The sequence below is a fragment of the Phaenicophaeus curvirostris genome, chromosome 4, assembly GCF_032191515.1.
Source record: "Phaenicophaeus curvirostris isolate KB17595 chromosome 4, BPBGC_Pcur_1.0, whole genome shotgun sequence".
Taxonomy (NCBI): Eukaryota; Metazoa; Chordata; class Aves; order Cuculiformes; family Cuculidae; genus Phaenicophaeus; species Phaenicophaeus curvirostris.
The window spans coordinates 55699542-55771630 of record NC_091395.1 but is presented as its reverse complement, the minus strand read 5'-3'; positions in this window follow the sequence as shown (position 1 = coordinate 55771630).

The window sequence follows — 72089 nt, the reverse complement described above, 5'->3', positions numbered from 1 at the left end:
GCTCCATCCTTCCCTCATGTATCTGGTCAAGGATTTTTTTAATGTGAAAGATTATAAGAAGAAAAGAATGAAGCTATAAACAAACATACTGAGACACAAAAATGATCAACAAATGAGGCAATAAGGATAACCAAAGCTGGTCAGTCAGTGATTGATGGGGTTAGGTAAAATGTGGGAACGTTTATTTCTGCAAGATTTTGTGATCAAGAACCTCATCAAAAAGAAAAAAGTGGGAAATAATAAAACGTGCAGAGACGTAGAGCTAACAGATAAATGTAAGGGAGACAATAACTGGAAACAAACCTGATCAGTCACACTACTTAATGAAACAGCAGGCAAACCAGAAGCTTGCAGATTATTAATAAAGGCGTAAAACTGAGGGTTCAGGTTGTTACGGAGGGTCAATGGAGCTATGCAAATTGATGGCAGAATGTGCAGGGGAAGGAGATTAAGGAGGAAAAAAGGAAGGACAGAAATGTATATAAAAGTGGTCAGTCACATATAAAATGGAGTCGGTACATTTGGCTGACTGAGCTCTGCACCTAATCATCACAATTTGTACCATCTTCTTACTAAACACTTTCTTAATTTTCTCGCTGTGAATCTCTACGCTCAATCTCACCTGTCTTTGAAAACCTATCATTTAAATTTCAGAAAATGTTCCAGCAAAACACACAGGTAATTGCAAGGCATTAAAGGACTTCTCAAAACCTAGAATTTGGACCACAGAGGGTTATCCTTTCAAAGAGAATTTATATTAGGTCAGATATATATATCAATCAAATCCTGTCATTTATAATTAGCAGTTATATATAGCTTTGAAGAAATTAAATGCATCCCTGTAGTTTATATGAATACTGTAGTAGGGGAAAAAAGCTTACTTGGCTTCAGTGAGGAAAATTCATCCCACAACTCATGAAGTATCCAGGGAGAGCTTTGCTGTTGCCTTATTATGTTCCATTTGAACTCTGTAAAACTCACACAATGCAAAACATAAAATCCTGTATTATTTATGACTTCTACTGTTTCACCACTTGCAGTCAAGAAATTTATAGGTGAAACTCCATTTCCTAGACTACTCTGTATCTAATACTGTTTATGAATTTTGTATTCTTTTTCTGACTGAGTTTATTATTTCAGTGTATAGGATAGCTGAACTCCCTGGAAACTACTGCCCACTTGACTAGGAACAGGTATGTGAAACTGCAAATATATTGGCACTGTATATTACCAAGTGAAATATGAAATCATTCATCCACATCCCTAATAAACATCGTCTGTTTTCCCTTCTTGCAGCTTAAAAAATGGCACAGGAGTTTCTTTAAAACTTTGTGGTTTCATAGTGACAAAGCATCAAGAATAAAATATTTTGGGTGAACCTAAACTAATGCAGTTTCACTGAAACTGCGAAGAATGTTCATTTATAAATAAAGCAAAACAATACATATGACAAATTTCTCTACAATCACAGAGCTCCATCAGTAACAGAACAGAATGGGGTTTTGTATTTCTCATCAGCAGTGGCATTTTTTTATGCATATTTGTCCTTTTCAATTGGCAATTTCATAGGCTCCATTTCCCTTTTCTTTTGCAATTGACATCTCATGACACGTGCAAAGAGTGTATAATCAGTCAAAATAAAATAAAAATTATTGTGGTGTCTTTTACAAAATATATTTCTCTTAATTCCTACTTTTTATTATTATTATTATTTTTTCTTCTCTCACGCAGCTAGAAAGAAAAGACAGACAGCTATGTGCAAACATGCACTTTGTAGGCTGCATCTCAGCTGGTGAAATTTGGAGCATTTCCAAGCTCTGGGACTCTGGTGCAGGTCCTCCTACATGGCCTTGCACCAATGTGGGACCAAAGCCTGCATGCACAGATTTCCACTTTACAAATACAGGAGTTGGGAGAAACCTATCATGTATTTCCCTGGTGAACCAAACTCCTGATGACTATATAGGAAGTAAACAATCCTCCTAGATCAAATCAGTTTCAATGAATCTTCAGCAAAGGCTCTATAGATTAAGCACACAGTTACAGAAATTCTAATTTAACATGTTGTAGTGCCTAGCTAAGACCAAAGCTTTGCAGTGTTGAAAAGAACAAAAGATAATTTAGCCATAAAGGTCTTAAATTAGAGGCAGAATCAGACTCTACCCTCTTACCCTCTGAGTGTTTTCTAGGTCTGTTTCCTTTTTTTTTTATTTTTTGCTAAAGAATGAACATGCAATGGCAGAGAAATAAGCCTCCACAAGTAACTGCCAGCTGACTCATAAATAAGTAAGACAAGTGGAGCTGCCTCTGCTTCAGAATGTAAAGGACTGGAAAGTGGTTGACCAGTTCATGGAGTTTGTGCTAAAACTCAGAATGGTAAAGGTGTAGCCAGATGTATGTGTGTGTCGTAAAAAAAATTTCTGAAGGGAATGACTGATAGATACACATATGCAAGAGGTATAAGTGCAGAGATGAAGTTCAACAAAATAGTCCCTTCTAGAAGAAAATAATAGTAAAAATATTTCAGTTTCAGAAAAATACTTTCTGTTAAATGAGGAGGACCAGAAATGCAAAAGGAAAGAAACCTAGGGCTAACTAAAAAACTTAAGATTTACCACTTCTATGGATGAAGCATTAAACAAGCCAAATCAAGAAAATGGGGAATTTTGAGGACTCCCTAATTTGATATTTGCTATTTTATTAAAAAAAAAAAAAAAGAAAAAAGGAAAGAAAAGAATCATCACTGGGATTCTCTAACAGAAACTAAAATTATAACACTGTCACAAAACTCAGAGCTACAAATGAGTTAACCTAGCCCTAAGGTATTTGTAAAAATGTTTTGTTATTGGTTTTGAATTTTGACAAATTTAAGAGACAATCAGAATCAATTTTTTTATTGTATAATTGATCTTCTCGTATTTCCAGACACTCACCCATTTATTGATTTTGTCTGAAATTCACTGTATCTCAAGTGTACATCTGGCAAATTCTCTGTATCCCAGATGGAACTAAGAAAGATAATTTAAGAAATACCCAGAGTAACTTTTTCCACAAAATGTAGTTAAAAAATTTGTCTAAACTCTTTTCAAATGAAATTTTAATAAACAACTTCCAAAATGTTTGTCTTCTGTGAACAAAATACTTTTGTCACAAAAACACATAGATGCACTAAGTTTAGACAGCATTTCAAAGGTCCACAGATTAAAGGATGATTCAGTCCTTGAAAGATCTCAACCATGATCTGGAAGAGTGCATCTGTTTGCATTGACAAAGGCAGGAGTCTGGTCTATTTTGTAGCTTGTGTGTTGCACCTGAATGCCTTAGTTTGATTGTCTGACCAAGCCAAATACATATTTTCTGAAAGGACAAAATGACATATGACGGTTATTTAATCTAATGTAGTCTATTAAAAGAAATGTGGTCTATTAAAAATGTGATCTATTAAAAAATGAAATATTAAATAACAAAATTCCACTTCTTGGAAGTCATAAAATAGACTAATTTTAATGTCTGTATTTTGACGTTCTATTGAAAAGGTAGATTTTTTCCATTTTTCCACCTTTCGAATTATTTTTATGGTCCTGCATTAGTGCTGTTCAGAACATATTTTAGCATTCTAGAATTAACCTTAGAGTTTTTATTTTTGTAAAAGGAGTCTGACCGTTCAACAATTCCCATATAAAGTAAGATTCTATAACACACAGTTTTAACAAAAAAAAAAAGCTTCTGTTATAAAACTTCTGCTTATTCATAGCATTATTACATTTTTGTTATCTCACAAATATTTTAAGATTTCATGCACATATTTATGTATATGCAAGTATTTAAGTAATGGAATTTCACTTGTCAGAATTGGAAAATTAAATAAGCAGTGGTATCGTTATTTAAAAAGTAATAAAGCATCCTAATTTACAGAAAAATATTTTTCAAAGTAATACATTTCTATGTCCATATAAAGTCTTCTACACAACTGTCATAGTGGACAGACTAGTGAAGTGAAAGCAAAACTTTTCTATGTATTGCACAGAATTAATAGTAGATTGAACTGTTGAGAAACAGTGTACCTGTCACTTCAGACAATGAAAAGAAGGAAAATTCTAAGCACAACACAAAGTGTGTGAAATCAATGTAAACCACAAACTGCAACCTTGAGGAATAATGACTAAGCCGCTCCACATCACTGAGTGAAGGAAAGAAAATCCTTCTTGAAGTTGAATAACTGCAAGGATATTAAAGAGAACAGATCCATGAAAGGATGTTGGTAAAGTGATGAAAAGTTTTTTGACCTGGAAAATTGTTGCAGTGCTTTATAGTCTATATTGAAGAAAAAAAAAAAAGTCTACTTTAAGTTATGCATAGAATTATGGCAGTTACAACAGTACATAAGAGCTCACTAATTTTTGTAACACATTACAGCAATATTAATAATAAACATTTGTTCATTTTGCCTTTTATTCCACATATGCTAAGAACTCATATCTCCTTAGTCAACCTTCCTAGGCAGAGGAGACAAACACATACACATGCCTGAAAGGAAAGAGCTGACAACCTCTGATATTAACCTTGCTTAAAACCTAATCTTCTTGCTAACATGTTTTCTTTTCTGTCCTGTTTTCCTTGCCTTTAGGTCTTTTCCACACCAGCCTGTGGAAAAAAGATTTGACACATTTAGAGGTCAGCAAATTCTCACATTTCTTTGTTTGGTTGTAATTTCCATCTCCAAATGAAACTTAATGCTAATTTGTTAAATTTAGCTTTTCCTTGCAGGTTGGAAGAAATAAAAACAAAATATTTAGCTTCCTCTGTAGTTATTAAGATGGAGTCAGGAGAAAGACTATTAAAAGAACTATGACATTTTATCGCTAGACCTCAAATAACCTAAATAAACTGCACTTGACCCATAAATTTCATCAGTCTTTCCAGATACAAGTGCCTTAAAGGGAGTATAAAATACTGATTTCAAAATGTGTTTTCATCTTCTGTCACATAGAGAATGACAATGTTACCAAATTTCAACATTTTAGAAGTCTTTTTTTCAGAAATTATTTCTGCTTTTCTTTCAAAATATCTTAAATTTGGAATTCAACTGCTCAAAAAATAGGAACAGAAAGGCAGTATGGACTAAATTAGTGTAATTACGACACAAGTGTAAGAAGAAAGAGCTCTCACTTTTTTGGTTTATCTCAGGTAGAGTCTTGCAAGAATCAAAAAAGGAGTCAGAACTGCACGACCAATGAATATTTAAAATGTGTCTATTCTTAACAATAGTGAAATAAAATGTACTATTGTTTTATAATAAATTAAAGGCCAAGTTATAATATTTAAAAGCACTATGTGGCTCTGTTTTGAATACAGAGAATTTCTAAATAAAATGTTGTTATTATCTGAAAAGTGATTTTCATATCAGAAAAAAAATCTTGATGACTGTATTGATTTTACTGTAAAGGTATACATAGCTTACTGTAAATATTATGAATCCTTGGCACTCAAAGTATTAATATGGGAGAAGTATTAAGAAAAGTAATATAATCTTGCATTTACTTTCTCACAATTGTATACATCTGAGTTTAAACTGCATTGCTAGAAATCGAAGTTATTTTCGTAATTTCTCAAGCAAAAAGAATCATGTATAAGCATAATTTAATGTTTATCCAATTCAACATGGGTCTAAAAGAAACTAAAACTTGAATATCCCATATGCACAATATAAGTCAGCTCTAGAGATTGCTTATAAAAGAAACAATGGCATGGAAAATAATGATGATAGCTCTGTGCACTAGAAATCCTTTGCCAATCTTCACAACAGTGGGTCTAATAAAAGGATGCTTACCTTTGGATTTGTCAAAACCGTGGGATAAAGCAGCATCTGCAGGTCACCAAGTCCAGATCCATTCTTTGGCCTTTCCTTGTGTCACATGCTCTGTATGTCTTGCTTTCTTCCAAGAACATAACTTCTCTTCACAAGAAAACAAGTATTTTATGTTAAATGAGAACTGTATTGGACTCCAACTAGGACTAGGACCTTGGGATTCACTAAAGTGTGCATCAGAACATGAGTTTAGAGGCACAGCTTGCCCGTAGAGGTTGTGGAGTCTTCATTCTTGAAGATAGAGAAAAGCAATCTGGTGATGGTCCTGGGCAACTGGCCCTAGGTGCTCATGCTTGAGCAGGGGCGGTGGACCTAATGACCTCCAGAGGACACTTCCAACTTCACCCATTCTGTGATATTTTAAAACAGTTAAATCAATTGCTGTGAAATTCTCAAGTCTAAATTTAGGAGTATGTATCTATGATACAGTAGGGCATAGTGGTTTTAGGCTATGGGAACAGACTGTGTTACACTTGTGAAGATCTCCCAAAGGTAGTAATGCATTCAAAATCTTGTTACAGGCAACCCCCCCACACCTAATACGTATGTGAAGCCAAGTCTTATTTTGCTAGCTAATTCAAATATTAGCAAAGAAAAACAAAATAACCCCCAAACCCAAAACCAGCCCCCCAAAATCCCAGCAGTCATTATTAGCCCAGCTACAGCGATAACAGAATTCCAAACTAGTATAGAACAGCCTCAATACTAAAGCCTTTGCAATTGTTATGCAAGAAAACTTACTCATAGCTGTCCCTTCCCTTTGGTGTTATGTTAACATCTCTTGGTCCAAAGCTCATTGGCACCAGCCTTCCTTAAGCAGACACATTCAGAACAGCTTGTCAATTTGTTCCTCTTTGCTGAAGTTCAATGCATCAGTGTCTCCTCAGCCTTGGGATTGCCATGGGCCTATTCTTATCACAATCTACTTCCTTCTCTTTGATGCCCAGTTGAAGTGTAAAAGTTACACAGGAGTCTGCCTCAGGTTCAGCCGACAGAAAGGGCAATTTCTTCTTTTGCCATAACTACCTCAGTCAGACTTCTGTTACGGATTGCATTCACAGAGCTCTGGTGAAATAAAGTAGGTGCAGCAGGAATCACTCCTCCAGTCATAAATGCAACCTAAACTCAGGTCAGACAAGCTTAGGCAAGTGCTGAGATCCTGCGATTTCATGTCAAACTAATGATTGTGAAATTTACACATGGCAAAAAAAAATATAATAAAAAATATTACTGGGATACATTAGGGAAGACAACAGCTTATATAAATTCTGTTTTTCAGAGATCTGCATCTCTTTTGAAAAAGAATTATGGACCAGAAAAGGACTTGCAATGTATATATACTAACTATAAATTATCAGATCCAGGGAAATATAAATGTGAGTCTCGGGTATAAGAGCTTCTAATATTAGCACAGCATATTAGAATAGATAAGGTTATATTCTAAAGATAACTAGAAGACAATGCCCTGAGCCAAAACTTCCTTATATAGTTTGTTTAGTAATGGATATATTTTATGACTGTTTCTGTAAGTATGTTCCACAAACTAATTGATGGAAAATTAACAGTGTATTTGCCAACTGTTCCAGCTGCTACAGATTGTAGATATCTGAGATTAATTCTGTTCCTTAACAGAAGGAGATGCATAATAAAAAGAGTAAACAGTGAGAAAAAACACTCAACATTCATTTTTGTGTAGTGGTTTTCCTCATTTGAAAAAAATTACTAAAAATATCAGAAAATGTAATACATTTCAGCTGTGAGTTCAAACTTTTGTATTTTTGTCTGCTTGTCATCACATCAATTAAGCTGAATATTATAGAGTTTAATGGAGATACCACTGTATCACAGACGTTGTTTCACAGTGTTGGTCAATATGTTTGGTTGATAGATTCTCAGTATTACTTCTACAACAGGTTAAGTACGAAATTGTAAATGATCCCAAAGAATAATTAAGTTTTTAATTTTTGTTAATCATTGTGAATGATTAATGGGAAGAATCTGATATGCATAATCTTATTTGCATATGCAAATCCCCAGAAGTAAAAATTTGGCACAAATTTGGATATCTTTACATATGTATATATATATTTGGGGGTCATTACTAGAAGCATATTTAAGACTTGGGAAATTCCAGAGTCCAGTGTACCAAGTCTACTTCCTCTTTGCTCAAAAACATTCTCAGCCAGATAAAAAGATTTAGATTCTTTTAATCGCCTATATAAATAGTAGATGACACATACTAATGCACTAGTTACAATTCATACCTACATTCGTACATACAGTTCCATTGAGATTTTCCACTTAAGGCATGTTAAAGCAAAAATACAATGAATAAGATTCTTTAATATAGCTGATGAAACCCTTGCTTTTCATTATCTGGGGGTTTGCAAGTTGAAATACAATTGTATTTATGGTAGATATTTAATTTATCAGTTATCTTGCTCCAGGCACCGTTGCAAGAGAAAATTAATATCTTTTTGTTTTCAAGTCAGTGTAGTCTTTTTAATTTTTTTAAAGTTATTAGTTTGTATTTGAAATACAGTAATATGAATATTATTTCCTTTTAGCAATATCATTACTACTAATTACAGCAGTAACATATACTCACATTTTTCCTGAAAAGTACATATTTTTTAAATCAGAAGTGAACTGAACATATTGTACTCAGTCCTATGAGTGCTTTGGAGAATGCCAATCAAACCTGTTCTTCCTACCTATACCAGTCTCTGATTCCTGCATAAATATTCCCAGTCTGTTTCTCCATATCCTTCCACTTAACAGCGTTTTTAACTGCCAAAAGTTCTGGTGAGTGCGGGAAAAAGCAACTTAGTACTCTAGCTCTTCCTCTGTGTTCATTATAGCAAATCTACTCTCTCTTTCAAAAGAAGCAGATGCATGTAAACCATCTCTGGCATAACTGTGAATAAAAAATCTGAGCTTCAGGCCATGGAGACAGGAGTTTATCCCCAATGCCTAATTATTACCTTAATGAGATAGCTCCTGGTACACCCTAAAGCATATAAATGTTTAATGCTGTTATGAATAACAATATGAATAAGAGACTATTGTATAAGCATACACATGTAGCTTTGTATATAGCATAAATAATAAGCTATATAGGAGTCATAAATTTGCTTATTTAAATTATACGATTTGGGATGCATACAATATGAAGATTAAAATTCCAAAAGTTATTTTTCACATTTTAGCCAGCCAAAATCACATGATAAAATCTGAGTAAATTTAATATAGCACAAAAATATTGACATTGGATACAGATGAAGATTAAAAAAATCCATTCTACATCACAGCAGGTTCCTTGTAGTTTTGCTACTTTGCTGTGGAGCAACAAGGGGGACGGAAATGCTTAAAAAAGTCAGGGCAATCGTTCACTAGTTAGAATTTTGTTACAGAAACAAAAAGCTACAGACTAAATGTTAAATGTATCAAGCAGCAAGAGTTCATAACATTTCAATAAAAATCAGTAGGATAACATTTTAAAGATCACCTTCAGGGTGTGAAATTTTAATTAGTAAGCTATTTGCTCCTTTCCTAAAGTCTACAATTGCTGGAAATTTTTTTCAGAGATTTCTGCTACTTTTAGTATTTAATAATGAAGTGGCCCTTTATTGCCTTTACGTCCTAAGCTTATTTACCAGAACAGCAGAACTACATGCTTGAGTCCAAATAAAGATTTTCCAAGAAGCTGTATGCAATTCTAAAATTCTCCCTGTATGGCGAGGAATCACCAGTCCAAATTCAATAATAAGATTCCATTGTCTTTTTTTATGGCTCCATGATATGGTGCCTTTTATTAATATTCCACCAGACAGCACTTCAAGCTTCTACTACTACTTTTTTTTCCTCCATGGAAAATCAGTGACAAACTTCCTGGGAGCCATTGGGCTGAAAGCATGTTCCCTAACACCTTTATCCAGACAGACAGCCTGACTGTTGATGGAAAAAATCGCTTCTTCCTGCTTTAACTAACATACCAATTCTCCACCTGGTCTGCACATCCTCTTTGGTGAAACGCTCAGCCTTGGTGATATTCCCAGAAAATAAATATTTGCTATATTAGCCCCAGAAACTGAGGAGAATGAATAAAAGTATGTATTTACAGCTTTCAAACTAAGAAATGCAGTTAAAATCGTCATTTAAAAAATAGGTGAAGAAATGAAAAGCCACCATTTAAGATTAAGAAGATCTCTATCTTGTTCCAAGACATTTCCAATTAAAACCATCTCTAGATATCCATGTGTGTCTCACATTGCAGCCATTAAATACTCACATCGTTGGTGGAACAGCCAGTCTGCACTCTGAAGTCCTCAGATTCTCGATAAATTTAATATTTTCCCCTCAGAATTAGTCTATTTTAGCATGCAATTTTCATTACACTAAGTGTTGCATCACCTCCTGGAGACACAAATATCTTTTAGTGATCAGATTAATCTCCAGCATTTTACTGATAATTTGCCTCACTGAAAAATAAATGTTCTTCTACTTGCTTTTACAGACTCAGTGTTTTCTCCAAAGAAAATGTCTCCTTTCTTGAACCTGCTGTTACAAGAATTTTAATATTATTCTGTGTCTTCTTAAGTGGACTTAGCTCAAGCATCTAGTGCAGGCAGCTCATTGCTGGCTCTTGACTGAGGTTTGTAGTTACAACAACATTTAACCACTTCACCATGCAAAAAGATTGAGAGTGTTAACTGCAACATTCTTTTCCTACATGTATGGAGATACAGCAAATACATTTTTAAAAAACTTATTTCCAGCTGCGTGATCAAGTCTTATTTTCTCAAACCTGTCCAACACTTACTGTGCAACTTCTCAATTGTTAGTACATTATTAACATAATTGTATTATCCAGTCTTCATATTTAGAAACCAAAGAGCTGAAATAGACTGACTTTGAGAAAAGTCATGAGTAAATTCAGTCCAGCTCCAAAATTTTCCTTTAAGATTCCTTGATCTCCCTATGAATCATGTTGAAACTGTCAGAGCATTAAAAAAAGAAAAAAAAGTAATTCTCTTTATGATGCAGAAATACAGTATATAAGGCACAAAAAAAAAATTTTGTCTGTAATGCAAAGGTCTCAACTGGAATAACATATATAGCTTCAAGCATTGTGAAGCAGAAAAGGTGGGCACTAATTAGAGAAAGTTCAGAAGAAGGTAGTAATAGTGATAAGCAATCTAGAAAAAAAATCCCCATAAGAAAAGACTGAATTAATTGAGTTCCTTGGTTTAGCATGGAGGAAACATGAAGAGATCAAAAATTACAATGTTCACATAAGCTAAAGGTTGTCAGAAAATGGAAGGTTCTCCATGTTTTGAGGAACAGAACAAAATGGAATGAGCTACAATTTAAGAAAAATTAAATGAGCTGTAAGGGCGGGAAAGACAAGGATACACCGGTGTCAGTTTTTATTTTTAGGAACACTAAGCCGGGGTAGATAAATTTGTGAGATGTCCCTATGAATTATTTTCTGTTTGTTTATAATTCTAGAGGCAATCATGCCTTCTGCTTTACTAATTCAATGCACAAGGCTTATAAATACATTAATGTATATGTATTTAAAATACTTAGCAGAAGACTCAAAAGTCTCTAAGAAAAATTAGATCAGTTAATAAATAACATATTAAACATATAAGTGGCTTGAATATTAATATAAAATCCCCAATAAATCTTGGAAAATGTGTCTGTTTAAGAAAAAAAGCAAATAGTTTATAACCTGGGACTTGTTTCTTTATTGCCCTTGAAGTACAGCTTCCTAGAGAACAAGAACGGTGCATTCCAATGATCAAGACTTTAAATGAGCATAGCAGAAGTCAAGCGTGTATGAACAGGGAGCTCCTGACTGAGCTCAGACATGAAAAGGAAATATACAGATTGTAGAAGCAGGGGCATAAAACATGGAAGGGATACAAAGACATTGACCACTCATGTAGACATGGAGTGTGGAAGGCTAAAGAGCGGCTGGAGCTGATGCTGGAGAAGGAGGTGAAAGGCAACATGAAAGATTTCTTCAAGTAATCTATTAGGAGAAGGAGGGTTAGGGGCTCTGCAGGGCAACGGACATGGTGACAACGTTAGTTGAAAAGGCTTTTTCCAACAGGCCTTATTCTTTGATTCTATGATTCAAAGGTTCTGAACATCTCCAGTAAAGAAAGAGAATATTTGAGTAATAAATAAAGTTAAAAAAGAATGCTATTTACAAGATATTGGGCTGATACCGTCAAAATAAACAGTGAGGAAAATAATATCTGAATTTAAAAAAAAAACAAAAAAAACCAAAAAAAAACCAATCCCCAAACATTGTAGTAGATGTCCACATTAGAAAAGTATGGTAAAATTATCCATTGTACAAAAATTCTTACATACACTCATATAAAAATACAGATTTAATGCTAGAAGTCTTTTAATGCAAAATCTTCCTTGGACCAAGGCTAACTTCCAGGTTCCAGAAGTTTCTCAGGGCTTTTTTTTGTGCTGCTAATGCAGTAAGTGAATTTATTAATAGCAGTTCCAAACTTGTTTTATCTATGGATTTAAATAAGTTATTTATTGCTTCAGTATTGTGTAATTATCTGTGAGAGTCCTTCAGAGGGCTCTGACAGGCGTTGTAAAATGGTTTAACTGCTCTGATGACAGCACATTTGGTGCTCTGGCAGCAGATGAAACAGGTCATCTTGTGTGCTATCACACAGCACACACAGGACAGCCAGGTGATCAGGACCAGACAGAAGGAGTTTATGAAAGGCAGGTCTTGCCAAACTAACCTGATTGCCTTCTATGATGAGGTGACCCATTTAATGGATGAGGAAGAGGTTGTGGATATAATGTATCTGGATTTCAGTAAAGTCTTTCACACAGTTTCTCACAGTATTCTGCTTGAGAAACTGGCTTCTACTGGTGTGGACAGGCACACCCTCTGCTGGGTAAAAAGCTGGATGGACAGCCGAGCCCAAAGAGTTGTGGTAAACGAAGTGAAACCAAGCTGCAGGCCAGTCACAAGTGGCGTCCCCAGGGCTCAGTGCTGGGTCCAGTTCCGTTCAATATCTTTATCAATGATCTGGATGAAGGGATTGAATGTATCCTTAGTAAATTTGTGAATGGTGCTAAGCTGGGTGGAAGCGTTGCTCTGCTTGAGCAGAGGGTAGGGAGACTCTACAAAGGGATCTGAACAGGCTGGATAGATGGGCTGAGGCCAAAAGGATGAGGTTCAATAAGGCCAAGTACAGAGTCCTGCTCTTGGGACACAACAACCCTGTGTATCGCTACAGTCTTGGGGAAAAGTGGCCGGAAATCTGCCTGACAGAGAAGGACCTGGGGATGTTGCTTGACAGCCAACTGAATATGAGTCAGCAGTGTGCCCAGGTGGCCAAGAAGGCCAACAACATCTTGGCTTTTATCAGAAACAGTGTGGCCTTCAGAAACAGGGAAGTGATTCTGCCCCTGTTCTCAGCACTGGTGTGGCTGCACCTAGAATACTGTTCAGTTTTGGGCCCCTCACTACAAGAAAGACATTGAGGCCCTGAAGCGAGTCCAGAGAAGAGCAACAAAGCTGGTGAAGAGGCTGGAGAACAAGTCTTATGAGGAGTGGCTGAAGGAACTGGAGTTGTTTAGCCTTGAGAAGAGGAGGCTGAGGGGAGACCTTATCACTGTCTACAACTACCTGAAAGGAGGTTGCAGAGAGGTGGGTGCTCATGTCTTCTCTCAGGTGATAGGTCATAGGTTGAGAGAGAATGGACTCACAATGTGTCAGTGATGGTTCAAGCTGGGCATCAGCAAAAAATTTTTCATCAAAAGAGTTATCGGGCATTGGAACAGGCTGCCCAGGGAGGTGGTTGAGTCATCATCACTGGAAGTATTTAAAAGATGGGTACATTAAGTGCTTAGGGATGTGATTCAGTAGTGGACAGGTACAGTTGCGCTTGATGATTTCAAAGCTCTTTTCTAACCTAGCAATTTTATGATTCTAAGTATTAATCTGTTGGTGAAAAGCTCATAAAGAGGGTCTGAATGGCACACCTGTGTGTGACAGTCTGTGAGGGGACTCACAGATAACACTAACTCTGACTGGTGACTAACTCATATATCATCACCTACTACCCTTAGTACCCTACAGAGGGAGTAGGGAGAATCAAATAATCTTTTAGGCATAATTCATATACCATGTCCAGGACTAAGATTGCATCCAGCCATAAGATCCATCCATCCTCCAGGCTCTGCATTAAGGAAGAACTTAGAAAGCAATGGGGCCTTTTCTGAACCTCGTGATTAAATGGGGGGGCCTCCCTCAGCAACATATCAGAACCATACCTATTAAGGTGACAATTTCAAAATGCCCAGACCTCACCCAGTATCTTGGAAGCCAAGAAGACAGGAAACAACCTTGGGCAAAAATAGTATTACACGTAGTTAAATAAGTAACACATCCTGAATGTTCATCATTAAATGTCTAAAATTTGTATGAAAAATTAGAATTTGATGTCAGTTTTTAGCATTAGTATGGTTCAAATAGATATTCCTTTTTCTACAGCATTAAGAATAAATAATATCTGCCAGCTGTGTAAATTGGACCAGCATTTTTCTCAATTAGCAGATTAAATCATATTAAAAATACTGGCAAATTGCCTGCATAATATTTTAACTATGTTGGCTTTTTCCCTTTCTCTCTGTAAATGTTTTTGGTTTAAAACTATGCTGTTATGTGCCAGCACAGTAGTTCCCTTAGTCCTCAGAAAGCAGACATATGTTGGCACTTATCCATCTTTAATTTTGTCAGAGTACTTCGCTTTCCCTCCCAGTGTTCTTCCTGGCACACAACTTTGCCAATAACTGACAAAGAAAACAACTGGAAATGAAAAGGAAAAAATCAAAATAAACCCCAAAAAACAAACCCCAACTTCAGGGCAGCCCTTGTCAGCAGCGCTACTTGACTATGATCCTTGCCAGAGATTTTCTCTTCTGCCTGCAGACATCTGCACGGGAAGCCTGTTGATTTTGTTGCTGCTGCCATTAATTTCAGGGCCTTAGTTGTCCTTTAAAGAATATCCATTCAAGTCAATTTTTTTGTATTTAGTTAGAAAAAGCAGCATTGGTGTAATCAAAATGATGATGCTTTAATCTTTTCAAAATTTTGTGCTAGTATATGAACTGATACTTGAGATGTAGTACAGAGGTTTAAAAAAGATCACAATTGTATTAAAGCATCTACTTTAAAAAGATAAAGGATCCAGGTATACTGCCCAAAAGAAATAGTATTCACAAATTTCTATGAAAAACAGTATGACTAGAAGGTTCTAGAGCCTGTTTCTGTCTTCTCTGCAATCTGTGTTCAGGAATTTACATTTGTTGATAAGACTCCTCTATGGTCCTTACCTTCTCAAGCCTAAACAGTTCTAGCTCTCTCAGCTTCTCTTTGCATGACAAATGCTTCAGCTTCTTCATTACCTTCCTCTACTGGGCTCATTGCACATCTCTCTCGTACTGAGGAAACCATGTTCGGACAGAGTACTTGGCATGTGTTTCACAAATGCTGCTGGCAACCCTCTGCCTGATGCATTTCAGGGCCCTGTTGGCCACCTTTGCCACAAAGGTACACTGCTAACTCATGTATAACTTGTCGTATACCAGGGCCTGCATAGTCTGGATCAAAAAATAAAAGCCAAAAACAGCTAAGCTAATTCTGAATGTAATTTAATGTTAGTTTCTTTTTGTGAGTTTCCTGCAAAAAGACTTTTTCCTGACTTGTGATTAGCAAAATTAAATTGCCGTATTTGCACCACTAAGAAAATTTCACGGGAATGGAAGAAAACGACACTGTGTAGTATGTTCTTGAATGACTATTAATTACATTATATACACTATAGGGCATTTTTTAATGCCAACTGCAATACCTAAATGATTTACTTCAGACAATATCACAGTCATACTTCCAGTCAGCTGCTTGTATGTCACTTATAATGCAGTTGCCTACATGTTTGTATTAATCTTGCAGTGTATTTCAGGCACAGTTTTCACCTTCTTCTACAAAGAGTCAGCAATCACTCTCTATAAAAAAAAAAATCTTACTCTGTCACAACTCTGAAATTCTTCTGCAAAACTAGTACTATAACAGTACTTTCCCACTTCACTGAGAAAGAGAAGGAGGGAAACTTCTGAGAAAAAAATTTAGGTAGCTGAATCAAAGTATTTGGCAACAAGGAAGTCAGAAGTGTAAACAGCCTGTGTTTCAGCAAATATTTCAAATCACTACTTATCACGTGAGGAAGATTTTCAAACACTCAGCTTTCCATTAGAGCTGAAGGAAAATATCAATATGGTTAAAACCATTGCACAAATTAGTTAAATGACCTATTAAATTACCTAAGAGATACCTTCCTCCTTTATACCCATTTTTCAATAAGAACTTTGAGGAAATTTTTGCATGTTTATATTCAAATTTCCATAACTCAACATATGTATCAATGTTGCATGCAGCTATCCTTGACATTATGTTTGGACATAAAGTCTTGATCTGTTCATTACCCTTTTAGGTTTGGTTCTCTTGAAAACTTTGAAAAGACTTCAGGTTTCTTTTTTCCTTTCAGAGTTAGTGGGAATATAGAATAGATTGCACAGTTAAATTGTACCTAGACTTTCATTTTCATTTTTTGATGATAGTGGGTTTGAGCTGTGAGTTTGAACACTAACTTCTCAGCAGATATAAATAACTTCAATTAATTCAGAAATGCTGAAGCTATCATATGTAGCAAGTGTCTCCAGAAGCATGCAATTTGTAATGCTCCCAGACAGTTCCTCTCTGTGGGTGTTTTATTACTTTTCATAGGTATTTTATCCAAATCTTGTTGATTACAGATCAATCAGACTCCTGAAGCATTTCAACACACAGCTACTTTAAGTGTCTCTTTTCCCTCAGGAGTATTATTATCTTATAATAAACACACCTCTTGCAGTCCTCTTCTTACAAGAAGGGTTTTACACATACAAGTCAATTGCTGTCTTCATTGAAAACTGCCAGATAAGGTTAGGATATTTCACATGAGACAATATCAAAGATTAATTTAAAACATTCATAAAAAAATGTAGTGTATTCACAATGCTTTTTGAGCCTGGGCAATTTTCCTTTGTATTTTAAGTGTTCAGTCTGGAGATAAACACTACTACTTATCTTTTTGTAAAAAGATTGTGATTTCACAACTGCAAAACACATCAGTCTAACCTCGAAAGTCTCTCAATAGCATTAATAATGCACAGCTTTAGAATGTTTACATGTTGTCTAAGAAACTAAATTGATAACAGAAAATGGAGGATAAGCATACATAATTATATGTGCAATTTAAAAAAAATGCTTTGAAACGTGGTTAATGCAAGTTAAAGCTTCAATTTCTAGTTTGCAATAAAAATGCAAGCGAAGTTAATATATTTCTCTGATTTTCATATTTTTTTATTTTCAACACTGAATCTGTTCCTCAATGTCAATGGAATGATTGCACTCTCTGAACATTTGCTCTTTTTTGTTATTAAAGTAGAATCAGCCCTGTGCCAACTAGTTTATTGAAAAGATAGATAAAAAAGGTTCTTACCTTAAGTACCGTATAAGCTAAGGCTTTTCACCTCCAATCAGATAAAATAAGCAATCCAGCTAAATAGAACAAACAGTTAAGTCACAATATTTTCCTTTGGGTGTCAAAGTTTTATTTTGTAAAACTCTGAGTAAAACACAGGGCTTTCAAAGAAAATCTCTAAGGATTTGGGGAGATTAAATATAACAAATAATTTTCTTCACATTAAGGAAAACCTCCAAGATAGGAAATTAATTCTACAGTTAGAAGAGTATGGAAGGGCATTGTAAAAGACTTTTCAGAGTTTTAGTCTGCCGTAGATTGTGTCATCAATAGACTGGCTGACTAAAGGGAAAAACAAGGGAGTTTATTAGGACTCATCCTTCAATAAAACAAAGGAGGGAAACGTAAAAGAAAAAGAGAAGACAAAGAGATCAGAAGCTGGACAATCCAAAACCTTCGGAAGAGTTAGATCATTGTGAACAGTAACAGGAAGTGAAGGAAAACATACTTCCCATTTTGAAACTTCTGGACAAATTTCTAACTGAAAATTAGCAGATAGAAACACATTTTAACATTTGTACTGAAGGTATTAAAATTTCCCCATCAAGATAAGAACATTAAAAGGTAGAGCCAAGACACTTCTCCTGAAAATGGACATAAGATTCAGTTCACCTGCAAATCTTATGACAGGATAATTTTACTCAGCAGACATAAGAACTATGCTGATATAACACTGGACATGTTAATATTCAGGTGTGGGAGGAAGCAAACCACCAAAAGATGCTGAGACACTACCTTGCGTTACCATGGAAAATGCAAGCAGCATAAGTCTTTGCCACAACTCTGTTACAGCATTTGAATTTTCTTTTAATCCTCTGTCCATAGTATCCTCGAGATGGAATTTAGGTTTTTATGGCTCATGGTGACAAAAATGTTCACTGGGTCTAGAAGTAAAGGCATCTTCGTATTTAAAGACTTGTATGTGCATGTATTGTATAGTGAGATGCCCTCTAGATAATCTACTAGAGGATTATATTTTTTTGTGTGTACACCATACTCAATTATGCAAAATTTTAAAAATATAATCACTTCAATTTTATACTTTCAGATACTCCAGTGAACTTGTGGCAATAAAAACACTGACAGAATAATTATAACTGCAGATGTTAAATGCTGTATTTTCCATAGCATTCTAGATTTTTGATTCTGTTAATCATAACCATACTATAGTTTGGATTTTCTTTCAAAATTCAGTTATGTATCTGCAGCAAATAAATTAATTGAAAGAAATAGTTGTAGATTAAGTTGGTGTCATCTTAAATCAGTGCCATTCTGGTATACTTACAGATGCATTATTTCAGTTTAATCTTACTTTGCATATGGTACTTTGAGATTGCTAATTCTTAAGCTCTCGTCTTAAAATAATTCATAAAAAATCTCTCTCATTTTCTTGCACACAGAAAATTGGATTATTTTTTCCCCCATTTGATGTTTGTCAGAGATTTCCTTTTTAAATAATTGGAGACCAGCTTGTGTCCAAATGCAAAAAGTTATTTTAGAGCCATCTTTATTCTTTTCATTTCATTTAAAATATCTGAAAGAGTATTCCAAAGTAATCAGACTTAACACTGCAGCTAAGTCACCATCCAGCCCCTAAAAGAAGAATTAGCTAATCATAAAAGATTCTTGCTAGAAGATTAGCTTAAATGTGCAATGCATAGTCAGTTTTTTCTATGATTTCTTTTAATCACTTTGACACAGGTTAAGCTTTTCCCCAGAAACTTTGGAACCTATTTCTCTCTTCTTTCATGAACAAATTGTCATACATAATGCAGCGTCTCTCCTTGTCTAAACAGTGAAATGAACCATTTAAAAGGACTTTTTATCTTATGAAAATTCTACAAGTTTCAATTTCTAATAGATTATGAGGTTCAATGTACCTATTCCACTACAGTTGCTACCTAATGAATGAACGGTAATCTGTCAAAATAATGTATCATTCAAAAAACACAAAGTAATTTGTTCTGTCTTCAGAAGATAAAGAATAATAATTTCTTCTGATGGTAGTATTACACCTGTTTCTACTGCTGAACCCAATTAGAAGCCCTGTGTAGCAGTTACAGGAACTAAAGAAGCTTCTTCGTAATATATTTGTTTTCTGATAGAACAATTCCTGAGGACAATTTAGACTTCACATCACAAAGAAAAAAACTTCTCATCTGTTCTTGGTGAGTGGAATTCCATTTTATCTGTGAGAAAATAGGGAGAATCCAAGATACAAAACATTACAATGAGCTGGAGCACGGTCTTTAAGGGATGGAATAGACCACTTCATGTTTCCCATCTCCCCAGTAAAGGTAAGACGATACAGAAGAATAAATCAAGTAGTTTGGGTTTAATACACTGCAAAGAAATAATAGCACTAAGTGGCAGGACTCATAATTTATTTATAACAGCCTGCCCCCTAGAACATCTTCTGCCTAATATCTGGATTCCTTTTTCAAGGCATTAACCCATAGTCATAAATTTACAATTTCCATGAATACCAAAGTCCCAGTCAGGGAGCATGCTAGAAGAAAAAGAAAAAAATTCTGAAACTTTAGACCTTCACTTTTCTCCTAAAGGTCTTTCTTGACATGTTAAACACTACTTCAGGCACACTTTAATATTTACTGCAAAAAATAACTTTTGGACATATTGACAAAATGCATCACAGAGATGAAATTAATTCAGTTCATTAATCTTTGTTTTTAATAAGCTTGAGAAATATTTTCTGAAGAAAATTAAGTTTACATGATATGGTAACATATCCAGGGGAATTACTTCATTATCCCTCTAAAGCACACAGCTGGGTACTCCCTAACATGTAATCTGTCCTATTTTATTGTTCTAGGTTTCAGTTTATAAGCTTCAGTTTATAAGCTTCAGTTCCAGGTGGAAATCATTGAAACACATGGAGTTTTATAGCACTGAAATAATTTTGTTTTGCATGTTGTTCTAACCCACTGAACACTCTAGACTATCCTCAAATCCTTCTTCTTTCAAAGAAAAAAAATCCCTTCACATGCTGACCAGCTAGAAACACTGAACAAGAGGGGAATGCCTGAATGTCATTTGTAAAAATATTATTACACTCTTTTGATGCAGAAAATTACTGTGAGTCTGGTTGGCATCTCAGGGATATGTGGGTTCAGAAATTTTTATTGATGAATAAGCATCCCAAAGCTTTTTTTGGGATATGAATGTATTTTTTTGTAAAGGGAAGACGATTATCTGGTTTTGCACATTTATATTTTCACTTCCTTATTTTCTGTTAGGTTGTTCTGTTTCCTTTTTTTAACAGCAGTTTTAGTTACCTCCAAGCACTGCATTAATAAGTGTTTTTATTTTTATTTGTTAAAAATTAGCAGGAAAATAAGAACATTTTCCTTCATTTAACAGTATTTTACATTGCTTGGCCATGAATCCTATTTGTTTCATTTGAATCTTTTGATTTATTTGGATTTATTAAATAATAGATGGTCATAACATTTGCATAAGCAGCCAAAACAATATATCCTTGGAAACTGTAATGAGCATAAATTAAATGTAGCTGAAAGCAAAAGACAGCTACTTTGTATAATTCCTGTAGGACTTTAAAATGATGGTCCAGTTAATCAATGATGAGTTACAGTGCAAATCTTACATTAATATTTGTGACATGTACATTAATAGCTAATTGGAACACTTTGATGAACGTTACTAAAATGAAACATGAATCAATGAATAGGGCATTATTATTTTTGCATTTTCTGACCAAATTACAGGATCTATTGATTAGATAATATTTTAATCCTTCAATGTCATTGAGTATGTTGCTGAAATAATGCCTGTTTCTTAAGTGCAATATTGGTCTTTGGCACTGACAGAACTGAGAATGAGTTAGCTACCAAACAAGGACTCTCCAAACAGAGAATTTGGGGAATGGGATATTAATTATAATATCATAGCACAAACAGATACCTCCTGTACAATCAAGTGTGGTAAAAGAATGGCAAGGTTAGTACCAAGCAGGAGACCTTTCAGGGAGGAAAATGCAGCTAGTAGTTGTGTTTTAATTTCATTTTAATCTGATTCAATTGATTTTAGCCAATTAAATATATGACAATTTTAGTCTTTCTACTACTTCTTTATCCCTTGCAGAAAATTAAAAGGAAAGGGAAAAGGAATAGGGAAAAACAAAAGAAAAAGAAAACAGGAAAAAGAAAAAGAAAAAGAAAAAGAAAAAGAAAAAGAAAAAGAAAAAGAAAAAGAAAAAGAAAAAGAAAAAGGGAAAAGGAAAGGGAAAGAGAGAAAAAGATACGGAAAAGAGGAAAAAGGGGAAAGGAGAAGACCTTTTCTTCTTATTTTCTTCATAAGCACTTCATTAAAGAACTCAGTGGATTTTATTTCCTAGAGAGAAAAAAAAAACAGTTTATTTCAAATGTCACTCTTTTCTGATATGAATTAGCATAGATGAAAACACAGAAGAAATTAAAGAAAAGTAGAGCAATAGTTTCAGCCAGGATGGAGTTAATTTTCTTCCCAGTAGATGTTACATTTCAGATTTACTGCAAGAGCAATGCTGATATTGTTTTCAATTGTTGCTAGGTAATGTTTATGTTCAGCTGGGACGGAATTAATTTTCTTCCCAGCAGCTGCCATTTTTTTCCAGATTTAGCAGCAGAAGAATGCTGGAATATACTGAGGGGCTCGAGTGTTGCTGAGAAATCATGGATTTTTTCCTAGTTTCAATTTTTTTACAAATAAGTAGATACTTAAAGGCTGATAGGAGCAGAGTCAGGACAGCAGACCCAATTTGGCCATACCGTAAACACCATGCTCAGCATGAAGCAGAAGGTTTGCTAGGGACCATATCTCTCTCTGCTCTCAGCCTGCTGCTCTGTCTGTCCCAGTCACATTCAGTGGAACCACATTTAGTTCTGTGCCTAGGATCTCTGTGCCTGCTGTGATGTTGCATTTACTGGAACTACTTGCTATGTTCATCATATGATACTCACTGCTGGGAGCACTCATTCTGCGATCAGTACGCAGGATGGATGATGAACTGTTTTGTGTACTCTATTATTAGTAGTATTAGTATTATCATTATTATTTATTTTTTCAATTGCTTTATTTAAAAAGTTTTTATTTCAACACATGAGTTTTTCTTTTCCAATTCTCCACCCATCCCACTCTGTGTAGGGATAGTGGTGAGAGATTGGCTATATACTGTTTATATGGACTGTCTTGTCCATTTAATTTTTATACTGCAATCTGTAAATGCTAAATAATAGATAAAGACCATGTCTAAATGGTCTTTTCAGGTATTCCCAGGTTTTTACTTTCACCTACAAAACTGAATTAATCTGTTCTGGAATTTATGTGTGTGGGAAGACTGAATAAAGTGCCTGACAAGGATATCTGGCCTCACATTCTTAAAATGTCTTTCATTAAAAGTTGGTGCAAAATAAGCTGCTGTTAAATACAGTTACCATTCTATTAGAGAATGCAGGCAGAACATGTTTTAAGTTAATATTTTCTTTCATATCTTATTAAGAGTTTGTGTAAATTGAAATGAAAAAGAAAACACATTAAAATTAAAAAAATAAAATTAAATTAAAGCAAAGAAATGTTATAAACAATGTAAGCATACTGGAACATTTCTTTAAAGCTGCATGAAGAAAAACAAACATTATTTCTTTAACTTTCATGCACAAATCTCAAGTTAAAATAGAATGCTTAGACAGCATGAGCGAATATAGAAGTCGAAAGCTGTTGCCAGCAAAAAAAGATCTTGAGGACATAACAGTAGCCTTCGGCTATGCTTGTGCCATAGAAAAGTAATCTAAAGCTGGGGTTTGCACCCCTGAGGAGATTATAATATCCTTGTTCAGAGGCTTAACTTCAAAAATTTATGTATAGGGTTTGATTTGGTATGTTTAGCATTGCCTGTACAAAATGTATGGGGTTTGTTCCTGAAGTACAATGTGTTTCTATATGTTTATCAAGTCTTTCACTCAGGATATTTTTCTGTGTAGTGATTTTTATTTTTTCAGAGGAAAACTTTCCAGTGAGATGAGAGATGGTAAGCAATCTTTTCATGAGGAAAGGTTAATGCACACAAGGAAAAAAAATTCCTAAAGGAGAATTTAGTACCCCTGAAGATAACATAGGATTACAAAGAGAGGTCTGCTTGCCTCCCTCTGCACCTAATCACTCATACTGCCTAAATTGCAATTCTCACTTTGACACAGCTCTGGAGAAACCAAATCATTCTTGAGGCAGGAAAACTGGGGCACTGGAAGGAGAATGTGGAAAAGATTGACTCATATTAAGAGGCAAGACAGATCTTGCCTCTCCAACTCAATGTGCCACTGATTTAAAGTCCCTTATCATGATTAATAAAAAAAATGAATTACATACCATAAAATCAAAGAATGGTTTGTATTGGAAAGGACCTTAATGATCATCTAGTTCCAATCCCCCTGACATGAGCAGGGACACCTCCCAATCTACCGGGCTGCTCAAGGCCCTATCCAACCTTCACTTGAATACTTCCAGGGAGAGGGCATCCAGCTTCCCTGGGCAACCTGTTCCAGTGCCTCACCACCCTCATCACGAAGAATTTCTTCTTAATGTCTAATTTAAAACATCCCCTTCCAATGTAAAGCTATTCCCCCTCATCCTATCACTATAAGTTCCTTCCCAGCTTCCTTGTAGGGCCCCTTCAGGTACTGGAAGGTCACTATAAGGTCTCCCTGGAGCCTTCTCTTCTTCAGGCTGGACAACACCAACTCTCTCAGCCTGACCTCATAGCAGATGTGCTCCAGCACTCTGATCATCTTCGTAGCCCTCCTCTGGACCTGTTCTAGAAGTTCCTTATAATTCTTATATTGGGGATTCCAGAACTGGACAGAATACTCATGGTGGGATCTCACAAGAGTGAAGTAGAGGGGGAGAATCACCTCCCTCACCCTGCTGGCCACGCTTGCTTTGATGTAGCCCAGGATACAGTTAGCCTTCCAGGTTGCAAGTGCACAGTGCTGGCTCATGTCGAGCTTGCCATCAATGAACACTAACAAGTCCTTCGCCACATGGCTGCTCACAATCACATTATCCCTCATCCTGTGCTGAAACTGTGGATTGCCCCAACCCAGGTGTAGCACCTTGCACTTGGCCATGTTGAACCTCACGATGTTCACACAGGCCCACTCCTTCAGCTTGTCTAAGTCCCTCTGGATGACATCCTGTCCTTCTGGTGTGACAACTGCACCATTTAGTTTGGTGTCATCTAGAAACTTGATATAACTCAAGGGATCTGATTTTGGTGTTGGTTTTGGTTTTGTTCAGTGGAAACTCTAAAAGGAAATACCTTAAACTGGAGCAGTAGCCATTTACACTTACTCATTGTACACATTTTTTCTTTTTATGTTGCAAGAAGCTTAAATGTAAACCTTCATGACAAAATACACCAGCTTTTCTCATAAACCTAATCAAACTCTGGTAAAAGACAAGATGCTGTCACATCCCAGCTGTCAGCTTTAGCACACTATTGCTGTGTGGCATGTTAAGTGAGCTATATTAACCAAATCCCTAGACAGAAGCTTAGAAAAGATATTTTAATTTTCCTTCCAATAAAATGTTGAACGTACAGATTTTAAGGACTTCTGCAGTGAAATACAAATTCTTAGTGCAATCCAGCAAAGGGTTGAAACCCAATATCTCCCACATTTAGGAAACTATAGACAAGAAACTTGTGATTTTACAGTTAATTGAAATAAGTGTGTTTCTAAAAAAGCATTTCAGAAAGCTGTCAGAAAGCAACAAGACTGCGATCAGATATTTGCTGTTTTCTGATTCACACCAGATAATTCTTGAAAGAATCACATGAAGCAGTCTGTGCAGCACACATATAGTTCTGCCTCATGCTGAGTTTGTCTTCTTACAGTCTGTACAATATAGAATACAAATAAATATCTTGAAAATATCAGGAAAATTTACATAAAATATATCTGCCTCTAAAAATTTCTCTAGAAAATGATTAGTACATGGGATATCTTAAATATAGACAAGAGAAACTGATCTAGAAGGCTTGGGCTAATGATCTCTCCAATACTAAGAATTAACTTTTTGGACTATCTCTCAAAGGGACTTCTTAGTAATAGCTGTTACAGAATTATATGTGAGCTCTTGAAATGTTGTCTAATGACGAGTTATACATGTTAATTAATTAGTTAATGTTTGTAAAGGGCTTTAAGAAGGAAAAGCAAAAACATATTGGCAAGTGCTAACTATTAGTGTTTGATGTTAGTTAGTGCTAACTAGTGTTTGATAGGAACGGTTGGACTCGATGATCCGGTGGGTCTCTTCCAACCTGGTTATTCTGTGATTCTGTGATTCTGTGATTATTATGTTGTATCTTTTGCCCTAGCTGTTCCATTGCCTCTCTGTGGCAAGGTATCACACAGTCAGAGAATTGGTTAGGTTGGAAGAGACCTTAAAGTTCATCTAGTTCCAAACCCCCTGCCATGCCCAGGGACACCTTCCACTAGATCAGGTTCCTCAAAGCCCTATCCAACCTGGCCTTGAACAGCTCCAGGGACGGGGCTTCCACGACTTCTCTGGGCAACCTGTTCCACTGTCTCACCACCCTCATAGTGTAGAATTTCTTCCTAATATCTAATCTAAATGTACCCTCTTTCAGGTTAAAACTCCTACCTCTACTCCCATCACTATACTCCCTGATATCTATTATAGCTACATAGCTATGTTTTTTTGAGAAATTGTAAGTTTTTACTCTGGTGCTGTACAATTCAGGTTTTGTAAATCACTGAATTTAATAAAGTTAGAGGCAGTTGAAAATGTGGAATAGCTTATGCTGTATGGACTATATTTGCATAAACACACTTGGCTTTGTATAGAAGTGCATAGTTCCATTCTTACATTAAAATTACAACACTTGAACAATAATGGTTTTAAAAACATTGAAATGCCTATGTGTTTGAGGGCATAGCTTTCGGAATAATTCATATTGGCACTTGGGCCCAAGATGCCCAAGACCTTAGAACTATTGAAATCTCAGACTCTGCTTTTTAACTGAGAAGTCAGAAATTTTTCATTCATGAACTGATGCTTTTCCATGACTTGTTTATGGAAACCAATTCATCATAGCAGCTAACAGTGAGTGATGCCCAGACATCCACTTGAAAATGACTGCATAAGACATTTATGCATTTAACAGCTGATTTTAGTAAGAGAGCATAGCCGACGGACGATGCCAAACCAGTCATGAAATCTTCGTCATTTACTGGATGTTAAATATTCCAAGTTTCTAAATTTTTTAAGTTGTTTATCTTTAACAAATCACATACAGAAAAAAAACATACCTACACTAAAATGCTGAGAAGATTGATTTTTCTCATGAAAACCGCAGATTTCTCTCATCTGTTTACATTTTATTCCTTGGCCAGATTTAGACACTATCATCAAGTTTTTCAGTTTAGGTTCAGTATTTCTGTCTCTGAGAAGGAGAAAGAGCCTATTACCCACTGTATTCCCAGTCTAAATCCTTCTTTGAATCCAGTATTCTCTTAGAAGAAGTTTTTCTCATCTGTTTTGGTTTTTTTCCCAAAATATAATTTTCTTCTCTTTAACTCTGTTTTCCTCTTTGTTTCCCAGGACTGGTATCCCATGACTGCACTAAATGGATTTTTTAAAAATATATGTTTCCCATAACTGAGTACAAATTACTTTTATACAGATTTCTAGACAAGAAGAAACTTCCAGTAAACACTACTGAAATGAAAAATAAATATTGGTTTATTTAATGCAAATACTTGCTGTTCAAAACCAATTTGTCCTGATAAAAGAGCAAAAATAAAATGTACCAGCAGAAAAATGATTGTAATTAACTATTGTAAACCATTAAAGAAAAGCTGTAACTTATAATGAACTAGTGCAGAGGGCATTGGCAGCACCAAGTAAATAAATATTTTTTCTTTTTTTCCTTTTTTTTTAGATTTTATGGAACTAAATACTATGTTCTTCAAACTTATGCAGTTTGTAGAACAATGATTTATGAAAAAGATTACAGAAAGGATTGAATTTGACAAAAGCTTTTAATTTCAATATCACATCTGTACTTCTCTAACTTCCTTCTAATTTTTACCTTTCATTTTCTGCTCTGATATAAAAAAGTACACACTGAGTTGTCATAATAACTATATTCATGTAAGAGTCTTAGATGCAATTTGCTTTTGGAACAGAGGGTAATAATGGAAATGGACATGGTGACAATATATTGCAAATTGTGAAAAATACAAGGAATTTATAGTCCATTTTCTGAGAAAGTCCTTGTTCATTATTATTTTTGATTTAGGGTAGATCTCTTGTTCCAGTAATCACATGGGAATTTATTTAAAGTTATTTACTGAACACATGACCATAAAATAAAAAATTTAAGGATGTGGTTGCGTAAAGTCCTTGCACCCTGGAATGGAGAACGTCTAGATGGTCAAAATCAATATGGAAATGAAGTTGAACAAGCTGTTGGGAACTAAAAAGTATACACAGTGAAACATTAAAGAAAAAGAAAATAAACAGGTGCACCTCAAATACAAAGAAACAGCGTGGCCAGCAGGAGCAGGGAAGTGTCTGTACTCCTGTACTCAGCATTGGTGTGGCCACATCTCAAATACTGCTGAGTTTTGGGGCCCTTACTACAAGAAAGACATTGAGATGCTGGAGCACATCCAGAGAAGAGAAAGTAAGCTGATGAAGGGGCTGGAGAATAAGTCTAACAAGGAACAGCTGAGGGAACTGGGGTTGTTTAGCTTTGAAAAGAGGAGGCTGAGGTGAGACCTTATCACTCTCTACAACTACCTGAAAGGAGGCTGTAGCAAGGTGGGTGTTGGTCTCTTCTCCTAAGTGACAGGTAATAGAACAAGAGGAAATGGACTCAAATTGTGCCAGGGGAGGTTCAGATTAAACATTAGGAAAAATTTCTTCACCAAAAGGGTTATCAGGCACAGGAACAAGCTGCCCAGGGAGTAACCATCCCTGAAGGTATTTAAAAGAGAGGTAGATGAAGTGCTCAGGGATATGGTTTAGTAGCTAACAGGTACTTTTGGACTTGATGATCTCAAAGGTCTTTCCCATCCAAGTGATTCTATTATTCTAATATCATACAAAGTAGTTTGCCGAGACTATGAAGGGCAGTGAGACATATATAACCTGAAATGGAACGTAATCTTAAACAACACTGTAAGCTTTTAAACAAAGATGCTTTCAGTAAAATGCAAGTAGACTTACATACATGCAGGTATCTAAGCAGCTTTCGGGCATTTTTTAATATATGCAGAGTCAAAACCTTAAGTGCAACATCATTAAGGGAAATTACAATAAAATTGTGATATGTGTAAAGATTATGGGAGGAAATCAACATGCTTTTCTATTTTCTGGTGTCTCAATCCATTCTTCTCTTAAGCCCATGTGGGGTTTATTCCAGATAATAGACAAGTTTAGTGCCAGCAATTTTTCCTAAAGTTAAACTGTTTTCCTTCACTAATTTTAGCTATAATCCACACACTGTTATTTTCTGATATTTATTCAACTGACATTTTCAGGAACTGTCAGGACAAAGACATCCTGCTTACATCAAAATGCATTTTACCTTTAATCTGGTTAGATTATTTGCATAGCAAAATTTAACACTAGTGTCAGCAAATAATCAAATGTAGTACATAAAGCAAAAATACTATTTTTCTGTAGCTTAATTTCTGCCAATTTAACCTCTGCAGTTTCAGACGCGTTCCAAGCCAACAGTGGGAAACCAGACAATAAGACTTGATTTGGGAGATGTCATTAACAACAATTCGGCTGAGCATGACCAGCAAGGTCTCATAAAATACTATTTTAGTTATGAACATCTGTTTTAGTATGGAACTTGTCTGAGGAAATACATTATATTTATTGTATTTTCTTTATTGGAAGGTATTTCTAAGTTTGAAGTTCTGTTTATCAGTATGATAATCATTGTGCATACAGGTAGGAGCTGGCCATCAAGAATAAAAATGCTGAGTGAAATATCATTCCATTAAAAAAGACTTTCAAGACAAACATTCTCCAATTTGTTTGGATTTTGACTAGAAAAAAAGAAAAAGAAACTCAAGTGAGTTCTTTGAAATGCTTTCATGTTGGCTGCTTGGCTACTCAATGATAAGAATGTAAGACAGACCAAATGTACTTGAAAATTACCCAAATGACCATTCATAGATGAGAAACATCTATGTAGGTATCCAGAGAAGTTTAGCTATTTTCAATCACTGACATACAGAATCCTTTGCACAAGAAGTCTTGTTGTTTTAGTACCTCTATGTTTGTACTCTCAGTGGAATGTCATCTTTCAGAAAAGAAACTCCATTATAGAATTCACCTACAGAGATTTCCTAATAGGAAAGCACCATTACAGGTGATAGTGGTTACTTTAACACTGTTACTAAATCTAACTCTTATGTTTGTCTTACTGTGTTCTTCCTGAGCACACTATTATAAGGTCAATAACAAATATTCATTTGCGCTAGGATTTATTGCTTTCACAGAAATGATACATAAGTGAAGGGTCATATCTTGTAGGATTAATTTAACTCTGCCCTGAAATGTTGTGTTTTCTTTCTGCACAACAAAAAAAACCCCAAAAAAAAGCACCAAAAAAAAATCGAAAACCATTGCAACAGTGAAGAAAAGAAAGGTAACTGAAAAATGAATGCTGTAGTAAGCTAGGGTGAAGCATATGCAAGGCTACTTTATCCATGCACCTAATTTTATAATGCATCATTCCTTGTTAAAGTAACACTGTTATTTCCTGATCCCTGTAATCATGATTCAACCTCTTGGGAACAGAGACTCATTTCTTGTGACTCTTTCCTTACAGTACTTTTGAATTGCTTATGGTTTGCTCAGAATAACACTAGTAGAGTGGTCACTAGTTGGAACAGGTATTGTGCTGGCTGTGCATTCTTTAAATTGCCACCTACAGGCTGATGAATTGATTTGAAAATGTCACAGGCAGTTTTAAAATACCTTGCTAGGATAATGTGAAGACCAAGTTCCTAACTTGTGGTTTTTGTCTTTAACATCACCCATCTGGGTGCAAGGCTGTGTGAGCGTGGGACCTTCGTGTGGCCACTGGTTAACAATGAGAGGGGAGGGGAAAGTGTAGAAGTGGACAGTACCCCCCATGCCTGCTGAACGTCTCAACATTGAACTGTCCCGGGTGGCTGCTGCAGAAGAGAGAAAAGGAGAGAAGTGGGGAGGTGCAGCCACTGCCACACACGCGCCTGACTGTACATGCACACCCAAAGGGTTCATGTGGAGATTATTCTGATGAGGATCTGCTAAACTGCTGGTGACAGCTGAAGCACCCAGCCCCAATTCCAGAACTTTCACAGCAAGACCACTCCTCACATCCTAACAGGACATGGACTTGCCCTATAAATAGTTTCTGCCAAGAAGGCATGGAGTGTGCCCACCACCCCATGGACCATGTTTCCTGAGAGAGGACCACATTCTGAAAAATTGCTGCTGAAAAATTGTTGCTGAACTGAACCACGTTTTCCCGAGAAACTGCTGTGCTTCACTGATGATGATTATTTTTCTTTTCCCCCGCTACTTCTTTCTCTCTCCTTCTCTGCCTTTTCCTGCTCTTATTCTCTCCCCTTATCTTACTATACCTTTTTTTTTCTTGGCAGTTTGTTGTATTGAATTGAATCTGAGTTGTTTTGTAATCAAATTGGCAACTTTGACTCTGCTCAAGGTATCAGATTTCAGTCTGAGCAGATTGAGATCTGCTTTGCAACTTTGAGAAGTCATGATTTGAAGTGCATCCAAGTATCTGGTTGGTGATTTTTGGCTGAGTCCAAAATAAATACTGGATTTTAATTTCCCCTGGGGAGATTTGTTAATATCTGTCTTGCTGTGCAGCTATCCAAAGAACACTTTGCATCAGAACAGGTCAGGGTGGGCTTTAACAGGTTGGCCTGTGATTTGCCTTAGATATGAGGTTCACTGACTGGAACTTGTGTTGATGCCTAACAGTTCTTAAACACCACAAATATTTCTAGTTGTATGTCCAAAGTCAGCAGACAATCACAGTTTTGTTGCATTGGACATACAGTATGAAGACTGTCCACTAAAATCCCCCTAATTTGTCCCTGTGTCTTTTCTACGGTAATCTGTAATCCTTTCCATTTATTCAGATTGTCATGCCTTCCTTGTTTCCCACTCTATCTCTGCATGGATCTGCCTCTGAGAACTCATCTGTAAAGTCCCCTGGTAGCTTCAGTTTTGAATTCTTTCAATGAGCCCATTTCTGCCAGTATTTTTTTTTGCAAACCTAGGTACTGTGTGGAGAAAATGTCTTCTGCTGCTCCTTTTCCTTGTATGTCTGTGTGCTATTTCAGGAGGGGTGGGAAATCTCAGATTTCACTATGCATGAGTGCTGCTGTCAGCAATAAAATCTGGCTTTGCATGATCTGGTGGACATACTTTTATTACCCCAATTCACTCCTAAGACTTGATAGTTAAGCATGTCACATCTTGGTATAATTTTATTACTCGGTGTATATGTACATAAATACACTTGCAATTATGTACAAGTGCCATTACTAAGCAAAAAAAAAATACTAGGAATACAATTAATAACCACATTTAGTTTTAAAGATGTACTACCTTATCCCACATTTGATCTCAAGGGTCTTTTCCAACCAAGTGATTCTATGATTCTGTGATCATGATTTCTGTATTAACAGGAATTTATTTATTAACCACACACCTTATATTGAAGGTCATCTTATATCCAGCAAAAGAAACTCACTCCAAATTTACTGATATCTTTGTTATAGGGCATACCTTTACAGAATAACTGTACCCTTTGTTTTTTTGGATGAAATTAGATTTCTCCAAGGGCTCAGTAGAATTTGAGCTAATGGCTTTGCCTCTAAGCCTTCATCTTCTAAGAACCTTATTTTTTAAAGGGTTTGCACTAGACCTCAGTCCAGCCAGGGGTTCCCAAGTAGAAGCAACACTTTTGATCAGCATGGAGGAAGCCAGCATGGATATAATGAATGGTTGTTCAAACCTTTCCTTTGTCAGCTGCCACCAAATGTTTCAAGGCCCTTCTCTCTTTCTCTCAGTGTGAGCTGCTAGGAGCTGTCAGCCAGAGTAAATGGTTCTTTCTTTAGTTTCCTCTTTCAGAGTGTTATATGCTGCTATTACCAGGGAAAAACAATTTAAGTTCTAGAAAATCTCACCTATTTCAAACACCCAGATTTTTTTACTGACTGAGGCTATACTAAAATAAAGAAAACCAACACTGCACTTTTTCAATTATTGCTTTTGTTTTAAGAAAAAGGACACTGAGATCAGTTTTATAAACATGACATACTAATATTTATTCTATACATTACAATAAGTTTCATAAATCTGAATTCCTGGCACCTTCATTTGAATCTGCAGAGGATGCTAAAGCAAACCTTAGTAATTTCAACATATTCTAAGGTCAAAACACTTATCTGCTCCCAGAGGGCAACAGAACAGCAAACATAACCACCATGTCTAATATTTTACAAGTAGTAAAGAGAGAGAGAAATGTGTTAAACAAACAAGGAATATTCATCAAACCCTGCTATGTTCCTCTCACACAGAAAACAGTTGATACAGTGTTGATGCTATTCTGTTTTATGTTGGAACATGCACATTTCTTACAGGTAATGAGGAGTACAGGCTTCAGTTTAGACTTTTTTTGGTTTTGAAGTAGCAGCACAGTCAGAGTCAAAGCAGTTGTTAGACTCCTTAATAGTACTTCAGTGCTTGTTTAAATTTGTGCGGCAGAGTGACACCACATAAATAGAATAAAAAATTCTCATAATTTCTTTTGTCGGGTGTTTTTTTCTGATCATCATGCAGCACCTCATAGAGAAAAGTTTTATGCACAAGCTTACTTAAAGGGAAGAATTCTAAAACCACCTTGGAATATATCCAAATGTATCCAAGAAAAGTAGCAGCCTAGCATTTGTCACATTTCTCAGTCCCCTTACAGATAACAAAACAGAGCCTTCCATAGAACAATTCACCCTATTCCTATTGGGAAGAATCTGTCTGTGGACTGCACCAGTTTCTCAAGTGGCTACAGATTCAACTATCTTCCTAACGATGAAGTTACTTCAGCCTTTACAGTAGAACCTAGAATGTTTAGAGATATATGAAAAGATGTACCATAGTGTGAAATTTCTTAAAAATTGACACTGACATACTTAGGTATATAACCAAGACACAATAGCTTAGTAAAAAAATCAGCAGCAACCAAATCTCACAAAATTACACTGTTCCATGCTGACAGCTTGAATACCCAGAACAAATATACCAGGAAAAGTAATGTTCAATAATCAGTTCCAAACCAAAACAACAATTCATTATTCATGAAATCAAAGGAATATGTATTTTTATGCATCAGACAGCAGAAAGGGTGTTTGAAGATAAAGTAAGGAAACCAAAATTATTTCAATACTCCTATGAAAGTCATAAAAAATGTTTGTAATCAAAGACACAAAATGTTATTCTGTACTAATCTTCAATAAACTCAGTCCATACAATTTCTAAATGTACTTATTATGATTTTACTTGAAAGAGGCTAAAAAATGGAAAGAACAGCTATCCAGTATTCAGGGGAAAAAAAATCTGATCAATCAACTCCTGTGGAATGATTTGTGAAAGCTTTAATTTATTTTTCCATTCATACGATTTTTCTCTGCAGGGATTCATATGAAATATTAAAATTAAAAGTCTAAAGGATAAAAACAATTAGTTAGAAAAGTTCTCTAAATATTTCAGAATGAAGACAACCCCATATGTCTTAAATGTGAATGTTATGTGAATTTTTATCTTCATAGTATTTACATCATCAGAAACATGGAGGTCTGTGAAATTAAATTTAAAATTTTAAAATATTTAAATATTTTTAGGTTCTTAGACAAAAGTTGCCTAGCATATGCCCAATAAGAAATCTATTATTAAAAGTTTAAAAATTTAAGCAGTCCCTAAATTGAAAATTTTCTTTATCTTTTGGGGGGGGCAGAACCTCCTTCAGTTGTGAATGTGAAGACACATTTAAATAGAAAGACTAAGGGCCAGACCATTTCAATGTTTGTCACTGCCACACTAAATCCAAGTGTCTCATATTTCATTTGTGGAACAGAAATATTAATGATAGGCATAATTGTAATTAACAGAAATTCTAGTGTTCTGATTAGTGATAATCTGCTTGCATTAGACTGGTGTATGGAAATGTCTGATCTATGTGCAAATTTGTTTGGTGTAAGCAAGAAATCTGTATGGTTTTTATTGATAAAATAAAATCATTCACAAAACTATAAATCTCAGTTATTTTTTATTTTTTTCCCTCTAGATATAATATTTTTGCATTTTATGGTCACAATAATATTTAATTGAATTTCATATTTCTCATCATAAAAGTTACAATTTTTTAGACCTATGCATTTGCAAACTAATTTACAGTACACAATCATAAAATATCCTGCTGTGAAGAATATAACATATACTGATGCATTTCTGAATGTCATGAAGCTGAACCAGTTTCAGCTGTAATGAAGCATTCTCTTAGGAAAAGCACAAATTTGTAAGCATACATTTAACATAAAGAATAATTTTTTACCTCTATACCTTGCAGAAAAAATAACAGGAAGAAAATTGAAAATTCCTTAAGACTTTCTTGAAGAAAAAATCTATTTTCCTGGATATTCCCAGTTTCCATTAAATCTGAAAAAAATATTAATTTATGACTGTATGAGGTCTGACAAAAAAAATAAACGAACCAAGACTGTGCCTGAAACTGTTTTTATTTAACAAATTAAGAAAATCAACTGCAATCACCTTCAAAATAATTCCCTTCTGAGTTGACATGTACCTGCATATGATACTGCCAAAGTTCAAGGTAATTCCACAGATCACTGTCTGAAAAGCTGTTGAGGATCTCTATCCTGTTTTCTACTGACAAAAATGTGCCCCTTTGAGCACTGACCTGTTCTTTGAGATCTCTTCATTGTAAGACTCAGTCAATAATTTAAAGGTTTTCATCTCATATTTCTTCAGTTTCACAAGAGACTTGATGTTAACTCGCTATTCACTCTTGCACTCTGACATTTTCCAATCAAGAATAAGAAAACATCTATATTTGAACACACATCCGCTCATAGAGAGTGAAGCAACTGAGCTGAGACTTGTCTCAGTGTGACAGGTTAGAACACGTTCGTTCTATAACCACCTCTTTGTCTTTTCCCTCCCATTCTTGGTTCCTGGGCTATAGGGTTAGTCTAAGAGGGTTTTTTCATCAGACCTCATATTTGTTCAATAATTTGAAATTCTGCATGCTGTATTGAGAAATATTATGAGGTAGTTTCTCTGAAACAGGTGCCATCAGGTTTGATATTAAGCAGTGACTCATAAACGCTTTCATCAACTGACCCACACAAAAGTATGATCCAAGTAGAACTGGATCATTTAACTGGAACCATTTACAGAAAGCTTTGAACTGGGGCAAAATGACTTGTAATAATATGAAATATTTTGTTATAGGTTAAATAATAGATAACTAAAATATTAAATAGAAGCAAACACTCAGACTCATTGGATTACTGAAAATCTGGTAAATACATTATGTTGATTTAATAGCATGAAATTTAACAAGTAACTTGAATGAAATGATAATCTTTGAAATACTTGTGACAGATCTTTAGAACTACATATTCAATTGGAAACTTTGGAATAAAATGGTTAATTTTTATTCAAGTCCTTTTTAGAAGTCTATTAAATACAAGCACTTTTGAAATAGATATCAGTAAAGTATCAACAATCCAAAGAGGAAACATTCGTCTTTTCCACCACAAGTTTAGAAAAAAATAAGAGTGTATAACCTTTTTTGGTGTTTATCATCCTAGTTAATTTCATCTGTCCTAAAGTTATATCTGGATGGACATCTGCTTTTAGTACTTTCTAAAACTATATTTATGTCCAAATATCTAATTCTCTTATTCCTGTCACATTGTTTCAATGCATAGTCCAACTGTTGCTTTGATTTTTAAATCTGGTAACCATTCAGGAGACTAACAGTTCTCTAGTACATAGGACGTTGTTATTAATATTAGAGGTGTTCTGAAGAACCTGCACAAGCATATGGTTTGTGCAAGAACTAACATTATCCAGATCAGTTTGAATTTGCACAGCTATTTGTTAACATTGCCCATTTGCCTGTTCTGTTTATACACAAAGTAAATCTACACCTCTAGCTTTGACTAAGCTAAAGACTACACAATAATGAAATCCCCACAATTTTAGCTTAGTCAGACTTCTCCATCATATGTCCCACTGAGACCTTAATTTATTCCACTCTTTTGTCTGCGTATCTGCTTCTGTGACATATTTTAATGCTAGCAAAGGATGACTGGTTCCTCACAAGGCATGAATTAGGCATGTACAGGTGCCTCAAAACCCTTTTACTTAATTTACAACAGAAAGTCTAAATGAAAGCCACAGTTTACTTACACAGACTAAAAATATCCACCTATTAAAATATATTGTTTCCTTTACCAAGTATTTAATAAAACCCACAAACCGTAATAAACAAGTCTTTGTCACTTTTCATTAAGGCAGAAAAACATGATTGCTGACATCTCCTTTTTTATTTCATGCCCTTGAAGATTCTTCTCCTTAATTTCTTATTTTGCTTTTTGCTACAAAGTATCATGTACCTCTCTCTATTGCTATGCTTTAAGTACAAAACATATTTTTCCTCCAATTTTCAAGTCTGTAAGTCCATAGTCGCCCCATTAATTTTACCTGAAATAGATCAAAGTACAGATAAGGACAAAACTGGTCTTTATGGGTTCATCACTGCAGAGTATCCACATACATTTTATTCTGAAAACCTGGTAGAGAGAACTAGTAAGTAAATATTTGGAAAGCAGTACTTTTTCATTACTGAAATTTGCAGTTCTTTCCCTTCACAATAATTGAATATATCTAGTTGCTCTTCCTTTTAACTTTAATGCTAGGTTTCAAACTGATGAATGGATAAGAAAGCACTGTTACAGACACTATTCTAGTGTTGCTTTCCCTCCTGTACAATGATTTGAACTCAAGCAATAAAGTTAAATGGAAAAGGCACTATCCTAGATTTTCAATTACAGCAGAGGCAGGGAGCCACAATTATCCCTTTCATTACTGAAATACTTCTCATAGCTACACAGGCAGAATCCCTGCTGCTGCTACTCCTACTATTCCTGTTGCTGCTACTGCTGCTCTTAAATTGAAGTGCCCTTGAAAACAGATGAGGTTATAGGTCACCAAGTAAAACTTAAAATTGTGAAAAATGTATATTTACAGGAAAATTGAAAAAAAAAAACCCACAGCAGCAGGAAGACAGATCTTCTTTTCAACATCAAGATACGATGTTTCTTCAGATATGTAACAAATGATAATAGTAGTAACTGTGCCATCAGATCGTCAATGTGTATGAAATATGAGTCTGTCTGAAATACAAATATGTCTACTATAATGTATATGTCTTTTATATGTCTGGTATAACGTAAAGGCTGTTATACCGTTATCCAAAAAAATTTTACTCTCCATTCACTACTTTCTGCTCCAGGTACATGCACCACTGATCTGATAAGGGATGTTAGAATGCCCCTCTCCTTGCTCTTTTTTCTTATTCTACAAATTTCTCCCTAGGAACTGTTATCACCCTGGCAGTATCTAAGTGTGCAGCTGCTGAAAAAGGGTATTGCTTCACACTGATACTTTGCTTTGGGTCAGTTTCTTGTCACCTGGTAGCCATAAGGCTATTTTTGCTGTGAGGCAGTCTTCTACAACTCCATGAATTCCTGTAAATTTTACTTTATGTCGACTGAGCTGTAAATTGAAGAGCTCTGCAGTTTTTGTGGTAATTACTGACATCTGAGGAAAATAACTTTTCTTGGCCCAACAGGAATGTCAATAACATTATCAATATGTAGGAGATTTTGTTGAATTTGAAAGTTAATTTTACTTAAAATTTATCAGTCCCGCTGTATGCTTTGCTTGCTTAAGGAAAATTTTGCAAGTATGCAGAATGTATCTGAAACAGAATTTATAGGGAGTTGCTTAAACCAAAGGGTTGCACCTTTGGTAGGACGAAGCCAGCCTTGAAGGAGGCAACTTTGCATATTTAGCAGCCGCAGCATTATAACGCTAAAAAATCATGCCCCCAGATTAAGGGACCCTTGTCTCAGGAGAAGACCTTAACTCATTTGCCATGAATAGTTCTGTTATGTACCAATGTACTGAATAAATAATGTATGAATTGAATAAACAATATTATTAACTTATTGCATACCAGGTAGAAAACAATAACAGGTTTGTGATATTTGTCACAGAGCCACTGAATAGCTTAGCTCTCGGGACAGGGATTGTATATGTCTTTCCTTTTTCTGCCGGGCGGTTAGAGATCACGATCCAGTGGGTGTCACAGAGAAAACAGATTCTAAGAGGGGGTCAGAAATTTCCACCGAATCATCATTGTCATTATCATGCCAGATGCCCCATACTTTGGGATCTAAATTTGTCTGGCCAAGATTGAGGAAGGCATTTGGCTTATTAAAAGGTCTGGATCTCTTGCAGTTGTTTTTTGTTTGGTTTTTGTTGGTTTGTTTGGGTTTTTTTCTTTATCTGTCTGAGCCTAACAGCATTTTAAGTTGTCTTCCTTTCAAAGGGTAATGACGCTTTTAACATCTCGTTCTCTGACTTCAAAGAAGCCCATTCTGCATTTGCTTTTCGTTGGGGGAACGGCAATCATTAGATTCCTTTTGTAAACAAGATAAGCTTTTCTCCTTATGTTTTACCCTCTGTAGTCTCAGTATCTGAGACGCACTACAAAGGAGCTGTCTTAATTCATGTGTTCGTCAACAGTCGCTTCCGAGAGTCACTAGACCTGCACTCACAAGGTTAGGGATTGCCTTTAGATAGATGGGCTCTCTTATGAGTCTTACCAAAGGCAGACCAGCTCCGTATGCTAAAACGTCTGGAAGAGGGGTGCGGGGTTGCACGTTAAGTAAACAGGACAGCACTGGAGTAGCTGTCCACCCCACCGCTTATTCCGAAACGGTTTTGGACTCATTCTATTCCCCCATAGGATCGTTCACGCATGCTTTGCAGCAGTTTATCCATAGCAACCCTGCTTTCTTGCTTTCCAAGCGTCCCCTCAGAGAGAAGCCTAAGTTCGGCTGGATCCAATCTTTAGTCCCAGACTTGGTCGATTGTTCATAACTAAAGCATTATTTGTCTGTGCTTATACGGGTTTTGGTTTGGTTTTTTTTTTTTTTTTTTTTTTTTTTTTGCCACAGGTCAGAATTCTGTGACTTATGAGAGTCTCCTTTGAGACTGGTACTCACAGGGTTAATACTCGCAGCTCACAGCCCAGACTGGGCAGCCAGCACCCTTGCAGCAATGCAGTCAGAGAGAAAATTTTGCAGTGCTGGAGGCAGTAAGTAATTAATTTCAAGTGACAGAATAAAACAAATTGGAGACTGCCGTAGATATATTCACTTGCTGGTTAGCTCTTAAACACCTATAACTATCTAACAATTAGCATATATAATCATAGAATCGTTGTTAGATGGGACCTTAAAGATCATCTAGTTCCAGCCCCCCGCCCCCCCCCGCCGTGGTCAGGGACATCCCACTAGATCATGTTACCCAAAGCCCCATCCAACTTGGCCTTGAACACCTCCAGGGCACCCACAACTTCCCTTGGCAACCTGGTCCAGTGTCTCACCACTCTCATAGCGAAGAAATTCCTCCTAATGCCTACCCTAAATCTGCCCTTCTCCAGTTTATATGTGTTCCCCCTTGTCCTATCACCACAAGCTTTTAGGAATAGTCCCTCTCCAGCTTTCTTGTATGCTCCTTTCAGGTACTGGAAGGTCACTATATATATATATATATACAGTGTATATATTATATATATATATATATGTAACAAGTAATAATAAAACCTCGAGTTAGTAGCTGTTTCCCCAGGGAAAACATCTGACAAGAGTCAGAAGCACATAGTCCTTACCCAAAAGGTATTCTTTCATGGAGGTGATGTGGAGAGGTCCAGAACCATTGACCCTTTTGTCAGATGGGGTAGTCATATTTTTTTCCCCTCAGCTTTCTGGCATCTCTTGAGGAGGTCAATTAGTAGGTGTTTACTGGCCCTTGGCCCCCCTGTGCCATCAGAAGTGGGAATTTGGCAGTTCATCACACCTGAATTGGGGAGTTGAGTACTGCTTTGAGGGGCATTTCTGCTCATAACTGAAGGAATACCAGGCTGTGGGGTCTCCTTCTCACCCCAGGTGTCACTCAGCTGATATGAGTGTTAGACCACTACCCAATTATAAAAAAAGTCGATATTTAAAAAAATCAAAGCAAAACCTTCCAAAATACCACAGAAGTCTCTTTTTCACTTCTTTTTTCCAGTCATGGATCACAGAAAATCAAAGACTTTGGAAAAGGGGTTTTTGTGGGTTTTGGTTTGATTTTTTTTTGCTTTTTTATTTTTTTCAAAACTAAACCACATATAGCTATAAGTGAAATAATTTACTTCTTCAGACTCACACTGACTGCACAAATCGAACCATATGTAGTTACATGAACACACCATATTTTATTCATACTAGAAATTATTTACCATCTAATTAAAACTATCAGATGCACTTTTTTTGGGGGGTATGTGCTAGAACTTTCTAAGACAGTTCCATAATAGCAACTATTACTTTGAGAAGTATATGAGCCTTTTCTGACTCTTATCAGTTGAAGATACTGGAGCCTCAGAAACACTTGTATCTGTCTCTGAGCAGAATAGTCTTTCTTAACTCTAAGAATCTTTCTTGATATCCTGGCAATTTGCACATTTGCTGAACTGTTACACTGTAGTAGAGTGAAGAATACACCTTCTGTTGCTGTGTGATAGTGTCTGATCCCAAAATTTTCTGTGGCAAAATAACTGGTATCTATCACAGACACAGAAGAAGAAAGTATTCAGATCAACCACAAAGTCTGCAGCTTTGCTTCTTGAGCATGTAATCATAAATTGCTTAACCAGGGAAAAGAATTCATACTTGCAATTGAAATAATCATACTTCGTGCAGGTTTTATGGTTAATTAGAAATTCTGTTCTATTATGTTCCCTTCCTCAAATCCCATTCAGTGCTGTCAAATTTCAGCTTTATGCACAATGATTACTAAATATCATTTGTTCTATATTCTTTCTTCCTTTTTTTCTTTTTTTCCCTCCCTCTCCTGAGAGAAGAAGAAACATTAGTACCTTTTTCTGTAAAGTTGCAGGGCTTTATTTCTTTGGTAGTTGTACATGTAATACTACTTTTTGTGTCTCAGAAAGGCTATCCTGGAAATTGAATAACCACATGATGAAGGGCATCTTGCTTTTTTAGCTGGAGAAATAAAAACTACCGTGTACCTTTCAATTTGCAGAGAAGAAGAATGAGGTGAGATCATGGTTTCAGATTTGTTAATCAAGTGGGTAAGGTGGGCATGGAACTGCTAGTCACATATCTTACTAATCCTAGAACTAGGGAAAACCCGCTGATACAAAAAAGAACAGTTTAAAACAGGTGAAAGAATGTATTTCTTTGCACAGGGGGAAGAAATTTTCTGGAATCTCTTTCTACAGGAGATTATGGAGGTAGATGGTATCAGCTGCTTCAGAAAAGGATTAGACAAATTCATAGATAGGCTTGCAAACTAGATGCTGAAGTGAACAGTCAGGATCATTAATCTAATAAAGACTATAGATAAGTATAAGGAAAATGAGTAACAGAGGTTTGCTAGGATTATGTGCCTTCCCTTAGCATTATCTCTTACTGTCATTGAACTTGATGGACCATTTGATCTGATCCAGAAGAGTATTTATTATGTTCTTACACTATTTTAACATGTTAAGTGTAAGATTTATCTTAATCACACCAAAGGGATCAGTTTTGGCATCTGCCTAAATACTTTTCCAATATTTATCTCCAAAACAATCATCACCAGTCAAATCTAAGAACACTAACAATCAGCTGGGAATCAGAAATGTTTCAAAATCATGCAGTGATTTGTTAAATGGACTCATGATGACTATTTAGAAATAAATATTCCAGTACAAGCACTTAGGATTCAAGTCTTTCAGTGAATAATCCAGGAAAAAAGACATTAAGAAACAAAAGAAATATAGCTGCATGCTATTCATAATTGAAATGCTCACTTCCGTAATTTATGTTGTTTAGTAGATTCCACACATTTAAGAACTGAAATAACATCCATGGATGCATTTCTTTATACAGCAAACCATAGAACCAAAAGCACAGCAAGTATTAATATATACAGGTTAAAATATATTTTTCTGCTTTTAAAAGACAATCAAAAAAGAAATTTAAAACCCCAAATATATTAGACTACAGACAAGAAAATACTGCAACTAGACATGTCAAGATGTTCCTTTTTCCTCTCTCATTATACATATGTTTATTAGATTTACTGAATAGACTTACTATTTATATGTTAAATATAAATGTAAACTGGAAAATAACAGCATCATCTTGTTGTTGCTTTCATGAATACTAATTAGGTAAGATAAAAAAAGTCTTAAAAAACTCCAACTAAGAATCCTTTCCTAGATAAATTCCTTCTCCTTCGTCACATCTAGTCTCCAGTTCTCTGGAAGATTTTTGCAAAGGATAAGTCTTCTCATGTGAAGGTTTCAAGCAGAGTCCTGGTACCCACCCTGTATCTTCAGAAACATTGACCTCTTTACCACACACCATCTTTGTTTTCCATCTCACTAAGTACTTGCTTCTTCCTTCTTTACCTTTCCTCTAGGATCTTAGCTTATCCCAAGTTTTCTCACCTCCATAGTTGTTACCTACCACATTGAGTCACTGCAGAGCTGGAGAAAGATGCAAATGAGCTATTGCACCAGCTGCCTCTTATCAACTCAGCCAAAGTAAGGCTGAATGCCAGGAAAGCAAGAGACAGGAGGCAGGCAGGATAAAAGACTGGAAGTATGGGCAGAATACTAAATACCTGCAGCCAAGAATCAAAAGATGAACTACTATTGCCCACATTACCTTCATTTGTCTTACCCCATTTTCTCAGAGCAGCTTGTTTGTTTTTTTGTTTTTTTTTAATTCCCATCTAAGGAAAGGTGATAAGCCAAAAATTGATGTTGCTGTGCAAGACTGCATGATCTAATTGATTTATTGACTATTTTTTTTTTTTTGGTCTTTCTTTCTACTACCCATGTATTAGGGAACAATATACTATAATTTGTGATGAAGGGCAAAAAGAAACCTTGTTATATTATATATTACTCCAGAGCAAACCCAAGAGGCCCCAGTTTAAGGAAGTGGCTCAAGAACCTTTATCTCAAAGTGGTGATAGAGATATTCTTCCACTTTTTTTGCTGCCTCTTCAATGTACAGTGTACAAATTGAAAAGTTTGTGGACAGAATCAACTCTTAATTTTGAACAAGTTAAACTCAGGCTAAATTAAAACTTGAGTAAAACTCAGTTTCTATAGTTACTAACCTCAGATGTCTGTAATTCAGGGGAAAAGAGTTCCTACAAGCTTAGTTTTTCCTGCTGTTCTTAGGAGCAATCATCCATAACAAATGTTTACATTGCAAGGACCCATTCTTGGAGGTAACAATGTCATTTCATCAGAAATCTTATAGTACAATTTTTCTCTAAGTCTCTTCTCTTTGCCTGAATGAAACTCATAATGCTGACAGCAAGTCACACCACTTGCAGCATTCAGATGTTCACATGAAACCCTACAGAAAAAACAAGACTTCAGTTGTAATCTGGTACCTATACTAGGTCCGATACACACAAAAAACCAAAGTCTGTGCCTGTAATTTGTTTTATTTAACAAATTAAAACAATAAACTACAATAACTTTCAAAATAGTTCCATTCTGCATTGAAACACACCTACATACAATGCTGCCAACATTCAAAGCATTTCCATAGATGATTTTCTGAAAGTCTGTTGAGGAACTCTGTTGTTTTTGTTTTCCCATCTTCTACCAACAAAAAAATGGGTTTCTTTGAGTACTGACTTGGTCTTTCACTAGAGGGAGCCAAGTCTTGTGAACATGGTGGGTGCTCAAGCCAAGGGGTGTTAGCTAAAAACTGCTTCACAAAGTTTTGTAGGCTGACACACACTGACATTTTTCAGACCAAGGCTAGGAAAGCATCTATATTTGAGGAGGAGTCTGCTTGTCCTGGGTGAAGCAATTGAGCTCAGTCTTGTCTCACTGTGACAGGTTAGAACATGTTCTATAAACAACTCTTTGTCTCTCCCTTCCCACGCTTGGGACCTAAGTGACAGGATTAGTCTCTGTCAGACCTCATACTTGCCACGCTTATACCTAGACCTACTACAGGAGATATATAAACTATGCATTTATGCATTTAGGAACAGATGTTATTAAAAGTGGGTTTGTGTATTTGTGAGAACACATTTCAAAGTATAAATCACCTTCTGTTTAATCTTTTTCATACAAAATTGAATTTAAATAAACAAGGATACATCAACAACTTTGTTTGAAGGTATACTGAACAACAATAAATGTGTATCTATTGTGCAAAATGAAATACAAGCCAGATCAATATAGAAAATATTGCAAGAGATGCTTCCAAATAGCTTCATGTCAGTAGAGGTCAGGTGTCTGTGTCCATCCCTAACTATTTGAATAGCAGGATTGTCCTGTCTCATAAGCACACACATACACATTTTCTGCATGGCTAGCTGTGATTTGCTCTAAAAAAAAAATATGAGACAAGTCCATATGACCAGGCATACATAACAGGAAAGAAGCATGGGGTCAAAATAATAACAATTATTCGTTGATGAATCTTCATTAATTTAAGTGAACTGCCTCTTAGTCACTTGCATTTCAGAAGAAAATTGGAGATGTCTTGGATGTTTCCCAAGGCAGACAGAAGATGAGTTCAAGTCTGCCTAGCTGACATGCAGAAACTCACAGCAGTGCAGATGGGGATAAATGCTCTGCCTGGAAAATGGCAGATCATGCAGAGCTCTGTTTATCATTAAAACTACTCAACAGATCATTCGTTAAATGTGAAGTTGGCCCATCTACTTCTAAATATCAACAACACTTTTGATCAAAAATAGAGAGGCGGTGGCTCTTTTCACATCAGTATTTCCTTTGCCATACAGAGATTATAGTAAACAACACAATAAAGACAAGTAAACTTACCCCTTGCAGGGAATCATTGTCAATAATTTAATTTAAACTATATCATCCAGAAATGCAGGAAACTGGAAAAAAATGATTGATGTAATGGAACTTGCAAACCTGTTTTCTGGAAGAGTAGTTTTCATTCTCTTCCAAAATAATAAACATATTTTATACATCCTTACATAGTTGTTTATTAAATTAAAAACACAGTGTGTGTGAAAATTTAATTGTGCGACTCATTTTTTTTTCCCTACTTGGTAATGATTCATCATCAGGATCTAATAAAGCACAACTCTTGTCTCTCCCAGGAGAGTCCTCACTCTTTGCACTTGCAGTTACCAGTATACTGAACTTCTTAGTTACAAAATTGTGCAGTGTGTGGCATTCAGGAATAAAATAATTTGTGCCATTTGAGGCATACAGAGTTACTATGTCACTTTCTTAAGATATAGTAAAGGCTTCAAGGAAAAAAAAACACAAAACAGCATACTACAAGGAGACAGCTAGAGACGCTGGCAAAATTATACCAAGAGCACTGCCACAGTGCAACCTGACAATATAGATGCACCTGCCATGAACTTAGTATTTGTCTTTTAGTGTCTGTAACAGAAATATTCTTACGGTATGAGGAAATAGCATGGAAGATGGACCCTTGCCTTTGTTACTGTGAAATCCATGAAGCCTCTGCAACTTCATCAACTTCAGTTAGTACCAGAACTTTGGAACAGTTCTTGAGTCACTGATGAATACTTTGCTGCCTTCAACAAACTTCTAAAGAGACGTGAGTGGAAGTCTTCTATATCCTGGACAAAGCTCTCTCAGATTCAGGGCTAAGGTAAAGTTTGGAGTGGTTTGCAGGTAGGTAAAGTAGTAGGTAAAGATATAAAGAATAGATCCACCCACCAATGTCTATTTCTGTGCAGAACACAACGAGGGAAAAGCAGATGTTGAACTTGATTACAAGTTAGTTAAAGCAAAACGTTAGTCCTTTAAATAGAAAAACTCATGGGAAACAAGAAACATAACTAACCACATTCTGCCTTTATGCATAGTTGCAAAATGTCTATTACTCTCAGTGCAATGGAAGTTAAATATCACTAAGGGAATTCTGTGGTCTAATAATCAGAATATTTTTAACTTTTAAAAACACATGTTCCTCCCAACAGAGTGTATTTAAATACCTGTGCAGTGCATAACTCTGTATATAGCAATTAATAAAGTAGTCTGGAAATAATTTTCAGTCTGTTCTGTAAAACAAAGAAACAGGGAACTAGTGCAAATTAGTCATATAATCTGGGAAAATTCTTTCTTCACTTAGAACTAAAACTTTGGCTTTTATTTGTTTCATGCCGACACAAAGAAATTGGTCTCGCAGTACTGTAATTTTAACAACATTGTTCAATGCAGTGATATTTACCTAATGGTAAAAATAAGATGACTTTGCAACTGTATTCACTGGATGTATGTATTATAGTCACTCTATTCAAAGTGAGAATTAGAGTTAATTATGAATATATTTTTGGAAAGATTGTTCTTCCTGATTCACATTTCTAATTTGCAAACAGAAATGACTTTTTAAATGAGCTTTCAGAGGACCTTTTGGTTACTACTTTACAAGATGAAGTTCTGCTATTTACAGAAATATTTGCATCATAGACTTAATTTAAGCACCAACAGCAAAATATTTGACTTGGTATTCTATCACAGAGTACCCTTTTAAATGATTCTTTCCAAATATCAAATGGAAACTATAAAAATTTGTTTTCTTAAATACCAATTCTAGAAATTGTTTATCTTCCTGAATTAAAACAAAAATGCCAACAAATTGAAACACCTCTAAATCCTGCAATCTCCATTATGGAACTGATATATCAGGAATTATTAATTTCTCATAGTTTATAATTATACTCAACTTGTCCAGCTACTCCCATCATCGTTTCTTTACATTTCCTTCTTTAATGGTATTTGGAATAAAATATGCTATAATGTTACCATAAACACTACCTTGCTAACAGCTCTCAATATTATACGGCATTTTTAATAAATGAAAATCTAATTCTTATTGAATTTCCCTCTCATTATCAAAGTACATCCTACACTAACCACTCATGCCTATGAAGTCTACAAATGACCTGGCAAACATAAAGCTGACCTTGACAGCACATGAAACACCACTAATTCTGAATTTGAATCATAAGATATAGCTTTGAAAATTGTATTGTAATTTGGGGACATTTTAAACTTGTATCTATTCTTCTGAGCTTTCTAGTCACACACTTCAGAAGAAAAGAATAACTCAACCCTGTAACATTTCTATGTTAGATATACACAGAAGCCAATTTTTACTTTCCTTTAGATAAAACATGCCAGCAGCAGCCTGCCTCTCTCTCATAAGACCACTCTTGTGACATATGGGAGAAGGACAAGTGTTGCTGTCAGGTTTTTTGCAAACTAATACTGATACACTAATGCACTCGGAAATTGTTTTAATGATATATGAAACTTGAACGACTTCACCCTCCTGGAAGCCTTTTTTCTTAAACTAAAAATTACTGTAATTATAAGATGTTAGCATGCTTAGAACTGGCAATGAAAACTACTATTTTTCATAAAAAAAGCCTTGTTTCAGAGATCTGAATATTTTATTAATCAATGTATAAAAATATGAAAAAAATACAATTGTATTTGTAAATAATATAGTGATATAATTAAATACAGGTTTGGATAGCCAATAGCCTCACAGTCAGAGTTTTCACTCCAGAGAAAACATAAGCTGACTTATGTCTCTGCTGTTCATAACTGAGAGGAGAAACATGGACATAGGTTTCCTGCCTCAAAACCTTCACCACTTTGTATAATCTGTGATAGTTTTGTCTTCTCTGTTTGGAAAAGAAATAATTCCATCCTAACTTAGGTATTCTTTCAATTATGTTTTGCATTAAGATGTATATTTTAAGTTAAAAGTTTTAATAGAAAATGTGTCAGCAGGTGTGAACACTCTCTAGAGGGTCAATAACTTTTCAAGTGCCATTTTTGTGAAGAAATAACAATGATACATGGTTTAGATATGCATTGTATGATATCTTAGTAAGATAACAAATGAACAAGGGATAAAGCTACATTCACTAACAATTCTGATATTCTAGCATTAAGAGACTGTTGGAAGGCTGTATCCTGTATATCTCATTTGTCCATTACTGTGGGCTGTTATTTAATCATGAAGCTTAAATGATCAGCAACTCCTGCCTCTACAAGTTTACAATTTTGTGGTACTTTCAGTGCTTTCCTGATTTACTTTTTTTTTTAAGTTCAATTTTTTATTATATATGGCGTCCATAACATAGTCTACTCTGTGTGAACACTGTGATTTCGTGCGATCATACTGTCATTCACTCTTTGCAAGGAAGTGCCAAAGCAAAAGATTGTTTGACATCAAGTTAATTTATGTTCATTTGGTCCAACAGTTGTAGCAGCAGGACTGGGCAACACAACAAAAGGACGGCTCACTTGCTTATCTGCAGAAATAATACAACAAGACATCTCCTCAGTCTCTGAGCTTGGAAGGTGAGGGTTGAATATAAAACATATGCAAAGAACTACTGACAATACATTTTGCAAATAAGAAAATTTAAAATATTTAATAAAAATTTCTGATAAGACATTCAAGCAATCTCTGTCTACTTATTCTACAAATGATGGAATGATATGAAAGCTCTCATTCCCTAACTGCAATAACTTGTGCCTACTCCTTTTACCTCTCTTGGTCCTGCTGAGTCTGAGCTAGTTTCAGAGTCTTGTAATATACTTAAATAATGGTGTGAACTGAAAGTTTTGATAAAACTTTCATGTCGCTGTCTCAAAGTGCACCCTATTGCTCCATCCAGACAAGCACCCCCACTACTAGTGTCTCCTGAAATTCTCAGTAGGAAACTTTTTTCTGAACTATCCTTTAGCCCAAGGAATCAACTTCTCATTTCAGTTATTTATTTGTACAGAAATTCTATGCCTGCAAAGAAAGTGTTGCCAAAGGATTTCTAACTGTATAGTTTTGATTCAATTGTCTCTATCCAATTCAGTAGCTTCAGTGGTTTTCTTAAAAAAAAAAAAAAAATCAGCAATGCATAAATTTCTATTTTTCCTAAAAGTATATTTTCTGTTTCTAACCAAGCTGCTTCCTTCAAAACATTTTCTCACTCACTTCATCTCTTAAAATCGTTTCCAAGTCTTTACCCACAACTAACATTTCATATAACGTTATGAAATAGCCTAGTGCTCACATAAGTCTTATCCTCAGTTAGTTCAGTACAACAGTCGTTTTTTGGATAGTCAGGACTCATTCCTATCTGTGCATACCTACAAGAATTCCTTTTAAAACTTCACCAGTATTTCTTTTTATGTGTATTTCTGTTTAGAAATTGGTTTTAAGGAATACAAAATTTTATTATGGATTCACTCTGTGGTCAACTAGCAATTTTTCTAACCTATAAAAGATAACACAGGGACTTTGAACCCACAATATTAGACCCTGGGTCACTACCCTCACCCTTTCAATCCTTTATGGTATACTCTCTGTCTCCCTCTTACTTCTTTTTTTTGTTTGTTTTTCTTTTTTTGCTCACCTTCACAATACAGCATCAGTATTTTACAGATAAAGAATAGGCAAATTAAAGGCATTCCCTGCCAGGTCAAGCTCAAACACTTTAAACACTGTAAATATATTAATTTTTATTACAATCATACATCCAATATACCTTTGAAAGTGTGATTTGAATCAGAACAAAAACAAGCTACATGAAGTTAAATAGGTTCAAATAAATATTCCTACTTTCTATGCTTACCTCTATCAAACCTCCAGAGCCTTTAAAGTTTGCTTGACTGAGACTTCACCCCAGCTTGCAAAGTGTTTCCTAAATAGGTCTTTAAGATATCTTCAGATCATTTGGTCATTCAATATATTCTGTGCAGTGGAATAAAATAAAAACAACAGAAAATTTGAGATTGACATGCACAAAAGTCTATTTATGTGTTCAGTAAGTCTAATTCCAGTCAGTCATTCTCATAGTAACTTGGATCTGTCAAAATCTATACTTTTTGGTGTAGTTTATCAACTCACATATTTTCATTTGATTTCTCATCTTGTATACATTTATGTACTACTCCAGTCTTCCGTAAAGTGACTTCAGAGTAATAGCTGTCTTTATAGAACATGCCATTTTTCTGATTTTTAACTAAGCTTAAAAGTCACTTTTTCAACTGTGTTCACTGCCAGTTGCCTTTATTTAAGCTGTTTACATTTTAAGGCTTTGGAGAGTGGGTTTTGGAGCACTCATGCTGTTTTTCCTCAGTTCTCTTGCTTGTGACATGGACTCTTACTTAAAGCAGGTGAGGTATTATTCATTATCATATATTTCATTGAATTCCGTTGAATAATATTGACACACCTCCTCAGTCTCTTTAATGAGCCTACAAAATGAATGCATGTTGCTAATTCTGTCTAGGGAGCAAAGAAGTCTGGAGTAAAAGCAAAACATCCCTTGTTTCAGTTGAAAATTGATTTATTTTAGTCATGGTAAGGGACCTTACAGTACTTTACAAGATATTAAAAGGAAAGCAGAACCAGACTTTCCGTAGTGGGTCATGAGAAAAATATATCTCCATGTGAAAGATGCCCCAGGAAAAGGGTATAAAAAGAAACAAGAGAAGTTCTGTCTAGATATAAGAAAAAAAATATAATGAGGGGAGTCATTATAGGAACAGGTTAGGCAGCTGAAAGGTTTCACAGTTTCTGTCTTTGAAAGTTTTTTAATACCCACCTGGATAAATCTTTTGGCAATGCTAAGATATGTGATAGCACTATACAGATTGCTAAATACAACATACTCACAGTCATAGCAATCTGAATCAAGAATGAAACAAAAAATGGTTAATTTGAGAGGCAGCCTTTATCCATCTACACTAGTCTTGTTCTACCTTGATTAATTCTCAGGACGTTCCGAAGGCTTTTTAGAATTTACACCTTAAACTACAACAATAAAAGATTACCCTTAGTGTACATGCTTTTTTTTTTTGATTTAGTTATTATTTAATTAGTACTTAAATATTAATTAATCACTGGCATTAATGATGCCTGACCATAGATGTTTATGGCCTAATTAAGTGGCCTTATGAAAATTTAAACAGGTTTAAAAATTGTAGGAAAAATAGAAAGATAAATAAAAAATTTACCTCTGCACTACAGAGGAGCAGACCTTCTTCAACACTTGAGTTTATTTAAAACATCCCTGAGGTCCATAACCCAGAGGTTGGTGAATCATAACCATTAGTGCTACTTATCAGACACAAAGTTTATTTGGAGAGAAGGATCTAGCAGCGTACCCTAGGCATCAGTACTGGTCCAGTCCTGTTCAACATCTTCATTAATTATCTGGATGATGGCACAGAGTACACTCTCAGCAAATTTGCTGGCAGCACAAAACTGGAATGAGTGGGTCATGGTGCCATCCAGAAGGACCTTGACCGGCTGGAGGAATAGGTGGGCAGGAACCTTAAGAAGTTCAGCGAAGTCCTGCACCTTGGAAAGAATGACTCCATGCACCGGTACACACTGGAGGTCTCTCATCGAGAAAGCAGATTGATAGAATAGGATCTGGAGATGCTGGTGGACACCACGTTGAACATGAGCCAGCAATGTGCCCCTGTGGCAAAGCTGAATTGTATCCTGGGTTGCATTCAGAGGGGAGGAGTGTAGGAGAGGTTGAGGGATGTGATCTTGCTCCTCTATGCAGCACCTGGAATGCTATGTCTGGTTTTGGACTCCTCAGTACAACAGAGACATGGACATACTGGAAAGAGTCCAACAAACATCCACAAATACGGTTAAGGGCCTGAAGTATCTATTGTATGAAGAGCAGCTGAAAGAGCTGGGAGTTCAGCCTGGAGGTTCAGAGGAGACCTCATTAATGCATAAAAATACCTGGTGGCAGGGTGTAAAGTGCTAGAGCAAGAGGCAAGGTGCACAAACTGCAACACAGGAGATTTGGTCTGAACTACAAGAAACATGTTTTTTACCTTAAATTTAACATATTTAGTGAGGGTGCCTGCACACTGGCACAGGTTGCCCATAGATGCTGTGGAGGCTCCATCCGTAGGATATTCAAAATCTCTCTGGACATGGTCCTGGGGAACTGGCTCCAGGTGACTCTGCTTGAGTGGGACTCAATATTTCCTACTAGGCATTGATTTTTAATTTGCTGAAGCTACAGCTGGTTAAGTATCTTTTTCTTTTATTTAGTTTGTAAAATAAGAAAGTTCAGTTATCTCAAATTGTTTTAATTTTGTGTCAGAAGATGTAAATAAAAGGACACCAGAAACTATTAGCTTTTTTTGGATACAGAGGATAACTCTGAGCCAGTAATTCAAGCCATTAATCTGACTAAAGAGAGCTCTACTCTATCATCAATTTCTCTAGTAAGAGTCACCTTCCTTGTCACCTCTTCAAGCTTCACCTTTATCTGGTTACTCAATGGAGTAACAGTGAAGTGAAGTGAAAATATGATCTTAGGAGTGAAGGATGTTGGTTACTGTAACTGTTGCAAAGGAAAACAACTCCTGGCTATTTTTCCAAAGAAGTTGTTATTACACTGAGTTTAAGGTTGCTTAATTATCTTATATTTCTTTGTTCAGCTGCTTTATGTGAAAGGAAATAATGATGTACACATAGAAAGATAACTCCTATTTCCTCATCAGAATAATCAAAGTGATAGTACAGTAACAGAAGACATCTATGTAAAACTGCAAAAATATTCACTACCTTGATGTGGAAATTAGGATAGGAGACCTGTTTTCTCCTGCCTCTCCTTTCAATTATGATATTATTTTCACTCACTTCTGATCCCTATCATTATCTCCATAGCATTAGCAGTAGTAATAAAAATAATTTGGTACAAATAAAATAGGGATATATAAGAAAAGTATCATTATCATGAACTTCATTTTAGTAGTAGCAGCTAGAGATAAGAGGGAGAATATAATTCAAAATAATTTTTTGGTAAAAAGATTAAAAGTCAGGGATGATTCTGGAAAAAAAGTTGCAGAACCGTCAAATGCATTATTTCAGTTAATGAAATAATAACATATAAATAAAAATATAAATAAACATATAATAATAAACAATATATAAACATATATAATAAACATATAATAAAAATATAAATAAACATAAAAAACATATAAATAAAAACACTTTTCTTTGTGAAACAGCTTGTTAAAATCTCTTTACTTTTCTTTATTTATTAAAAATATAGTCAACCCTGAAACAAATTTTTAAATGTTGGTTTGTTTCTTTCCTAAGTTATGAAAGACCTATTGAAAAGAAAAGAGTTTTGACCAAACTTAAATTACTCTATTGTGGTGTCCCTAAAGACAGAAAAAATAATAGAAGGATGGGCCCTACAGAAAAAAAAATCACAGTTTTTTAAGTTTTGATTGTGAAGTGATTCTTGGTCTTTCTATTTGCAGCAACAAGGTAAAACAATCAATGGGGGGAAAAGAAAAAAAAGATAAAAAATGGGGCACTAAGGGAAATCTAACAGGTTCTTTTCATAACCTGCCAGCACTCCCTGACATATATATGGTACACAGGCAAATACACACATAAAGATGTTCTGTTCACCTCCTTTTATCAGTACTGTTGTCATAAAATAACTGCTTGCCTGTTCACCTCTGCAGGAGGAATTCATGTGTATCTGAGAATGTAATGTGGTTGTCAAAATGACAGCAATCGGCACTTCAGCATCTGAACAAAAGCTAGAAGAAAATGTGTGAAATATGTTAAAAAATCCTCTCTTTGAATGTTAAAGTTGAATTCCTTCTGGACTTTAAAGAATAATAGGGGGTCAGTAAAGAATAAAACACTGGAGTTGCAAGGGTTTTGAATGAATACTGGTAACAATAGACTTGATCTGTTGACTTGAATTTGACACTGCAGCCTATGTACCAGCCAAACAATTTCCATTTTGAACTAAAATTAAATGAGTCACTTGCTGCAAAATAATAGTGCAAACTGCAAAGAGTTTTCTTATCAGATATAGTGGTCTAAATCCTCACCAGGCATAAATTCAAATAACTCCAATTCAGTCAGTGGAAATTTGCCAATAATACTGATGTTGTTTACCCATCATCTTCATTTTTATATGCCTATTCTGTCTTCAAGTGCAGGATTTTTTTTTTTTTTTTAGCTTTCAGTTTCATTTAAATCTTTCTGCAGAAAAGAAGTATCTCCCAACAGTACTTTAATTCTGAGAACTGGGGTATATCCCCAGGACAGCTCTAAACCTCTTAAATAAGTGTCCACTGCAAAAATGCTTAACTTAGAGGCAAGGCATCCAAGTGAAGAAAAAATTGTAAAGTAGGGAATATGGGACAACAGTTTTCTTATTGACACAACATGAGTACACTGATGATAGCTTGTTAAAAAGTAGTCTCAGTCCACCTGCTGTAGGTCTTCTGCCAACTGTGAACTGTAATGGCAGGAAGAGTCATTATAACCTTATTAGCTAAAATGATGATTGCTCTTTTGGGTCAATACAATACCAGCTAACATGATCTTTTGGCAAGAAGCACTGCGTCAGCAACTATACCTGGGTAGGATGTCAGGAATTGGAAAGAAATGGATTTAGAATAATTTTGTCACTGTATCTCTTGATGTTTCTCATTAAGACATGAAAAGAATAGGTAGTTAAATCTTCCATGTTATTCATTCATTCATTTCATTAATCACTTTCTGTCCCACATTAATGGGAAGTCGGGTTTTAAAAAATTACTTCCATTGTCCTTCTTTCAAACTGCTTAAGTAGTTTAGGAAAGTGCTGTCTAGTCCTGGGCCAAATGTTTTGTTTGTGTAACTTCACTGATATGGTACAAAATCTCATTGCAGGAGGAATGTCATCCAAGTAATTATATACAGCACTCATGAAGAGACAGTGAAATAAAATCTGCTATAGTCCTCTTAGCAAGCTGTATTACCTCAATCTATTAACTTAATAATAGGAACTCCAGTGATTTTTATGTATCTCTTTCTGTGGTCAAAATGAACCGTAGTACACAAGACTTGCTAGTAAAGGATTTCAATCCTGCCAGAAGATTAAGGTAGGAGGCAAAAAGCACTAAAGATACTGGGTTTTTCTTTTTCTTCTAGTGCTTTGCCTGGATGGCATGAAGAAACAGATGATATTAGCATACTTCACTACAGACACTACCATATGCATTACTACTACTTCCACTTTATCCACACTGAGGTTTCTTTTTTTTGTGTTGTGCTGCCCATAGACAACAAAGCTACCCAAATTTTTTCCTTATTTCTCTTAATCATTGTACTACAAAAAAATGCTCTAGTTTGTGAATCTCCTGGGAACATGACCCTCTCTCACTGTTATTTGGAAAGCTTTTGGTATATAAAGGGCACTGCCATAAATATGCTGAAAATAGAAACAGGACAAAAAAATAAAAGCAGATGCTGAAGGCTGTTATTGCAAGAACTGGTGTTGCTGCTTGTTCTTTGGTGAATTTTGTCAGTGAAAAATAATATATTTGCTGCATGAGAAATAAAGGAATTCACGATTTTCTCTCACCTTAACACTGCAGCTTACGTTTTTATAGCCTCTATAATATTCTGATGAATTTTAAATTGAGTGGTCTGCTTACTGCTCCAATGAAAACTGTTCAGCTGTTAGCATAAGCATATTAGTAGATACAGAGGAATCTAGTTGCACTTCTAAGGTCATGGATTCAAGTTTGTCATTTTCCTCTGATGCTCTTGGACTCAGAATTGGGATGAGGGCCACATGCACCATTTAAACCAGAAATGTAGCATCTAAGCCTGGCCTCTATACTCTTAATGGAATTACCTGAACAAAAATAGACAACTGAATTCAACTTTCTAGTAATCTGAACTAATTTTATGTCTCCTTTTGCAGCCTTTATTTATTTTTCAAACCTTGATCTGCATATAGTTTCTGTATAATAAGCATTTCCCTACATACAGACACTTAGCTTTTCCAACTTTAGGCACATTTTATCTTCCTGGTTCCTCTCAGGCATTCATCCACATTTTCCTTCATAATACTGGAAAAATCCAGGACATCCACCTTGCTGTTATTTACACTTTACTCTTTATTTGGATGAATAGCAATGACTCTGGTCTCTAGGGCTGTCAAACTAGAACATTTCATAAGCAATACATTCAATCAGGGACTTTTTATTTTAAATAAATTTCATCTTCTGAAGAATTTTTTTAGGCTTTGATCTACTCAATGTTAACTCACCAAGACTTACAGAATTCTACTCAGTAAACGAACTTCAATGGACTCTGGTGGTTTGATAGTCTAATTCTAAATTTCTTCTCATCCCAAAGAAGTCTGTCTTATCCAAAAGGTATCAGAAAAAGATGAGTTGATATTTTGAGTACTTAGTTGATTAAGATGCACATTTTTCCCCCTAAAGAAATCTGCAGCTGCTTCTCTGTCCTAGAATTGCACAAAATCTGTTCCATGTAGAAAATAAAGGTTCTGAGCTTGTGTTCCACATACAAAAATAAATAATTAGCCTTCAGGTAGACGTCTGGGTCTTCTCAAAACATAACTGCACCTCAGTTGTTACAGCAGTTCTGCATAGAAGCAGATGGATAAAATACAGAGGAAAAGAAACAGGAAGTAAGGGTAAATATTTATTTCCAGTTCTGCTTAGAATATCATTGGACAAACACTGCATATTACAAAATAGAGTTTGACATTGCAGCTGGGAAGCAACCAGACGCTAGGGACAGTTTTCGATATTTAAAGATCCTTATAAAGGGAACCAGATGTTTAGAGCAAAGAGAGCGAGATTTTCCACTTGGCTGTAAACTCCTGAAGTCCTTGATAGATAATACTACCTAGGAAACTGAAAGTCTATGCATGTTATATTGTCAGTAAGTATATGCCCAGGAAATAAAAAAAATAATTAGGAGCGAGAAAGACTGTATGAAAAATGTAACTTCAAAATAATATTAAGCAAAGATGAGGGCTAAATTTTCCTAGTGGTAACATACCTGTTTAAGGTCAATGTAAGTTAAGTAAGTATCAGCACTTTTAGATGAAAGTATGATATGAATTCTGGACTGTCTCCCTGAGCTGGCTATATAGACAACATTGTTATTCCATGGAGCATGTAGTCATCTAGTTCTTTGAAAAACTGCAGTGGAAACTTGAATTCAGGGTGAAGGAAGCACTCTCAACAGCACTTTAGGAATGAATCTGTAATCCCTTGTTGTTTGATCTAGAGATACCAAATCAAAACAAAAACCTCAGAAAAACAGAAATTAGTAGGATCCCATATAGAAGTTAAGTATATGGAGGTTTCCGTTGTGTAAAAACTCAGGAAGCTGTTATTCTACCTCCTATTTAAAGGTTTTCATTTCCACATTGATGGGTTATAACTGAACTTCTTTACACCTTGATCTGTGGTTAAGATGTACTTTTGTTCTTGGAGAACAATTTCTCTCTTTGGTTTTATGTATTTTTTATTCATCATTGTTGGTTAATTCTTTTACCAGAATTTCATTTACACAAACAGGATTCTGGCTCCCAGCTTCTTTGTGGTATTAGCAAAGATTAAATATTTTACTATTTTCTTTTTTTTTTTTTACAGAATATGAAGCAAGAGAACTACCCTAAGTAAATGTATCAACAAAATGTTTAATGACAAATTTCTTAAAAATCAGTATACATATTAAAAAATAAAACAGGAAAAAAGAGGAACAAAGAAAATTCAGCTTTAGGGTTTTTTAAATAGACTGTGAAGATCAGAACTAATGCTATCTGATCTACATTTTGTGATGAAAAAGAGTCCTATCCAAGGGAAATTAGCAAAAATTAAGTCTGTAATTCTATAATATTTCCTAAGATTCATTAAACTATTATATTATCTTCTTTCTCTGATCCTGGGACTGATTATCATGTGTCTTCTGTAGTCAGGAACATGAAATATAAATGACCTGGTAAAATGTATAGTGTATTACTAATCTGAGAATTGCCCTGCTAAAGTATATGGTTCGTATGGGTTTTAGCAAGAAAATGTTCCAAATTCAGTGACTTAGCATCCCAAGGTGTTTCAGGGAAGTATCATTGCATGAAATCTTTATATTATACCTTGTAAATTGACTTATGGCCACTGCTGTAGATAAATATTGGATTAATTTGATCATCAATACAATACATTTATTTCTATGTTATCTTGTCCATGACAGTGTAAGTACTTCCACGGTTTAAAGCTTAACCACTTCTTTATAAATCATAAATCTATTATTGTTCTTAATAGCTTAATAGCCCTTTCTTAGTTATATTTTTAAATGAAATTAAAATTTATTTCAAGAATATTCAGTTTATACAGGGCGAAAGATACTGTAAGGGCCTAACACATAAAACAGCTGTGCTATCAAAATCTCTTTGAAGAACCTGACTTTGTGAATAACTTAGCAATAAGCAAGTCAACCTCCAGATTAAGGCTGATTTTCAAACATGGTTTTTTCAAAGGATATTGTCGCCTACCCTGCTTAAGGCACTAGTTCTTCTAACCAAAAGAATCTTATCTTCTTTTATACATTCCTTGTCTTTTCTGACTTTATACAGTTCCTCGATTAGAATCCAGCCAAAATGGTATCAGCATCATTTAGTGAAAGAGGAGAAGGAAGAGAAAACAGCTGCCATTATTAAAAAGTTAACAAAACCAAACACAGTCATGACCAGCAACTCAGGCCTCAAACCTTTAAGTTCTACAGAGATGGGTAAGAGGGCTAATACTTGGAGAAAAATGTGTTGTAGGATACTGTTATGCACTAACATACCATATATGGTCTATGACTGCAATTAAGACAAGATAAGTTGCCTGTAGTTAATCTACACAGTGACATAGCTGTAAAATCCTCTGCTATCATGGTAAAAGAACAAATTGGTTTTTTAACAGCCTATGGATCTTTCTTCTCTAGCATTTACCATGAAAGCCCTCTCCTGAAAGATGAATCCTTAGTTATGATCATTAAAAGGCTGTATCTTATAAATAAGTACAAATGCTTTTAATTGAAATACGGTCTAATGTCTCCACCTACAGACTTGCCTTCCTGAAAGAATGTATTCTTTATAGCTGGAGTTTTTCCTTCTTCTTTAGAAAAAGCACTCCTAAATTAACGTAATCATATCTATCAACAAATATTGAATAGATAATGGAACATTCACAATTAGACTTGCTTGACAACACCTTATAAATTACAGTTTTCATCATGAACAGAAGAAACTATTCAGGCCATTGTCTTTTATATTTCATCTTCCTATGGGAGAAATCAAAAAGCATCACAAGAATTGGTAACTGTCCAATGGCAGAGCTCTTAGCAAACAAGTATGTACTGTCTATATTTCATGTATGATAAACTGAAGCATTTTAATAATGAACAATGTTTTAAAAATCCATAGGCAAATGTTTTAGATCTTGACTCAGCAAGAGTTCTTGTGCTTGATGTCATAGTTGAATTACAAGCGTAATGTAAATAGCAGTCATTTTGCCTGAAATGAGGTTATTGTTTCAATTATTCTGCAAATAAAGGAAAAAGAAAATCCCATTTACTTCTTAGCATTTCTTACATTGCTGTTTCTTCTGTTCTTGTGGGTTTGATTTCCAAGTGAATCAAGTACAATCATAGTCAATGAAAGAAGTGACCTCTGTACCACAAGAAAGACAGGGCCAGAATCATCAGGTATTACCTAAAGATTTATTGGTTTTTTAATAAACACCTTTCACTGTCTGTATCATGAGAAAGACTCCAACAAATAACATATCAACTAAGTACCATTATAACATGCATTATAAGAAATAGAATATGAATATATAGAGTTGATAACAAAATGAGTTATTACTACAGTTTCATTTTACAATTATACCTATAATACTGTCTAACCCCAAAAGAATGAACTAACATTAAATTATGCTTAAATTTTACACTTTATGTAAGCTCATTTGTCTGTCATCAGATTTTTTCTAGATAAAACTTATCAACAGATGAATGAGAATGTTAAAATATATGTTTTCTTAATGGGAGAACGTTATGGATTACTACACTATACAGTAACTTAATAATATTGAATATACTGTCAAATCAATTTCTTGCCAAAATAATGTCACTGATTTTCTATTTATGAAATACTGAACAGACACATCTATAAGTAAAAATTACTGGATCTCAGGCTTCTGTCTTTTTAGGTATATAAAAGTAATAGCTTCCAGGATTTAGGGAAAGGTGACTTTGTACGTGGATTCAACTCTATAATTTTTTTTTTTTAACAGCTAACTATAAAACCAAAAAGAAATGCAAAATCACAGTCAGTCTGAAGAAAGTGTGTGGCAGAGGCATCTACCATTACCTAGATTTCTGCATAATACTTTAAAGTTAAATCTTAGAGGTGATAGAAAAAGTCTCACCTATTCCCCTGTTTTGATTTATTATGGGGGAAATCCAAGAAAAGAAGAGGCAAAAATCTCACTATAAACAGTGACTTTCTAGAAAGTGTATGTAGAAGTATGTTCATGTACACGCACAAGCAGAATAAAGCTAATTTGCCTTTGAGAATAGAAATAATTACCTGTAACATACTAGAGAATTTTTATAAAGATATTAGTAGCCTCCCTCTGGAGAATAATGTGATCCCATGCAACCTCCCACTCTGCCAGAAGAAACAGTGCCGTATTGGTAATGGAAATAGAATCCACAAATTAGTGAAATACTAAGGTCCTCTGTGTTAACTAACATGGCAGTGACATAATCAAAGTGAAAGTACTTGTCATTTTTTTCCTAAGAGTTGAGGTTGGCCAAGTGGTTTGGTTCTTTCTTTCTGATCTGACTCTGATCATTGGAATTATTAGCATGATGAGTTTTGTTGTTTGGTTTTTTTTAATAAAAAATGGTATTATAGCAAAACTTTACCCTGATCTTCACAGTGATATGAGCATTGACAAAGCAAGATATCAAGACATGAGGTAACAACTGTTTAAGACTGCATTAATGAAAGCTGCCAGGTGGCAGCTCCACAGCTGGTATTCCAGAAATGAGGCATAGCACAAGCCAATGTTGCAGATGTAGGAAACATTCCTCTCCAATGTCTCACCAGAGATCTGAGTCAGTAGCTTTCAGAGTCTAATACAGTCAATACTTGATCAGTTATCCAAGAAAAGAGTCAGTCACGCTAGTTTTTCCCCTTTATTTGCCTTCCTTTTCCCCAGGAGTAGGAGTGGCCAGTTTCTTCTCTTTTTGCATAAGCTCAATAATCTTCACAGATTTTTAGCTTTAACTCTTGCTAAATTTATTGTAGTCGTATCTGCTATTGACATAAATACAGTCATACAAAAATTTTAGATTCATATCATAGGACCTATGGATGAAAAACCCTGTAGGGAGTTGAGCTAATGCAGTTTTAGGTTATCTGCTAAATATGTCATTTTTCCCACCCAGTTGAATCAAATGGAATAAAATATCACTTCTACCAGGTTGTTTCAGTCCCTCACTGGAACAGTTTCCAATTTGACATATAAATTTGATAATAACTTCTAAGTAAGGAGAGCAACAGGCAGAATGAGATCTCCTTAAAGCCATTCATGATATAAAATCAACAGTTGGATACTTCCAGTGCCCAACTAAATGGGTAAATAAAACTTCTGTTCAGTCAAACTTAAAGCTAGCATCAAGCCAGTGATTTAAGAGAGAAATCAGAGGAAGTAACATCTAGAATATCCAGTATTTCAAGGCATACTTGCAAAGGTTAGCTTTCTTTTAAAGATTTGCCTTGGATCTTTCTTTTTATTACTCAGAAGCTATGAAAAATGTGAGGTTTGAACAAAAAAATGTATTCTTCCTGAAAATAACAGTCAGATTTATTCCATAATGTCACAGACCTACTTAGGGTTAACGGGACTCAGGCAAGTTAGTTTATACACATCTCAAAAGCGTTAATTGCATCATTTATCATTCAAAAGCTGAAGCTGGCAGGAAGGTATCAACATTAAGAGAATATGCAGCTTCCCACAGGGATTTTATTATCCCGCATCATGGAACACCTGCCACACAGTGGTCACTGTCACCACAAGCATCTCCAAGCAACACAATAACAAGTTTGCTAGGGGCAAAGAGTGAAATTTCCTTGTATTATGTGCAGATGTGTTGTAGAGCACAAGTACTGCCCTAAAATTTTATGAAAGCTTGCCAGAAGAAACGCTATTATGCATCATAAAGGTTTTAGAATATACTGAGGCCTCAAATCATAGTTATTAATCTAAGTAAGCACGCTTATAAAGGAATATATTGAAGGGAACAAGAGAAATAGAGAAGAAAAAAATAACAGTGGCATTCCACGTACATTGTAAATAAACTGAAGTTTACTAACCATTAGGTAGTAACATAGTATTGCACTGTTGCTTTGGTAGTTTTTAAAACCTCAGATTCTAGCAAGGGGAAGCAGAGCAGAATGCGGATCATACTCAATTTGTACAAAGTTTACAGGTTCTTTAATGAAGCTCAATCTTTCAAACATTGTGTTGGCCAGATGAATGGCTTTTCTGGGGTAAATGCGGTTACTTCTCAGAGATATCAGACAAAAAACTTGTTTATATCCCTGGTGAATAAGAAACTCAGGTAGCATAAAGCAACACAAAAGGAAAAGAAAAATAATCCTGATAATGGTAAAATACCCTCTCTTGATTTCTTTCTGATCTTTCCTTTTTTTGTGTGTGTGTGTGCATATTACATCTTCTTAAATATGAAAAATATGTTAAAAAAGGCACTGAGGTAATCTTCACTTTTTAGTTAGTACTGAAAGCAGCAATAGTTTCAATAGTTAGCATTTGAAACAAAAATCACAAAAGCAGTTTTTCAAGTTGATCATTTAAATTATTCTCCTTTCTCTGTAATAAAATTCTGTAATACTTTCTTCCCACTCAGTTGTCTTTTGCCCAAACTGAAGATTCCTAGCCTATTCATGAGCAGGTAGTTCACTGGGAACAGATGTGAAGAGAAAAACAGTTTATGCTAAGAGCCTGACGTCCTCACTAAGTGTGTTTAGCTGCATTTTACTTTGGAATAAAGGTAGAATTTTTGTATGGACTGAGAACTCAAACATTAGTGGAAATCTTCTATTTAACTTCGTCTGAAGGAATGCCAGCTTATGATCTCCGAGACTACTCAGCAACTGAAGAAGCTAATGGCAAATGGAAACAAGTTAAGGATTCACTTCCAAAGCACACTTCCACTCCAAGCTACTGTGCCAATGTACTTGGCATCCGAAGTTATACTTTCTACCAAGAGTATGTCATGCTTTTAATAATTATTGATGTTTCTTTCAAAAGTTTTCTAGTGATATCCTTTTTGATATCAGACAGACCAGGATCTCACAAAATCTTTTTTTTGCCACTAAATCTGGCAAAGCACTATAAAACAGTGACACACTAATATTTCTGAGTCATTGCTCTATCCCTTTTCTGATAATTTGTGCCATTAGGTATTCTTTGCTAACTAATATTAAATATTGTCTTTGAAATTGTATTCGGTCTTTCTGAGTAAATTCCATGGTCAATGAGTTAGCGTTATGAGTCTATCCTAAAATAGTCTCCCTATTTAGTAATAGGAATTATCTCCAAGCTGTTAGCATGTCTCCTTCACTATCAGATTTCAATTTTTATCTTAACAAATCCAGTTTACACTCTAACACTTATGCTGTAGCACAAGTTTCGTGACTTAAAATCAGCTATTAGCAACATCAGCTTCCAGACCCATTGAGCAGACTTCTGCAGTCATAAGACTTCAGGGAAATGCATATAGTTCACATGGTTCAGTGAAACTTTCTGTAGGACTAGAAGTGTCTTGGAATATTGCTGCATTCAAAAGAAAATTAAGGACTTGCAGGCAAAACATGAAGAGCTGATGAAGTCTTACAAGAGAGATTGTTGGTTACGTCATTTTTTTCTACACATCGTAGCACCTATATCCTTAACATTTCATAACCTTATTCTGGGTTCCATTTCTGTGTCAGCTTCAGTAACTGCAACAGTAGACCTGAGAAGGCACTATTACTTATTTCAGCATTATACTTCTGCATGAAAATCAAAGACGGAATGAAAATAAAACTGTCCTAAGATAAAAGAAAAACTAAGGAAAATACAAATCAGGCCACAATTCTAAAGTTCATGCAAAGAAAGGATGTTCATGGCAAAATGATGAGATACTGTCCAGAAGTTATACATCAACTCCATTGTCTTTCCATGCATGTGCATGTCTCAGGCAAGTATCTTCTCAGCAAATACTGGAAGTTCTTTCAGTGTGGTGTCTGGTATTCTTACCCCACAAGCCATCCAACAAAAGGTTTCCACTGAGACACTTTAATTTATGGACAGTATGTTGCACAAGCAGACCCAGTTTGGGAATGTGGAGTGTCCATAAGCTAATTGTCTTTCAGATTATTAGGAAATCATGAGTCAGTGGTTTAAATGTTATTTAAAACTGATGTGTGAGAAAAACAAAAATGAGTAGGGAAAAAAAACAAAACAAAAATAAACAGAAGCTTTACTGTCAAGATCCTTCTGGTGATTTAGAGATCAAGCCCAGTGAAATCGAAAATATGAAAAATATCAAAGGTAAAGTGTCAAAGGAAAAGAAAGTGGTTAAAGCGAAGCATTATGTTAGATCTAGAAAGTTTTTAATCCCAATAAAATAACTCACATGAGATACTTTTATTATTAACATATATACTCATTAATTCCAAAAGTACCTTTTCCTTAGCTTATTTCTAACAGTATCCATTCCCTCTGAATGTTAAAACAGTGGTCAGTCTACTATATTCAGGACCTGACATAGCATCATAGATGAATAAAAATGTAGCATATGCAATAAAGACTTTCTTTTTTTTAATTCAGTACCAGCTCGAAATAGTAGGTGTTTCTATAGATTGCAATGAGCTTTGGTATGATTTGTGAAGATGATCAGTTTGCAACAGAAAAATATAAATCATGCTTCTATGTGTATTACAGATAGCATCATCTAAATCTTTAAAATAAATAAATGTAAGACTGGAGCTTCTGACTATGGGAAGTATTAACATATGTCACAATTACTTCCAGACGGAGTACTCTAGAGTATATTGTTCACCAGTTTCCATGCAGTTATTAATTATCCACCATGAACACTTAGTTGTCTAGAAGTTTTGTAAATACTTCTCTGTGTAGCGCTTGAAAGTCTGCAGCTCAGAAATGGAAATTGAAAACACTTGCTAGTTTACACTTAGTAGTCCCATGGTTCTTAAAAGCATAGCATTTCAAAGATGCTGAGAGCTACTACAACAACAACAACAAAAAGAGATGTTTAATCCAATTATTGTTACTGAGATTTCAGAATGTGCCTTTCCACATGATTTAGCACACAGAGAAAAGAATTGCACAAAGAAGGAAAAAAAATAACAGAACAGTGCTTCTGAAGATTATTTGATCAATTCATTTCCTGTTTTGGCAAGGGAAGTCACTGAGCTCAAGACTCTCTAAAAGCTTCCACAGAACAGAGCTGAAATAACTTTTTTTTTAATTATGGAGCTGGTGGCAGCAGTCACACATTGCTCAGTAAGCCTACAAATCGTTATGACAGTGTATACCATATAGTCTTAAAACTCTTTATCATAAACTAGATATACTTTTTATTTTGAAAGCATCTGTATTCATGCTAATTTAATTCTAGTCAGATTTTCCAGTATGCAGATCTACCTTACTGAATAAAATACAGGTGCATCCAACTGCATACAAGTACCAGCTTTTTAAAATATTTCAGTGCTTTCTGTGTGGTATTTTTATTGTTGAAACTGCAGCTTCAGTGGAATAAAATATGAATATCAACTAACTTAGGCTGCTTTCCAGTGATTTTTACACATTCAAATCTGCAAATCCATTTAAAAATATATGAACAAATTCAACAATTTAGAAAAAAAAATGTATTCATTTATTTATTTGTTTATTCCATATAGACAACACTGTGAAATAAAGTGACATGACAGGATGGTTTTCTCCTTCTTCTGGTTTTGTGTCTTCACATAAAAAATGAATTAGTTTATTAAAACAGTACAAGGAGTGATACTACATTTGACACCTTGAGTTTTTCCTTTATCTTATTTATGATTTCTAAGTCTCTCATAGCTCTTCAAATGGATTCAACCTCATCAAGCTTTCCTAAGATAAAAACTGAGGGAATCACACTACTTCCCTTGGATGAGGTAAAAGCTAGGACTCCCTGTTCTTGTAACAGAAGCAGATATGCATCTGATATGCTTCAGATTATGATACTGATACACTCCAGGACAAATCCTTCCTTACTCTTCTGCAGTGCACCAAACAATGCTATGTGGATGCACCAGCTTACTGGCAGGCTGCAAAGTTCTCTCTACAGTGGCTTTATGCTTCTGTGTATAATTAGAATAAATTTACATTGCCAGAATGTAGAAATCAGGAGGTTATGGAGAGGAGGGAGCTGGCCTCTTCTCCCAAGTGACAGGGGACAGGACAAGAGGGAATGGCCTCAAGCTCCACCAGGGGAGGTTCAGGCTGAACATTAGGAAAAAAAATTCACAGAAAGGGTCATTGGGCACTGGAAGAGGCTGCCCAGGGAGGTGGTTGATTCCCCTTCCCTGGAGGTGTTTAAGGCACGGGTGGACGAGGTGCTAAGGGGCATGGTTTAGTATTTGATATGAATGGTTGGACTTGATGATCCAGTGGGTCTCTTCCAACCTGATGATTCTGTGATTCTATGATAAATGAAGATCTGTAAGTGGGAAGTATGTCCAGCTTCACAAAACTCAGGGATCACTTTCATCCAGAAGCTCTTGATATAGGCTAGTATTTCAATCTGGTCTTTTAAAAGAGTGGATAAAAGTAGGTAGTGAAGTTGTATTTCACAATACTTCCTTTTCTATTCAGACATACAAAGAGACATGTAAGTACATTTCCCAAAGAAAACATACTATGTGAGTCTGATCTAGGCTTTCGTTTTGGTGGCACGTCTCTTTCTTGATCTAAATTTTCTGTAATTCAGAAGTTACAGTATTTAAGGAAACAAAACTTTATTTGAAAGTAAGAACATTTTTGTATTATTTTTACAGAAGAATGGAGTACCATAGCTGTCCAATGGCTTTAATAACTTTTGCTTTCTACCATTCATTTCAATGGCACATAACATTAAGCTTCATTTAAAAATATAATAAAAAAATCCTTTAAAAACAGGTTACCAAGAAGGTGCTTGTTATTGTGACAACATAATCCTATGGCTACATACGCTGTATCTTTCTTCATTTATTTTTGATGCTTATTCTTGATTAAAGCCATCATTTATCTTTCTGCCTAGAAAAATAAGTGGGTAATCATTCTAATTTTAGAGCACCTTTAATATCAAGATGTTGTTTTGAAGGCAAACAGTGGGGATTTTTATTCATGTGTTGATTACAAATCACCCATCTCATAGGTCATTTCTAAACTAATTCACTTCCTGAAGCTCATTCTAAGAGAAAATTACCTTCTTAACAAAAATCTCTTCTAGATACAAATACTAAGGCTTGTATCCCTCATTAGTATTGCTTAGCAGCCCAGAAGAAAACCAGTTATTTCCTAAACAGGCAAGCAGTACTGAAAGAATCCAGTATGCTTATACTACATCCACAATGGGGTAGAGAAGGAAACAAGAGGCAAAACTCTTTTCAAAAGGAGAGGAGGGGGGATAGCCCTGTACATTAAGGGAATATTTTGATTGTCTAGAGCTCTAAAAATATAATATTGTTTTAAAGAGCAAAATACGGGCAATCATGACTTCACTGAAGCTGGCACCTGTATAAATTCCAGTCTTCTGAGCATGAGATCAGGCTTGTGAAATCCTTCAGCTTTTCTTTTAGAAAGCATGCTAGAAATATATGTCAGGGAAAACAAAATATATATATTAGTGTGTTCTCAGTGGACTGCAAAGATAAAATGTATATTCCACTATAAATAGTCTTAGGGAATTACTAGAGTAATTAAATAAGCTTTCATTTTTTAATCTTCTTAATAAGGTAAATAAATTCTTCCTAAACTGGCAAAACAGCAACCAATTAGTTATCAAACACTTGTTTTCAAATTTAGAGCAAATATCTTTTTAATAGAATATTTTCTCACTATACTTTGATAAAAACACTTATCAAAAGCCCCACCCCACTTTAGACACCATGAAACAGAATATGAAATTATATTTGTGCGCAAGCTACCATATTTTTCTGGTTTATTTTTAATATCTGTGGTATTTACATATGACCTTTCCATTTTTATTAAAAGTTTATTGGATTTTTGCATTCCAGCTAGCAGAAGAGAAAGGTAATTTACACAGAGATTTGACACTTATACACAGAGCTATAAACTTCAGTCCATTAACTTATTTCTCATGTAACCTTTGCTTGATTCTACCCAAACATCCAAATAAGCAGCATAATCTGTTCTCCTTTATGTTAAAAAGCCCTCATCATAAGTCCCTGTTTATAGAACATCAAATAGAAGGAAAAACTCTGCAAAACCTTTTTTTTCAGTCATCTTTGGCTCTTAGTACATACAGATCTCAATTTAAATGATACCATCCAAGATCACATTATATGTGGCTAAGGTTTACACCTTGCCTAGGCACAAAATAGCAAAATTTTTATTCCTTTTAAAAAAAACAGGTGGTTACACGGATTGAGTTATTACATGGTTATTTAATGTGTCATATTTAATCACATAGATGTATATTTCTGCATGTTAAAATTTTCAAATGTTACATAAACACAGATGTATACAGTATGTAGACAGGAAGGATAGCAGGGAAATTCTAGTGTGGTTGTTCTGCATATGCTAAGTCTTTCTGCACAATTTTCTGAGTTCTTCTCCACAATACAGATGGCTTTCAGCAAAGTATTCCTATAGCTATCTCTGATGCAAGATGAAATCTTGTGAAAGAAATTGCTTTCATTTTTCCTATTTGTATGAAGTTTCCTCACAATGTACTTAAAAATTTCAGGATGGTAGCTTTCACAAAATTGCTTCTTTCACAATTCAAAAGGCTTTCTTAGCATTTTACAGCTCCAAAATAAAATAATAGAAAAGAACATAATTCTTAGTAGACTTCAGTAATTTCATACATCATTTTTTTTCTTAGCAATCATAAATTCGTATCTTATAAGGATAAGTTGAATCATGAAGACAATTTGGGCTGTCTCCTGGATAGAAAATCCTGGGTATGAATCAAATAACTTGGGATGGCCATAATTACCAGTTTGAACTGTGACTGACATTACTTTTAAATAGAAAATCCAATTTAGCTACGAAGACACCAAGACACCAAGAATATTCTGTTTCCCAAGACAAAATGTAAACTGAGCTTCGCTTGTAATATAATTTGTGTAAATTTTTAACCATTATAGTCACTTCAGATTGGTCTCCTGAGTTAAAAACCAAAATCTCTCTTCTCCTGAAAAGAGCTTTTAAATATAATTAACCTACTCTCTCCCAAGTAAGCTAAACAGGTAGAGCTTTAAAACAAAACAGGACAGAAAAATATTACTTGCAGTACTAGATCAGAAATCATCCATAAATAATTTTTGTAGTCCTAGTTTTTGAAACCTGCTTTTCTGTATTAAAAAATAAATGCCTGATTCAATGCTGATTCTGCAGATAGCTAAAGGAAGAGATGCCGTACAGCAGGATTCAATTCCTGGATGTGCTATCACTTTCCCTTTTTAAACTTATTTTTCTAGCAATTCCTTCAGAATTAGTTTTTAATTCACAATGTGAAGCCAGAAGTTTTGTCTTCTGCTTTGCCCTTAATATGTTCTTACCATTTCATTTCAAAGGTGAAATTTTACAGCACTCAATGAAGGCAATCCAGTCTTCATCAAGTACAAATAATTCTATGATAACTTTTAAAAAATCAGTACAGGCATGCTGCTGAGCTGATAGCCACTTTACTGGCTGCTTAGTTCTTGAAATCTAGAGAATGGATTTGTTTACAGTTTTTCGAATGGAATTTTAATACATTATAAAATAAATTTTAATTTCATAAAATAGCTAATTTAGAGGGTAAAGAATATGTTTGATGTTTTAGTCTGCTTCATATTCATCCAATGAGGAAATGTGCATGTTAGTGTTACCATCAGGAAAAAACAATCCTGAATTTTAAAATATTTCTGAAACAGCAGTGACTTTGAAAGGGAAGAACACAAAATGATATATTCTAGTGCCTCTACCTATTCCATCAGTAAAAGATTCATCCTTTTTAAACACAAGGAGTCTTACAAAGGCAGCTGAGATTAAAATCTTTTAATGATTAAGTAGAACAGTATTTGTGCTTCCTTCTTGATTTGGCAGATAAAGATGACAAGTAACAGTTCTTTAATCCTTAGAGCATATGCTGGGTACAAGAGGGACAGAGTGGAGGCTTAACAAACATCCTGATTTAGTTTGGAACTTTAAATGTGATTCACTTTTCTGCAAATGTCCATCATCCAGGGAAATCAAAACAATGCAAGAGGTACCTATATAGATTAGACAACTCTGACTTTTCAGCTCATCCTTTATGGTAATGCACATTGGGTTCACAATTCCCATTAAGCTGAAATAGCAAAGTCAAAAAGTGCTTTATCTGGGTGCATATAAGGAAGGGAAATGACTTATTGAAATAATGTGCAATAGTAATGACTAATACTAGCAGAATAGTAATTGTAAACCAGGTTAAGCAAGTGTTATCAGACCTGGTTTTGAGGGTTAAACTTCAAGATTGTTAAACAAAAACCCTCTAAACCAAAAATAAATGAACTTTTTGAGTCACAATGTAATGTAAGATGCTGCCATAAGCTTCCCTTGAAATACTATGTATTAGGAAAGAGAACATTCATTACATTAAACAGAAAACATGCAAGAAACCATTGTACTTTACTGCAAGACTTCAAAGAAGTAGATACTCATGCTGGACTGAAAGAACATGATATAGCACTAAAGCAGGATGTTTTGCCAGCAGAGATACTCACCCAAGCCCCAGAAACACTTTAGCCATGCCAGTGACTCGTTAAGACCATTGGACATATCTGTAAAGCATCAAACTTAATGAGAGACTTATATGACAGTTCAGACACAAACTGTCCAGCTGCAGTTGTTAAGTGCATTGCTAGGTACT